Here is a 53,693-nt window from a genome sequence, read left to right on the forward strand (position 1 = left end):
TGTGTGTGTGTGTGTGTGTGTATGAAATTCTTAACAAGTGAGATTTAGCATTGCCTCCTTTGGTTTCTGATTGGAAGGAGCTGACCAAAATAAAATCACTTGCTAGGAATCAAACAATTCATTGTATTTCCCTAAGTCCTTTCTTGGCAAGTCCTTCCTTGGCTTGGTATTGGTTGAAAACATTTTAGCTGGAAAGCACCCAAGAGGCCGTCTCTCACAGTTAGAGGCAATTTGAGGATTCTGAAAATAAGTGCTTTCCATAGGACTTTTGCTGCTCTGACTTTCCTTTAGTCTCAGCATGGAGAGGACCGTCTTCTAAGGCTCCTTCATGTGTGGACTTCTCACTTGGCCGTGGTAAAGTTTGCTTCCTTAACTCAATAGTGCAGAGTAAATGAAGTGAACAGCACGCAGCGTTTTCTGATAGTGAGGGTGTGGATACTGAGTGTGAGTGAGCGTGCTTATTCACTTAGGACAAAGTTGTACTCTCCTGTGCCTGCGATGTGATTAAGGACCACCAACCAAAGGGTGACAATTCCTGAAGGTTTCTGCTTAGTGAGTGCAGAGAGTCAGTTCTGCGAGGAAGTCACAGTTCTAGAGTTCTGCTTTCTAGGATGTTCACCTTCCTACTGAGAAACTCCTTTGAGAATGCAGAAACCTACACTGCATTCTCAAAAGAGTAGAGCAGATAGATGTTCCACCATATATCTTTAATATATAAAACAAACAATGCAAAATGCTTTATATCTGTGGCCAGTATTTCTCCTGTGGCTGCTAAAGAGGGGAACACATTGCATTGCTGACTGCTTAATTAAAAGTGCAATGCCCTGCTCTCATTAGCATTCATGGTTGATTTGTGTTTATCTGTGATACTGTGTGATCCTGGGAACAGGAGTCATTGTTTAAACAACTCTGTGCTAACCAAGGACACTGTTTATGTAGTTGTCTGACTCTGTTCGCTTTTCTCATTTAGGATCAAAGAGCTCTACAGGGGAATACGGCATGATACAGTATTGGGTTACACAGGCTTCGTTGGGTCAATGAAACAGACGAGGCTTTGCCTTTTTCCCCCTCTCTAGACATGTCTAAAATGCATCTGAAAATAGATAATTTTTCCAGAGAAAACGTTGGCACATTAGAAGAAAGCGGATGTTAATTTACTAACATTAAATCCGTTTTCAAGTGCCTGACTTTGTATGATTTATTTATATTACAGATTCTTGTTTGTAAAACTTCTGAGACAGCAAGACTGTTTTGAAAGGAATCTTCAAGGTGGCTACAGAAACTAACCAGGTGATTACTTAGTGCTCATGGAAAAATTACCCTGCAATCTTCTAGGGACTAGACCCACTTTCTCTTGTCCAAAAAATGAAAAATGGATATTTAGAATAGTTATATTTTAAGCTACTAAAGGAAGTGAAGATAGCTTTGACATGGGAGAGGAGGAAGTTTGCTCTTATTGATGGGTAGGGTGGGCTCAGGAGAAACAGCATAAAGGCTGATGAGAAGTTGCTCTATGGGTGACAAAATGAGGCAGGTACGGAGAGTTGAGAATGTAATATTTCAGCTATATTCAATGTAGATTTGAATCATGACTTTCCTCTCTAATGGAAACCTTCCCCCTTCTAACATTCTTCTCAAAATAAGTAACAGCTCCTCTCAGGAAGTTAAGTGGACTTGAAGTTTTATGTGGGAGCCTTAAGTCTGGGGGTTTCACTCAAGTGTGTGCTCAGGACTGCCAAGACAGCCTCTCTAATTTCCATCTTTATATTGTGAATTTTCAACCCTATTAACACAAGAAGTAAGTTGAACCTCAGCCTACATGGCCTGATTCAATCACAGTGTATGTTCATTTATTTGCTTATTCATTTACTTATAACACATTTTAACTTTCCTAGAACAATTTGTTCCTGAGGGTCTGGGTCCAAGGAACTTTTTCTGGTGTTTGAGCAGTCTTGAACGACTCAGCCTTCTACGGGACAGCAAGCTTGTCTTGTTATTTGTTAAATATTTGCATTTCATGAAGTTAATGGCACATAGTGAGTGTTCAATAAGTGTTTGTTGTAGTTGAAAGGCAGGAAAGAGAACCAGAGTCATACAGAATTGGCTCAGAGTTCTGAAAGAGTTTAAAATGATGCATAAACTTAGAGCCATTCTGTATTGTCAAATAGACATTGTTTAGAGCATTTTCATATATTAGTGCTGTGGACATTATTGAGAAATCATATGGATATATTAAAATAAATTCTGTAGATTAATTATGAAATTAAAATTCTCTGACAGTGATAAAAACTTTTTCACTTTAAAGATACAAAAGAGATAAAGTTTGATGAGACTGGAAGAATTGAATAGAGCTCAAGTCACCTTTCTGTATTGTGTATAAATACTTGTAGTGATGTATTGCTGATACAGAGATGGACATATTCATAATATATAGATCATAGATAACCACATCTAGTTCTCTTTTTAGGTGTCCAGTCTTTTCCTAAATCCTACGTTTTTAGACCTAGCATTGTTGGATTCATCCACAGTTGGTAAACTTATGTGTTGTTTTTACTTAGCTTGTTTTTAATGATTAAAATTCAGTGTCTCCCCAGGTTTCTTTGAAATAACAGTGCCTTGGAGTGTTTCTCTTTCTGAGACTCCAGGGAAGTTGTGGAATGCAAAGAACTCAGGAAGTAAGCCTGGTCACACAGACTTTGTTGGCTCAGCGAGGTGGAGCTTTAGTACAAACACAATGGATGTCTTTACATTCTTTTTGGTTGTATTTAGTCACATTAATAGCTCAATAGAGCATGGATTTGTTTTGGGTTTCCATGGACCAGAAGCTGAGCATATTTTTTTGGAACTTCTACTCATGATACCACAAAGCCTCAATGTTATCACAAGAGAACTGTGTCCTTCTGTGACTTTATGGAGTCAGTGACAAATGGAAAATGTGATGGACTGCCATTCTCTTGTTAGGCTATGCTATACTGCACAGTGGTGGGATAGGCATTCTCATCATTCCTAGTCCTCAACGGGAGCTCTTCCTGTGGGATTGGAAGACATAAACTGCTTTAACTGTAGAGAAATTTGTGAGCGGGTCACATGGCCAGGACGGTGTCTCTCTGAGAACTAAGAAGTCTAAATGATAGCTACTATGAAAGGCACAGATTCAGTCCTACAACCGAAAAGGAAACAAAAAAAAATCAAATATCTCTGTGTTCTTAAAGGCAGACGCTTTTCAGTGAGTTCAAAGGGTACCTCTGATGCCTCACGTGTTTAACTAAAGAGTAGAAAAGCTTGATTTTAACCACATTGTCATCAGCTTACATTCAGAGCCTAACAAGTTTCAAGGTTATCGTCAGTATTTTCAAAGAATAAGTATAGTTATTTGCATTGCCTCATTATAAATCAAACAAACCCAGTCTTCTGTGGAAGTACTTACAATGAAAGTCAAAATAAAGGCTTTCATAAACATAACATTCAAGATATTGGTTAAATTGTTCCTATTCCAGAGATTTCCACCCCCCCTCCCTCTGTGGGGTATAAATGTATTTATAGACTTGGGTACAAACAAAAGTATGTGTGCTTGCCAGCCTGGTTCAGTTCTAGCCTCTGGGTGTATATGCTAGACACAAAGTAGTGAAGCCCAGCTGAGTTGGTGGATTCCCCGGGATCATGGCTGACATTAGTGCTAGGCAAAAATACCCTTCTCACAGATGGTTTTCAGTGAAACAGCTCCGCTTTATTGGGGGTTACAAAGACTGGTTAAACTTTGGGGAGAGGTTATCAGTTTGGGGGGGGAGGTAAATGCACTTAATTGGCTGGTGCTGAGGTGCTGGGAATGCTTCACTTACACGAAGAGGAATTTCAGGTGCTTGCTAGACATGATCTTATAAAGAGAGGAAGTTAAGCCTTTAATTTGTCCACCAGGCTATGTGACTACTTCAAGAGTAGCAGAGTTGGGTATTGAACAGTTTATGTTGCTGGTACCTGCAGGCATAGAGCAGCAAGGGAAGAGACCTAACTCCTGCTAATCTCATGATGTGATATTTCAGGACTGGGACATGTCTTGACCCCATTCTTAGTACAGACTGACTCCCCTTGTTATAAGGCTGGCTAACCCTACATCTCCTCCTTTTTGTTTTATAAAGGGGAGGTGGTGTTGTAGTCATCAGTCTCTATGATGGGAATGGTTTAGTATTGAACCAGAACCAAATCGACAATGATTTTTGCAATGCTATGTATCTACCATTTTAGCAATTGGATAAGGCGGGATGCCAGGTGAAGTAGGGCTCCAATGGTCAGGATGGGGACAAGTAGGTGGTTCTGCTGGAGATCTTTGAACATTTGTGTTTTGTTTCACCAGCTCATATTCACTGACATAGAAACAGCATTCCTCCACCAACCCAATGCAAGTCCCTCCTACTTCTGCAGTCATTAAGCCCAGAGCTCTCCGGTTTTGGAGAACTCCCATTGGGTAGGTGACTGGTCACCGGAGGGACTGGTTGAACCCATGGCCGGATGTGCTTATCCTGAAGTTATCCAGGCATTGTGCATGGTTCTTTTGTTCTGAAAACTCACAAACTTTTGAACCTAACACTGTAGGTACATTTCTGTGTTAACACATGGATGGAATGTGAGGTGTGCACAATTTATCCTATGATTCACTGCTCTGGGTTTGAGCAGGTGAAAGGAATCTGTCAACTTAATATGTTTGCTGGGACTGCACGACCGGACTGTAATATAAATTTTCATCCATGCCATATGAATGGCATATAATAATGTCATGAAGAACAGGTAGCCAAAGAGATTTGCTGGCTACACAGAGACATTCAAGTCTCAGCTGTTCACTTCCATTGTTCCCACATAGAGGAAACAGCATGTACATAATATATACGTTTTCCTGTTTGTCTGTTTATTTTTTCATGTCTACAGCCAATATTTCCAGGAGGTCTTTCCTGACTGAATCTAATTTTTATTAGTTTTGAAGCCACGGCTTTTTGCTCTTTTTTTTTTTTTTTTTGTGAAACAAAAGAAAAACTTCCACACATTTCTTAACATGTCCGTAAGGTATAAGCTTGTTTAATTTACCAGTCCTTCCCAAAATCTGGTACTTTTTAGCAGCTGAGTTATCTTTCTCATTAACATTCAAGAAATTTTGAATTAAATAAAGCATCATTTATCCCACCTCCTTAGTGTAGCTGAGCATGAAACCTATGCTGACCTATGTGGCCTGTATAGAGGAGCACAGAAAGGTCTATTAAAGAGACAATGTTGTGGACAATAGTGATGTTTCTTGATGACCCTTAAAAAATAAATAAATAAAATTTACTGCAAAAAAAACTCAGAAACTTTAGAAATTAAGTACCCAGAATTAATTTCATTTCCATGAAGAAAATCCATCTGTTTGGACATTGCTAAGTATTAGAATGTGTCATAGGCAGCATTAGTTATTAGAAAAATTCCATATATTGCAAGAGATAACATGATACCAATATACTATATTTTTGTCATACTCAGTAACAGCTTGTCTGTGTAAAATAAACTGGCTCAAATGAATGTTTCAATTCTATTCTATTAATTAAAGACTAAATAATACAAACAAAATAAAGAACAAAATATCTCTGTATTAGTGGTTGTACATATTCCATGTTGAAATGCATGTTAGATAAATGAAAAAAATGTTAGGTAAATGAAAAAGAAATGTACTAAAGTGACTTTCTCTTATTTTGTTAGCTTTTAATATGGTTACTTGAAGACATAAAATTATACATAGTTTACATTTTATTTCTGTTAAATGATGCCTTTTAAGATCATAGACTTTAGCTAGGTTGACTGATACCAGAAGCAAGCTTATTTATGAAGGCATGCCTACAGGGATTTTTTTCAAGAGCAATATAAAATAGATTAGTATCTTGGCAGCCTTTACCAATCATAATTCTGCATTTTTATTAATCTAGTAATTATAGACTGCATTTGAAAAAGAGGTAAAGTACGAGCTAGTTATATGGATCTTAGTCCTTTTAGTTCCAAATGATAAAATGTTATTTTTATATTAAACAAAGTATATTGATCAAATTAGCATCAGTACTATTCAATCTTTTCTTAAAGAAAGACCTAAATCTATAGTTGTTGATACATAGAATTTCTACAGATCAATAATCTATTATCCCCTTTACCTGGTAGAGTTGGAGCCAAGATGATTTTCTGTGGCTTACATGGATTCTTAAGTGTATTGAAATGTACGTTGTAGAGAAGGCAATAGATTTCGACCTTTGTGTTACAGTAGAACCTTGGGATATTGTTTTGAATTTACAGCATGAACATTCTTTAGTTTGACTGAAATCCATCAAACAGCAGCTTCCCCCCCCTCTATCCAGGAGACTGGGTGTGTATCAATTTAACATTTTTGAGTCTATACTTAAGAGACAGCCAAAGGAAACTTAAAAATTCTTAGCTTGCGACTATGATGCTATCAGAGCTCCATTGTTCTGAACTTTATATAGTATGTTGTAGCAAATACCTCTGGATTCCTATCATCACCACCCAAAAATCTATTCCAAAGTAATATATTGAGATGTGTTGCTCTCTTAGCCTAAAAGGAGATAACAATATAATCTAAATCATTGATTAACCATCTTTCTAATGTTGTAAATCTTTTAAAAGTGCTAAGGAAGTTTAAAATTTCCCAATTGCGGTTTGGTGACATTAAAATAAAGTAGCTTTTAAGAGTGAAGACATAGAGCATAACCATAAGTTTCAGGAGACAAAACAACCAGAATACAATTAGTCAATCCAGCTATGTCTCCTGCAATTTACTTTTATTCAGAGTCAATTCTCTTTTAGCCTCAGCTGGTAATTTTCTTCAACTACTTAAATCCAAATCATCTTGTACATTTTGAGATACATAACTCATCTTTTGACTGGTTAATCTGATTGTGGGTTGTAGCTTTGTCTGACAATATGCCCCATGAAGGGAACATTGGCAATCAGTTATTTCTGCTATTATGGTGGGGGTGGGAATTCAAAGGAGGCAACACAAAAATTCAAAGTTTTGGTCAAGTGGCATTGTTCTAAGCTAAGTCATCATAAGCTGCAGCTTTAGGAGCAAAACTCCACCCATTATTTTTATAATTCAGGACTTGCAGCTCTGTGGCCCTTAAGCTGAAAAGCTGCTAAGCAATGCTTGCTTCAGTCTGCTCAGAGTTTAACTTGGCAGTGAGCACATGGGAAGATCCTTTCTATTCCTCCACCATTCATGCCTGGTTTGGGGGAGGGGATGCTGGAGGCAAGGCCCACCCAACCCTTGTCAGCCAATACTCTTTTGTGTTTGTTTCTTTACCCCTGGAAAGTAGACCAAGAAAAGAAGATAGCTGAAGGGGGAGGGTGTGGGTGGGGCCAGGGGTGTGGTCTTGGGAAGACTGTCTCAGTCTTGTAGCTGGCTGAGGTGCACTCAGCTGCAACACCCTGCTGGCTGAACTGTGGAAAAACCTGCCTGTTTAAACTGGTGATCTGTCTTTGGGGGAGTCCAGCCCTGGTGGGGTGGGCATTAATTGGGAATAGCTGAAATTCGAGACTCTTGGCAGAGCCATGAGTAGAGGGGAGTGGTGGAGCTAACTGGGAGATTAATTGGATTTTCTCTGCTTTGGGATGGGGCTATGAAACCAAGGGTTTATGTGGCATTTCCTCCATTTTTTTTTTTTTTCAGAATTGTGAAAAGTGAAGCTTTGGTAGAGAAAAGGAAGGGGAAAATCACAACTTGGGGATGTGGTTCATGTACCTTTGAAATGGAGTTCTGCAAAGTGCAGGGTTTTTAACTGGGGGGGGGGGAGGGGAAATTGATAGGGCTGAGGGGCCATGTGGCTTTTTGTGGTGAGCTTCATTTTGGGGGATTTTAAGAAGGCCCATATTTTCCTAATCTGAGAGGTCTTTGCTTTTTTTTTTGTTGTTGTTGTTAGTAGGATTTATTTATTTATTTATTTATTTATTTATTTGAACTCCATGATAGAAATGAGAAGGAAACTACTGTCCCAAAGAAGAACATTCCTGCAGCCTGAGAGCAGTCAGGCGATTCTCCAACAGCCCCAAGACATCAGCCTGCTTGCAAATTTTAAGAGTTCTAACTACCACCCTATGTGGTATTTACTGGCCACTGTGTTGCCATTTTTGGTTTTGTTTCTTTTTGGTTTTTGTTTTGTTTTGTTTTGTTTTGTTTTGTTTTGTTTTGTTTTTTGAGAAAAAATACAGGAAGTTTTTGCTTTAGGGACCTTTACCTAATGCTAGAGAATGCCTTGGCCAGAAAGCTTCCGTTGGCCTTTCAATGTTTCTGAACCAAATATGATAGTGTCAACCAAAAACAAAGGAGGAAAAGATAGACTACCAGCTCTCAAGGATACTTAGGATTTTGAGCTGATGCCAAAGGCAGAGGAGGGAAAGGGTGTCTTCCCTGCTCAAACAATAGGTCCTGTTGAATCCATGGGGGTGGGGGAGCAGCTGCTGCCTTGTATTCTGCTTCTGCCCTTAGAGTAGACAGGTTCTAATTGAAGGAATAAAGCATAGTTGAGAGCGTGGGTCCCACATTATCTCAACTGGCATGAGTGCCAGGCGGCTCTAATTGAAGGAATAAAGCTTGGTCGAGAGGGTGGGTCCAAAATGATCTCAACTGGAGTGCCAGGTTGTGGTGGAGGGGAATAGCCTTCGCAGAGACAGTCTTCAGAGAAACAGATCATCTTTATTGTGGGTAAAAAGATCTATATAGACCTTGAGGAATACATAGGGATGTGATGAATGTACACTATTGGCTGGTGACAAGGTGCTAGGGATGCTTTACTTGTATGAAGAGGGATTCCAGATGCTTGCTGGAAATGTCCTTACAGGAAGAGAGGAAGCTAAACCTAGAATTTGGCCACTAGACTATGTGACTACATCAAGGATACAGAGGTAGGGGTTGTACAGGCTACATGTGCCTGGAGATGCAGGTCCAGAGAAGGAGGGAAGAGTCCTAACTCCTGCTAGTCTCAGGATAATATTTTCAGGGTTTGGACATATCTAAGCAGAGAAATCATGCAGGGTAGACTGTGCCATGCAATTGAGCTTCCTGGAGATGGCCCACCATTTTGCATGGCTGTGATGGGTATGCTCTGTGAGGCAAGGACCCCAGGGACATCATCCTAGGATTGACCCTTGCTGTTAGGCTTTCCATGCTCCTTCAAATATCTGACATAGCCTAGTTTGTTTCCTGGGTCCATACCCGCTCTGCTGTGCAGATTTGCTGCAGAATCGGCATGAGTATGAACTTTCATGTAATAATGCTATTTAAACAAATTGATGATTTCATAGTTCCTGATAAGAATCTCATAGAATTGCTGAATTGATTCAAGCAGTTTTAGCCGCCTGGGGGAAAAAGCTGCAGATAGACTTCCATGTCATGAGATAATTCCAAGAAAATAGATTTGGAACAAATTTATGATCAAGGAAGCAGTCCTTCTAGGTGAGGAATGAAGCCACTAATCTCAGTAACTGAAGGTCGTAAACTCGGAATGGGCAATTTATTATGGGCACAAGGATAGAAAGTAAATTATTGACTCTTTTATTTATACGAGACTTCAAAAATAAAACTAGATACCAGGCTGATGACCTCTCTCTTGACAAAACCTCCCTAACTTGTGACATTAAAAACTACTGCTCTAAACTTATAATGAACTTGTGCAGCTAGAAAATAGTTAGGAATGTTTAGTCAGATATGACTCTTAACAGAAAGACATGTAAACAATTCTGCTGTAACTTCTTAAACTTTATTGACTCATGACATGAACCATTGCTTTAAACTTACTATGAACTTATGAAAAGTAAAATTGCTTAGAAAACCATGTAATGATTTCTTTGCTGTAATGATTTTACCTGTGTTTATTATAATCACTTTTATAGCTATGTGGGAATTTATTTAGATAGAGAACTTCTGTCTGAGAGGTTACGAAAACTGAGAACAAACATAAAGTGGTGAAGAAGCCCTCTCTGCTTCATCCAGTGTTCATGTGTGCATGTCATGTGTGCACACTGATTTTCTCTGCTTCTTTTCCTTTCTCTTTGGTTCATGAAGAGTTCACGAGCTTCAAGCCTGCCTGAATACAAATCAGCCCCTGCATAAAGTGCCCAAGTAACTAAGTTTATTTTCCCACTCTCCTGCTGCTATGAGCAAGAGTCAATTGCCAGATGTCATCAGCTCTGGCCCCCAGAATAATAAGAATATTAATTGTCAGAAGCTATCAGCTCTGGCCCCACAATAGCAAGAGAGAGTTAATTGCCATCAGCTTTTGGCCCTGCCAATTCGGTATCCACTTCAGTACCTGGGTATTAAGGGTGATCCTTGACACTCAAACGCACTCTTGCTAAGGGACTGTCTGCCCAAATCATGTGGCTTTCTGGCCCCACACATGTGCATATTATGGAGGCCTGAAAGCAAGACCATAGCAAGTTGGCACACTACTATGCTTCTGTTGCCTGGGTCCTCCCAGTGTTGAGGTTATAAGCTATTGCAGAGAAGCCCAGGTTTTTGCTTGGTTACTAAGAATTCAAACTAAGATACTCAATCACTTTTTACTGATTCACCTGTGCTAGACAATTCTTTACCAACTCTACACAGGCCAGAGTCATTTGTAAAGTGGAAACCTCAATTGAGAAAGTGTTCCAATGAGATTGACTAATGATCTACACATTGACTTGATTGATGTTTGATGTGGAAGGGCCTAGATCACTGTGAATGGGATTAACTCATTTTGGGTTATGTAAATAAGCAGGCTGGGATTGTCTTAAGGATCAAAGCAGGAAGCAGGGTTCCTCCATGGCTTCCCCATTGGCTGTTACATCAAGGTTGTTAGCTTGAGTTCCTGCCCTGACTTACCTTAGTAATGAACTAAGATATAGAACTGTAAACTAGCACTAAACCCTCTTCCTTCTTACTTGCTTTTAATTCTGGTATTTCATTATAACAACAGAAACTCTGAACAAAGCACCCTAGCCTTAAGAGAGTTTGGGTTGTTTGTCATTGTTTTATTTTGTTTCTTGTTTTGTTTTTAAGAATGACTTATTATATAGTTCAGTAAATAGCTTAATTAATGACTGTCTGCTTTCTTGGAAAGACAGAAGTAAGACTGTTCAAAGAATAGACATCTGGAGGCAATCAGAAGAACAACATGGGAAAATCTGAGAAAGAGGTTGCAACCCATGGGGTCAGATGCTTTTCCAAGATCAAGGTATGGATTGTTTCGATGTATGCATGTATAAACTCATGGAAGCCTTTGCAAACAATCATTGAAAGTACTTGTAATATTATTCAGTTTGCATGAAATTTTCCAACACAAAAGCCACTTACCAAATTGTTGTTAATTTCTTCCCTTAAAGAGGTTGATTTTCTATTTATAGATGTTTAGTCATGATTATTCAACCAGGAAAATTTATCAAAATAATTTAGAACAGGGGCTCCCAACATGTGGTCCATGACTCTTTGAACGGATCAAATGACTCTTTCAAAGGGTTCACCTAAAACTATCAAAACCCACAGATATTTATATTATAGTTTATAACACTATCAAAATTACAATTATGAAATAGTAACAAAAATAATTTTATGGTTGGGGTCAACACAACACAAGGAACTAAATTTAAAATGTCATGAGCATTTAACATTGAGAACCACTGGTTTAGAGGGTCTTAAAGAAAAGTGGGGTTTAAAATGTGGTCGATGATATTATGTTTTGGTGTAATTTAGCATGAGGTCAGAGGTCAATCTAGTGCTCAGCCTTCAGGGGTTCTTCACATAAAACCAGGGACCACAGCTAGTACACAGTTTCCTAATAGACGTATTCTGTTGATTAATATGTAAAGTTGGCTTTATGACCTAGATAAATGTTCTTCAAGCGATGGCAATATAAAAATGACTATTTTTAAGAAAACAAATCAGAGGCAGGTGGATTTCTGAGTATAATTTCAGCATGGGGAGGTGGGTCCAGGCAGATGCTCTGGGCTCACTAATGAGCCAGCTTTGCCTCCTGGTGAGTTATTGGCCAATGAGAGTGCCTATTTAAATGGAAAAACCAGTATAATTCTTGAGGAATTACATTTGAAGTTGTCTTCTGGTCTCCCCATGTACATATACATACATGAACTAATTCCACACAAATGTATACATATACACAAATACAAATAAATACACGATGAAAGAAAAATATATAAAATAAAACTTCCTTAGAAAGCAGGAATAGACTGCTTTAAAAGATATTGCTTCAGACTCTAGAGTTCTGAATTTAAAAGTCAGTAGTATTAGCTTCATAAATACCAATGTTTTGTAATAGTAGACCTTAATGTGCACATCTACAGGTTTATTTTCTTTCTGCAGAACCAAATACTTCTGACAAATACCAGTGGGCTCACTATTTAGCTTTTTTTAAATCAAAACAAAAAATAATAAATCGTCCCAATTCTGTTCTTTTTTTTTTAAATTTAGATCTCACTTTTAAATATAAGAACTGAAATATAAAACTCATGAGAAAATTATCAGTTCTCAGTCACATCCTCTGAAAGATTTACAGTGGTGACAGAGAACATCTCTGAAAATAGCATTTGGAATTAGAAGACAAATGTCTGTACTTTTGAACTGTACTGAGCTGCGTTTCTCATTCCCCAATTCTTACTCTTTTCTGTATATGTTTCTAAGAATTATCCAAATTAAATGGTGGCTGTGATAATAAATTCACAAACAGAAGATACTAATCTAACAAATTATAAATTAAATATGTAGCCAATCTTTATCCTGCACCTAAAAGACCCCAAAAACGTTCTGCCTTGGATTTATAGCCATGAACACCACTTGGACTGCTGAGATAAAGTGATACAGAGAATAGTGAGTGAGGAAGAAACACAGCATACTTGCTGCAGACACAACGCCTTGGTGTAGTTCTGTGTTCTCTCCCTTCCTTTCCTTAACAGGACAACACTTGTCCTGCAGATAACAGTATAGTGTTGAAGCCTCATCAATACCCGTGTCTTACAGAGAACAACTCCATATCTTTCTGTATCAGTGAGGTACACTGATAAATGAGCAAAGCCATACCTATCAACAACACAACTGCTACCCAGCTATTCCAACTGCATGTCTAGAGCAAGGACAGCATAGCAGAGGAGAGATTACACTTTAAAGTTTCTGGCATGTTCAAGGGCTATCTATGTTGGGTACAATCGTCAGTCTTGGGTGGCACTTTTTGATCATTAGATGCCAGATACATAATCAGAAAACAAGTTTGTCATTTTTTCTTATGCATTTTTCCCTAGGCGTTTCTGATGGCATTAACATGTGCATATGTATCCAAATCACTATCAGGGACTTACATGAATTCCATGCTCACTCAAATAGAGAGACAGTTCGGTATCCCCACGTCTGTAGTTGGGCTTATCAATGGCAGCTTTGAGATAGGTGAGTTATTTTTATGTTTACCTATTTTTATATGTTGATGTTTTCTCCTATTTCCTTCATTAGATCATTTAATCTGACTGAGATCCATGCTTTCTGAAATTGATTGGTAGCCTGGTTTGCTGTGAAGAAGCGACTCATTTAAATATTCTCATGATATCAGCTAATAATTATTGCCACATACTCTGACACTATCTCCCCCCCCCCAGGAATCAAGCAGATTTAGAGTATTAATATCTAATTCTATCATTTGATAAATCAAAGAGAAGGTAAGGAATTTTTGTGGCCAATTTAGAAGGTGGCTGTGGCAACCTGGGGGAATTTATGTTCCCAAGGAGAGAGAAATGATTCTTTTCCACATCTGTGTCTGTGAGGTTGATGATTCTCCACTCCTAGTCACTAGGGAATATGGGGAATCTTCTCTGGGTTTGAGTTTTGTCAGACACAATTCTTAAGAAGAGTGGATGAACTCCAACTCCTCATTTGCTGTCATAACCTGGGATAAGATAGTACAAAGTACAAAAGATGGAAAAAACTGAAAACTGTCCCCAGAAATCAAGAAATGAGGCAAGAAAAAAAAACTCAACATAATTTCAATTTGACAATTTTCTGTGCAAGCTAATGTTGAGTTTATTCATAGTTTTTACTTTCTTTCAGGTAAAATTGTCTTTAATGTATTCAAATCAAAATAGCAAAGAAAGTGCTCACTAAATTCCCATGCCGGTCCTCACCTCACTCTGTAGTCCATACTGACTTTGATCTTGCAGTCTTCCTCTCCTGGCCTTCTAGAAGCTGTGGACAGAGGCTCTGTGCTACCATGTCCCACATGTTCTTTCAACTCTCAAACATTGAAAAAAAGAAATCCTCTTTTGAAATGAAGCCTTCTATTAAACCACAAAGATGAATTTTTGATTTGACTTTTTGACTCTCACTATGTAGATCTTAGTTGGATAAGTTGTGGTTGGAGCATCAGGACTCTGACCAGTATTATCTGGTCTGAGGAAAGAAGTGACAACAGAGGCAGGCATCCAGCGAGGCCATGTTGAGCAACAAAGGTGTTTTTAAATAGTATGTTTAAAAACATGAACCCATTTGAAACTTACATTGAGCAAGCATGAGAGATCAGGGGTGACATGCAAGTCTACATCTGCTTTTGTATCAAATCACAAGGGCAACATAGTGAGTAGAGACTTTAATATACTCCAGAATGGTAGCAATCCTTCTGCCAAAATCCCAATTTCTTTACACGTTAAAAAATTTTTATAAAATATCTTAAGCACCCATCCCTGTTTTCTTAATGTGGTGGAGAAACAATGAACTGTAGAGTCTAAATGCTAGAGAGGCTGTTGACTGAGAGTTGCTTGTTTGTTTTGTTTTTTTGTTGGTTTTTTTTTTCGAGACAGGGTTTCTCTGTGTAGCCTTGGCTGTCCTGGAACTCACTCTGTAGACCAGGCTGGCCTCGAACTCAGAGATCCACCTGCCTCTGCCTCCCGAGAGCTGGGACTAAAGGCGTACGCCACCACACCCGGCTAGATTGAGAGTTGCTAACGCTTTACAACAAGCATTCTCATTCCCCTCTTTCAGGAAATCTTCTGCTGATTATATTCGTGAGTTACTTCGGAACAAAACTGCACAGGCCTATCATGATTGGTGTAGGATGTGCAGTTATGGGCCTGGGGTGTTTCTTAATCTCGATACCTCATTTCCTCATGGGCAGGTGAGTATTCCACTCCTTGATGACATTCTAAGTTCAATTTTCACCTACAGGAAATGAGGCTCAGAATTTCCTCTTGGGGAGGAACAGTGCTACCCCAAAATATAGAAGTGTAATTCAGAAATTAAAGTCTTTGGTCTGCAGTATGATTTATGAATCTTGTGGCCTCAGTTCCATTTAGCGTTCCAATTAGTCTATTTGTGAAGTGGGGACTTGAGGCAACTCTTTCATGAAGTTGAAACACATGAACAAATTCTCAGATCCTGCTAATTCATGTGCTGAGTCTTTCCTGAGGACGATTTAGATATATATGTTGGTTGCAAGATATCTACCGTATGACATAATCATGGGCCACCAAAAAAAAAAAATTATAACAATGTAAAGGCTGATTTTTTTCATGTTTACTAAAGTAACTTACACAAAAAATTGTCAAATTGAAATTATGTTGAGTTATTTCTTGTCTCATTTCCTGATTTCTGGGGACACAGGACAGCTTTCAGTACTTTTCTTTCATTTGCCTGAGTGTCTTGTTAGTTTTAAATACTTTAGTGTTAAATGATATAAAAAGTTACTATTTACATTGACACAATTAAAAATATCTCCTATTGTAGAACCATCCTATTTTTGTTATAGAACTAAGTTTTTAACGCTTGTGTTTAGTATTTAGCTCATTGTTTTCTATTTGATTGCTTTTGTTTGTATCTTTGAATATTAGGCAAGTCCCTCACCAGCTGGCAGAGTGAACATCTCTCAGCACATACACCATTTTCCTGGGGATGCCTCTTGCTGTTGTTTCCTAAACCCCTCCTGCTTGTGAACTACAAAGTTATAGGTCATCTCAGTGCCATCTCCTTGGAATTCTTCATCATGATTTTCCTCATGAATTTTTTTTCTTTCCCTCATCTACTTCTTCCCCTGCCTCCCTTTCTTCATTCATTCTTTCTTATGTCTTTCCTTTTAAGATTTTATCTATTTTACATGTGTGTTTTATCTGTACATATGTATATATATATATATATATATATATATATATATATATATATATATGGTACGTGTCTTGTACACACAAAGATGAGAGGAGGGTGTTGGACCCTTGTAACTAGATTTACAGATGGTTGTTGACTACCATGTGGATGCTGGAAAATGAACCAAGATCGACTTCAAGAAAGAGCCCTTAGCCACTGAACCATCTCTGTAGTCCCATTTTGATTACTTTTTAGAAAACATGGTCTTACAATGTAGCTCAGGCTTGCCTGAAATTTATTATGTAGCTCAGGTTTACCACAAACTCTTGTCAAAACCCTTGCTTCAGAATTCTGAGTGTTGCTATTCCATGAATAAGTTGTAACAACTACCCTGCTTTTCCTCTTTCTTGCTCTTAATTATTCACTGGAGGAATATCTTAACCCATGTTTTGCTATATGTTCTCGCAATCTTCATTCTGTGTAAAAAAAAAAAAAATTCCTCACACAATTTAAGAATTTTCTTGGAAAGTTTGTGGATTTTGGAATCAGAATTAGCATTCTAATTCCTGTGCCTGCTTTCTTCTTCTTCTTCTTTTTCCTCCTCTTCTTCTTCCTCTTCTTCTTCTTCCTCCTCCTCCTCCTCCTTCTGCCACAGACCCTCTGGGTCCCTGTGTCTGCATGGAACAGGTCTCTCAGGCAGGTGAGCAAAGCGTAGCATTAATTGACAAACAGACGCACACAGGAGAGGTGTTGAATCTGAATGTATTGTCAGGTCGAGCATCAGACGTTTTTATAATACAGAGAATACCAGGGGCTACAAATCACATCAGACAAGGTACACTGAAATTTACCAGATACAAGGGAATGACTGCGAAAGGAATTTGCAGGAATCAAATAAATGTTTACAATAGAGATTAGCAGCCTTGCCTAGGATCAGCCTAGTGACAGGCAAGAATTTCACACTTTAGTGTTAATAGCACCAGGGGGTTTTTACTCTTGGCAGGCCTCAAGAATAATGTAGTGTCACGGACCCCTAAATTCCTAGGCCTTGCTAATTCTTATCTTGTCTGGAGAATCTCCATTTGTCAGGAGAGTATATCAACTTGCTCTTGGCATGGAATGTAGCCTGTACTAAAGATTTTTATCTCAGTGGGATTCCCAGGCTCTTTCTGCAGACCAGTTGAGCTAATGGCCCTGTTTTATTGTAATGCTTAATTAGTTACTGAATAGGTTAAACTCCTTGCTGTTATCTGGGATCTTGGAACACTGGGGGAGGCTTTAGCTATGTCAGAATTCAATCTTAAAAGGCACTTATAATAGGGTAATACTAAATAGAGAGCATGTGGATCCATACACTAGACTAATGCGGGAGTAGAAAATTAATGTATGGGTTAGAACGCCAGACTCCAGGAGGAGAGATTCCTTGAAACTCTTTTTTCCTCATGAGCAGCTTTTAGGTATCCCTGCCTGACAGGCTGACTCCTCCTCCTCCTCCTCCTCCTCCTTCCTCCTCTTCTTTTAGCTTTTAGCTCCACAGTCTGAACTTGATTAAGTATTGGTATAAGTTCTTTGCCAGCTCTATCAGATGCCTGCACTCAGGACATTATGTGAAGTTTCTTGTACTCTTTCTCCATAATATATTCTTCCCCTGCTCAGTTCCTTCCTTCTTTTGTAGCTGCTATTTGGGCAATGGCACCCTATGTTTTATTCATATTTTGCCATCTTCATTTTCTAACTCCATGTCTCCTTATCTCCTTGGTGCTTCCTGGGAGATTTAACTTTGTCATCAAAACTCTTGAATGGGCTTGTCATATCTATAAAATTTTGTTGGCAAGGACACATCTCTACCTTAGCTATGTCTTCTGGGGGAACATATTATTTTGTCAAAAATTCAATGACTTTTCTTATGTGAATCTCTCCTTTTGTCACAACTGTCTCCTTCAAGTGTAGCTTTTGTTTGTTTTTTACTTAACTGTAATAGAGTCTTCCATGATGGCCTTGGCTATCTGTTCATATCTCAGAGAAAATAGCAATAGAAGGCTACCTGGAAATTCTGTATACATGTATAGACTTGGTCAATGGGAGTCTTTTGTCTTTTTTCATAAGGATAATTCAGTAGGTGACTGAACATTCAGTTTTCTCTGGAACCTGTATAGCTTGTGTATCTCAGAAGAAATTCTCTGTTATTGTCATATGGGTAGTAACTTGGCTACCAGCCAGAAGAGAATGGGAAGATCACAGTTTGCACAGGTTTTGAAAATGTATTGACTGTCCTTTTTGACACCCATGTCCTTAGTGTACCTGTGTGGTTCCTTTTGCACCTGTGAGCATCTCCACATGGAGAGATGGAGGACAAGCCTGAGGATCTAGCTGTCCTTCTGTGCGCCTTCACTGTCACTTAGACTTTGCCTTGTGTGCCCATCTGAGTCCTTCATTGGGAGTTTCTTCTTGCAATCTTCCATGGAGGCCTGGAATGTATCATAGTCAGGTTTCCCTGACATGGTTCAGTGGCCATTCACATATCCACATCCCAGTCTCAATATAGTATTGGGTTTCAGTTGACAACATTTGCAGTTTCTCATCTACAGTTTTTATTTTTCTTTAACTTTTAGATATTTTGTTTGTATATGTTGTGGTAGCAGTGGCAGTGTATGTAATTCCAGATGAGGACACGAAACAACTCTGAAGGTTCTATTTTGTCCCCTTACCCTCTGGGAAATGACATAAAATCTAGGTGGTCAGACTTGCACACAAGTGGTGCTACAATGAAGGCATCTGGTATCTCACAAGCCTATTTTTTGTGTGCTTTTCTTTGTTTGAAACAGTCTCATGTAGTCCAGGGTCATCTCAAAAATCTCTCTATAGTTAAAAATAATCATTAACTTCTGATTCTCTGGCCTTCATCCCCTGAGTGCTGGGATTTCAGGTATTTCTCATCAAGTCTAATTTTATAGATTGCTCAGGATCAAATCCTATATTGGTGCTTGCCAGATCCCAGTGACCAACTGAAGGACATCTTCATATCTATATCACTTTATTTGAGGAAATGGTCTCCCCCCATTTCATTCTGAACCCTTTACTGCTCTTTTATTGCCAAATGGGGGAATAACTGGCTCTGAATGAACAACTGAATTTTAAGTGAACAATGAACCAAATGAAGGTTATTTGATCTTCTTGGGTGATTTTGAAGGGAACTGAAAATTTGTGAATGTAGTTTAAAAATTATATTTTTACTTTCTATTCCATTCAAATCAATGTCAAGAAATATTGGGCTCTTACTGTGTTTTCTCACCTTCTGCTAAAGGTGATAATTCTTTGAGGCTGACCTATTCTCATGGGATCATGGAAAGACAGACAGAGACACATCTCCACAAATTTACTGACAACAGCTGTTGGAATGTTCAGGCAGTTGTTCTAAGGGAAAGTTATTCTGACTTCGGTGCTATATCGTGTAGCATAGGAGTTATACTATTGGTAACTATAGCTCCATACTAATGTTGAGTTCAGTAGCCCATGTCTTCCTCTGGTTATCTTTAATCTAAGAAATGATGATCCAGCGTACTCTCTAATGGAAAGAGCCTTAGAAAAACACATTTTCCTCTATGTTTACATTTTATTTTCTTTCTATGACCATGATCCTTGTTGATGTGCTCATGTTAAATGTCCACTTTTTATTGGCACTTTTAGTTCTATGAGACTGTTGTTAGGTGATGGATTCTGTCACATCTAGTTATAAAATGTAGAGTTTTCTTCTGTCAGAGTTATTGAACATATGAAAGAACAACCATTTGAATTCTCAGAAAGGAAGGACAAGGACACAGCTCAGAGAACCCAGACCACATGTCTTGTTTTGTATTGTTTGTATCTCTCTAAAGATTTTTGTCCCTCATTTTTTTCTTATTTTTTGTTCTTTTATCTCACACCAATTATTTCTAGGAAAGAGTCATTTAGAAATCACAGGAAGCTGACATTAGAAAATTTGAAAGCTATGTTACCTACATGGACGAATTTGAATGCTAACTATAAATAAGTCTCATGTTTTCTTTTCATTATCAATCTCTTTCGATGATATTGATAGTTTTATTCATTTGTTTTTGTTTGATGTTTTTTAAGAAAAGTTAAAATACATCCAAGGCTGATCTCAAGCTTGCCGTACAGCTGAAAGTGGCTGTGTGTTTCTGGTTCTGATATATTCACCTTTCAAGTGCATTGGTGGCAGGCATGGGCCACCACATCAATTTTATGCTGCTCTGGAATTTACATCTGGAGCTCCCTGGCCAGTTTAGTGTTTTCAATTATTTATTTGCTTACTTGTTTATTTGTGTACCTACGTGTGTGTGTGTGTGTGTGTGTGTGTGTGTGTGTGTGTGTGTGTGTGTGTGTGTCTGTGTGTGTGCATGTGTGCTCATGTGGGTTCCAAGCATTAAACTGAGATCACTAGGCTTTTGTCCCAAGTCCTTTACCTGCTATATCATCTAGCTTGCCACGACATAGGAGTCTTAATTATTAGAGTGACTATTGTGGAATTGTCTTTACTGGCTCTCGACCACTTGTTTTCAGGGAAGCAGAAGTTAGTAATCTCCAGATGCTCTCTTTGCAGTCAGTTACTCACAGTGAATGTTTCCTGTGTCCACACAGATATGAATATGAAACAACAATATCACCTACAAGCAACTTGACCTCAAATAGCTTTGTGTGTATGGAAAACAGAACACAGACCTTAAAGTCAACGCAAGACCCAACAGGTGGGTTTGTGCTTTTAATTCTTTTGGGTGACAGACATGAAAACAAAATGCTCTTTTATGAAGGGCTTTAATATGGCACTGGATTTAGTAGACATGTAAGACAAATGAACAAAATTTATTTCCCTTTTCAGGAAAGGGAGATGTCTAACAATCTAGCATACTCTCCCTCCTGAGTCTGAATATGCTTATTAAGAATCCTTGGTTTCTTAGGCAACATTGTAGAGTTAGTCATAAAAGAAAATGATTTAGAAGAATGAATTCAGACACACTATGTCATTCGTATATGTGGTTGGTCTAGTTTGGTTTTCTGTTGCTATAATAAGATATTGCCTAAAAGCAACTCAAAGAGGAAAGAGTTTATCTAGTTTACCAATTACAGTCTACCATGAGGGAAGCCAAGACAAGAACTTGCATGTACAGACCAAAGCAGAGACCACTGGGAAATGTTGCATCTTAACTTGCTTCTCTAGTTTGTTCAGCTATATCTGTCACACAGCTTAGGCCCACCTGCCTTGTAGTGTTAACACTTGCATGAGTCTATGTCATCTCATATTATTTAGCCAAGAAGTAAAATGCATCGTAGACATGCCCACAGACCAATATGAGGGAGGCAATTCCTCAGTTGAGATTTCTTCTTCTCCAGTATGTCTAAATTTGTATCAAGTTGACAAAAACTATCCATCACAGTGATTATACAAATAGAAAATACAGCCAGAAAGAAGCTTCCCTGGATCTGTGCTTTGTACCAAGTTCCTTACTTACCCAGGAACTTGCTGTTTAGTCTCCCTTTTCCTCATTAACAGAGATATTATTATGGATTTCAAGCAAACAGTGGTGCTTCCTTTATTTCCTCTTGGCCCAGGCCCTGTGATACTGGCCCAAGTTCATTCTTATGGTCTACTAATTACAGTAATTGTGATTCAAATCCAGGATAAGAACTCACGGGAGGAAATCTTTGTTTTCTCTCACAGCTTCAGAGGTCAGCCTGTGACCACTTGGCCCCATGTTTATGGAAAGAGTAACATAATGGCATGAGCATTGGCTGACACTGTCTTTACTTCTTGGTGGGCAGGAAGAATAGAGAACAAGATACAGGAAGTGATAGCATATAATGTTTGTGACCACGCAACAACCCCGATGACCAACTTTCTCCAAATAGACCAACTCCTTAACCTTTCAGTACTGCTCAATGATGTAACTCTCATGACTGTATCAACAAATTTGCCCATTGATTATGTCAGAGCCATGATGGCCTCTCTCTGGATAAGCCCTCACAGACACAGCAAAATTCCGTGTAAATGTATCAGTTGTATCAGTTCCTTCTCCGTGTATTACTGCTTCTGTTTTACTCTGATAAACATCATGATGAAAGGACCTTAGAAAAGGAAGAGTTCATGCTTTGTTTATAGTTCTAGATCAGAGATTCTTAACATTCCCAATGCTGTAGACCTTTAATATCATCCCTTATGTTCTGTTGACCAGCACTATAAAAATATTTTCTTGCTACTTTATAACTGTAATTTTCCTGCTGTTATGAATCATAGTGTGAATCTCTGATACTTCTGATGGTCTTAAGTCACCCACTTAGGTGACTTAGAGGGATGAGAAGCAATCATGGCAGGGAGGTATGGTAGGAAGAACAGGAAGCTCAGAACTCACATCTCAGCTATTAGAATAGAGCAGCAATAGAGCAATCTAGAAGTAGTAGAGCTTTTAGCTCTTAAAGTCTGTCTCTAGTGGCATTCTTCTTAAACTTTCCCAAACAGCAACACCAACTGGAGACTATGAATTTAATGCCAGAGCCTCTGGGAGGCATTTCTACTCAAACCACCACAGTATTCACACAGAGGGCAGGCTTTGGTTCTAGCACTGATATCAGGGTGTTCACAAGCAACTGTAAGTCGGGTTCTAAGGAATTGGGTGCCCTTTTCTGGCCCTCTGGGCATGTGCACACATGTGATGCACATATAGGCATGAAGGTGTACACATTTACATATACATTTTACAAAGTGTTTTTTAAAGTCACATATGGTAAAAGACCCAATACATTTCCTGAACATTTAGTCTGGAGGTGACTCAGCAGAATGACCTCAGGTTAGAACATTTCCATTTTATGTTGGATTTTCATTTCCCAGAAAATTCAGTAGTCTCCAAAATTTGGACTCAGGAAATCTATGGAGATCAAACTAACTTGAGAGTCCAAATGCAGCCATGTCTGAAGCTCCCAGCCACAGAAACCTTCTAAGCACAGCAGTGTGATGAAATTGTGTGCACTGTTCTATTTCAGTCCCATTTCCTGACTAAGGATGATTTTTTTTTTATTAACAATGCAATGCTTTTGGCCTTAGCTTGGCTTGTTCCCCAACTAGCTCTTCAGATATTTTCACCCATTTATCCTACTCTATGTCTGCCGCATGGCTGGTTAGTTACCTCTCCTCAGTTTCATACATCCGACTTCCTCTGAGTCTGGGTGGGGAATTCTCTTTTTGAGCATTTCTATCTTCTTCCAGAATTTCCACTTTCTACTTCCTGTCTTTGCTTTAGCCATCACATTTTAATTTTACCCAGTCATAGACTGCCTTAGACAGGCAAGGATGGACAGTGATATATCTTCACAGAAGTCATAGAAATATGCTTACAATGTGAGAAAGTAACCTCTACACCTTCATTTTTACCTCCTGAACTGACTGGAAAATCTTCCCTTTGTTCTCCTTGCATTGCAGTGAAATTTAACATCTCCCTATGTGCAGAGCCCCCCAAAAGTACTTGATTCTTCTAGTGTCTGACTCTTGCCATAGAAGAGGATTGAGCATCTCCCAGTGATCTCTAGACAAAAATCATCATCTTTCTTAAAGATAAGAATCTGAATTCCTAGATATGGGAATTGATTTTACTGAACTAGGAATTAATGACAATTCTACCTCATGGCCTAGTTGTGCTTGGACATATACAGGCAGCCCCTGACCAGTCCACAGAAGATGGTACATTCTTCTGCAGTTCCCTTAAAACTTGATGTCATAGTTTGCCTCTGGAGTGGAAGTTCATTTAGCTTAGAATAAACTTGGGAGCTGCATGTAAACCTTCAAAGATTCTCCCCTTTGCCGTTCAGTTCCCTTTGGCATAGTTTTTGATACTCAAATGATTTCCTGATACAGCAACTGTTGGAGTAGTTTATTGATGATAAATGATAAAATTTACAGAAAAACTATACATTTAGTATTCACTTAAACTTTTAGTTTCTAAAAAGTAATTTAAACTGTAGATAATTCAAACTTCCACCAAATTTCTGTCTGTATTGTATAAATACAGCATGAATTTTCACAGACAGAGACACATGCATGCTTGTTTTCCCTTCCTCAAAGGTGTAGAGGAATGGAATGAGGCAACACACCTATTAACTAACTGGGTCCTCTGATTGATGTAAAACTGAGTCCCTGTAGTGAGGGAAAGTGCTAGGTTTTAGTGTTTGTTTATTTCTATGGTATATATTCTCACTATCAACGTGTTGTCTCATCTCTCTCAACCAAGAGGAAATCGGCTCCAGTAGAGCACTTGTACTCCAATGTTGAGTATTCTTTCAGAGTACACAGGAGAGGTGACTCACTGATTCAGAGCCAGCATAGTAACATAAGACCTTAAATGGTTATCATGAGCTGATGACTTAATAAAGGCTTACAGAAATTTTTGAATTTTTTGTAACACTTTCAGTTGCTTTCAATAACTTTTTACTGACAAATACTCATACAGTTTTCTCTTGTTTAAATGCAGAGTGTGTGAAAGAAATGAAATCATTAATGTGGATATATGTACTGGTAGGAAACATTATACGTGGAATGGGTGAAACTCCCATCATGCCCTTGGGTATTTCCTACATAGAAGATTTTGCAAAATCTGAAAACTCTCCTTTATACATTGGTAAGTTTGAAAATCATTCTTAACATCATTTTTAGGAAAGCAACTTCTTGGAGTGTGGAAATTGGCTGTTGATTCAGATCCTGTGTGGTTTCCAGAGGGTGGGTAGAGTGCGATGCCTCTGTAGATCATGAGATTGTTCAATGGGGGATTGACCAGTAGCTCGAGACATGGCTTTCACACCTCTGCTTCTTACTGATGGAGAGCCTCACATCTGCTGATCTTACAGTCCTCTGATGCCACCACACTGTCTCTAAACTTTTAACAGATTCTCCAATATTTCCTGGAAAATGTTCTTGATTCAATTGTATTTTTTTTTCTTCAATTTTGACTGCTTTTAGGTCTTCATCTATAAGTTATTTCAATTTAATCATTGGCCATTTTGTCTGTAGTATTTTAAAATATAGTTTGTTTTTTTAGTCTCTCTTTCTGTGTGTGACTGTGTGTGTGTGTGTGTGTGTGTGTGTGTGTGTGTGTGTGTGTGTGTGTGTGTGTGTTGGGTGCGTATATGCTAGTGTGGTAGTCCGAAACTGGCCTTTCTTTTAGGAGTTAACCCCGGGAATTGAATTTTTGTTTTGGGTTCAGGTTTGGTGGACAAGTGTCTTTACCTGCTGAGCCATCTGACTGTTCCTGCTGTGTTTTCTCTTGTCATGTTCTCTTGCACAGTAAGCCTTGCCAAACACTGTTTTAATAATTTCTTGTCTATCATGTCCGCCATAGCAACTGTCTTCTTACTTATCAGTTGCTCTGTTTTTACTACTCCAGGCTCTACACTCCAGTCTTCTGTGATGTTAATGATACAGTTTGCTTCTTATAACTCCTCAGCCTAAACATGTTCCTTCATTGTTTTATTAAATATACCTGCTTATTCTTTTGTTTGTATTCCTTTAAATTATCTTTTAAAAAACTCTCTGCATCTCTCAGGCAAGAGCCAATTTACTGTCCACTTCCTTATGTTGTGTGCTAGATGATTTGACTTTACTATGAATAATTTGTTTATGTTCTTAAGTAAATTCATCTGTACTTAATTATAAACCCAGACCTTTGTATACAGGGTTTTTAATTAATATAGATGCATCACTTCGAAAATAAAGAGTTCAAGAGATGACAGAAATAGGACTAGTGTTAATCAAGATGAATTAAGCTAAAAATAACTTTTGGTCACATTTTAGAGGCTTATTAATTTGACAATAAAATTTTCTAGTGTTAATCTAGTCATTCTGCCCCCCCACAGACATCTAAATAATAAAATACAAGCACTTTTCTATAATAAATTGTTATAATATCAATCTCATTTTCAAAACCACAGAGACTATATATATATATATATAATATACATATAATATATATATATATAATTTGTATATCTTAAGTTTAGTACATAAATATCTAAATTTCCTATATAATAGCTACATAATTACATAAATATTATATATGCATATATAATCAAATAACTATAAAACACAAATTAGAAATATAGTTTTGTGTATGGGTCTGTAACTGAAGAGATATTGAAGCCAGATATGAAAACTGAAAGGTATCTATGTAGACAATAAGTTAAACAAGAAGAGATCAGTTTGTCTTGGGAACACACATCTATACTGAGAATTCTTAGGTCCAAATACTTGGAGAATTTTCTGCTTAGTGTATGGAGTGAGAGGAGGAAACTTCAACAAGGAGTATCCATGGGAACAGAGAAATCAATAAATACAGTTTGGTGAAGATTTCAGGAGGAAGCAGTCAGAAGATTTGGCCAACAATATCAAGTAAGTTAAGAGACTAAAAGTCAAAAGTGTACATGAGTCAAGATGGCTGAGGCATACACAGCACCTGAAGCAGACTAGAGGCTTTCAAGGCAAGTCTTCCCAGAAATCCCTGGCTATGGTAGCCAGCACAAAGCCACGACTGATACCTGCAGTGGTTAGGAGGGACCCAGTAAATGGATGAGAGATACTACCAGCAAGCACATGCTCTCTCTCCACTTCAATGTCAGCCCTGTAACCTCCATGAACGAGTCTCTATATTGGAATCCAAGTGCAAGCCAAAGTGCTATGCTGCAAGAAGGAGTCTGAAATCTCCAGAGATTGCAGTATCTGCAGAACAACTAAAAAGAAAAAATCAGGATCAGGTCTGATAGGAAGATGTTTTGAAACCTCTGACACCTATCACTGTCCTCTCCACTCCAGGAAAAGAATCAGTCTAGACAGAAATCCAGTGAGAAGAACTCTTAAAAATCATGATAGGAATTCTGAAATGTAGCTATTCAGAATTGATGGCTAATAGCAGTGGTGTGGGTGGAGAAGGACTCTTTTATTTAAGGTGCTTACCACTGGGAGTTTAGCCATGCTCCAGTGAGTAAATGGGTTGGACTTAGAATTTTCTTTTTTCACCCATTTGGGGGAGGTCATGGAGGGAGATGGACCTGAAAAGACTGAGAAGTGAATGTTATCAAGGTTTATTATGTAAAACTCCCAAATAATCAATAAAGAGGACAATAGGAGAGAAAGTGATCCATGTAGAAATCACTCGTGGTACCAAGAGAGAATCTTATAAACAGGAAGCATTTGAGCAGAATAACAGGCAGACAACGTAGAACAGGAAAGAACTCAATGAAGGTTGGAGATCTTGTAGGAATCTTTGCACAAAGGTCATCAAACAGCAGGAAGTGTTTCAGAGAAACAGATAGGAAGGTTGGTATTGAGAAGTCAGGCACACACAGAAATACTAACCCATAGAGCCACAGAGACAGAGGCAAAGACAGAATCTAAAGTGAAAAGAAGGAAGTTGATGTTGTTCATATCTGGATGTTCTGTGGGTAGGAGAGAGTCTGAACTGCAGATACATTGGGAGGTGCTAGAGTTGGTTTCAAAGAACCCAGGTGTGGTTGGAAAGGACCAAGATAAGACCTGTGACCAGGACAACATCAAAGGGAAGTGTTGTTATGAGGACACATTCTTTCTGTGGAAGGAAGTTTCCAGAATAGAGCTTTGATGAAGCCGTACCAGCAGTACATGAAGTTCACTACAACAAGCACTACTTTAGAAACAGTGTTAATTCCATTACTCTCTCTCTCTCTCTCTCTGAGTGAAACTTTGCAGATAAGAGATTTCATTTAGAGAAAAGAGGTAAATTTGGCTTAGAATTCTATCACAACAGGGAAGTCACAGCAGCAGGAGCTTGAGACTGCTGGACACACCCACAAGAGCAGAGAGAGTGAACTTATGCATTTTATGTCTCTGCTTACATGGTTGTGCTCAACTGTTTCTTCACTCTTACAAAGTTCAGAACCTCTGTGGGGAATGGTGCTACCCACAGTGGACTGGGTCTTCCCATATTAACTTACTAAAATAATCTTCTATTGCCCTGTCCAGAGGTAAACACTACATAGGCAATGTGACCTTCCCCCCAGGTAGTTCTGTATTGTGTTGATAATGAAAGCTAGCCATCACAGAGACACTCTGAAAACCTGGCTATCGAAGCATCAAAGGGCCTTGCTCACATCATTGCTTTGATGGGACTACCTGTGACAGTAGAGCCTTGCAGTTATCTTAGTGTAGAAAAGAATTTGAAAGGTGGTTTTAAGTAATGAGAATTTTGTGTCAGTAAACTTTCATTCACTTAAATCCCAGAGTTAATGGTTTATTTATTTATATTTTATTAATCATCCCATTCACTTACATCTCAAATGATAGCCCACTTTCCAGTTACGCCTCCACAGGTTTCCCATCCCAAAACCTCCTTCTCCTCCCTCCATTTTGCCTCTCTATGTGGCTGCTCCCCCACCCACCCAACCTCTCCTGCCCCACTCCTCCAGCATCCCCTTACAAATGGTCTATGACGAGGAAATTTTTCATTTGGTTCATGTCTCTAGAAGTTTTGGTCTATGTCACTGGTGTCCTGTCATGAGGCACCTCATTATGGTGGAAGAGCCATTTTGTGACTGAGAAATAACACAGAATCGGGAAGCTGTTATAGCTTTACTCCAGATGACCTGAAGACCCATCACCATTCCCTGTGTGAGAAGCAATGCATCAGATTCCAGTGATTCCCCCACCTCCAGAAAAAATTCTGTAAATTGAGGTCCTGGGAAACATCCCATATTAAAGCCATAAGAGCTTCTTTCTCAATATTTATAGAAAACTAACACATGTACAGATAATATACATATGAACATTTATGTACAGGTAACATAGATATACATTGAATATGTAAAAAGCAAATGTGAGGTAGTGAGGTGTGTAACTCAGTAATAAAGTTCTTTCCTAGCCTGTTACATTTGATACCCATCTCTGCAAAGTAAGGAAAAGAAATCTAAGATTAAAAATAATTCAATCTCAATCCTTTTATTTTTAAAACAAATTCTTTGTGTATTTGTGTCACTCCCTATCTTTGTTTACTTCCAGGGATTTTAGAAACAGGAATGACCATTGGCCCTTTGATTGGACTTCTGTTGGGATCTTCCTGTGCAAACATTTATGTAGACACTGGGTCTGTGAATACAGGTAACACAATGCATTTTATTTATACAAGCCCATTCCTAGAGTGTGGGAGAATGCTCAGAAAGGCTATACCACTGCCTCCTTTGATCCTGTTGAGTAAATTATCACCTTAAAGATGATAGACCTAAGGGAGCAGAGGAAAAGATAAAATGTCATCTTCTGATTCCAAATCCACCATTCTTCAATGTTTCAGCCACATGTTTGATTTCAAAGAATTACCCATAAAGGTTTTTCTCAATGAGGCTGTCACAGTGGATAAAGAAACAGATCTTTCTGTTATGTGGTAAGCACCAATTTACAAATGTTTCATATGACAGGTTTACATGCTGTTAAAATATATCACCATATACTGCTTGATGAAATTAATTTTCTTAATGAATACACAAACCATAAAAATAATTGGAGACCATGTATTTTATTTTATTAACTCTCTCTCTCTGTGTGTGTGTGTGTGTGTGTGTGTGTTTATGTGTATGTGTGTGCCTGCTTGTTTCAGAGAAGGGAGAAGGTATATGATCTCCTGAAATGAGAGTTATAGGTGGTGGTTAATTTCCATGTATGTCCTGGAAATAGAACTCAGGACTTCTGCAAGAGCAACAATAACACTTGGCCACTGAACTGGCTCTCCAGCCCCCATCCTCACTCACTGTGCTATTTTGAGAAATGAGTATGCCAGGTTAAAGTTAATTCCTTAAATACTCTCGAATCTGATTTCTCTCTTTTTGAAATGTAGTTTTAACTATTATGCTATGAAGCACTTTAGGTCCTTTTCTTCTTACTTGATTTTACTTTCACCCAATTGATCAAACTCATAGACTTTAGACTTTATCTAGAGGTATGAATTATCACAGTGGAGTGGCAGAGGCTAGAAATCCAGAAATTAAAAAGTATAGGAAGAAGATCTCAAGATCAAGTCCCAATCAATAACAGGAACAAACTGTGAATTGATTACAAATTATATACAAAGTTTATTCTTAGATGGAATTATGATGAATAATAGTTTTCTACAGTCTACATGTGAAAGAATAATGCAAGTTAATGCAACATCTATAATTCTTTACAGATGACCTGACCATAACTCCCACTGATACACGCTGGGTCGGTGCTTGGTGGATTGGCTCTTTGGTCTGTGCAGGAGTGAATATCCTGACCAGCATCCCCTTTTTCTTCTTTCCAAAATCACTCCTAAAGGAAGGATTACAGGATAATGGGGATGGAACTGAAAATGCCAAAGAGGAGAAGCACAGAGAAAAAGTCAAGGAGGAAAACCGAGGAATGACTAAAGGCAAACATGGAAACTTTAAACTCTGGTTTAAATGGGTCTGTGGTCAGTGGGCACGTGTCGCTTGTGCTGAGTTTAGACAGTTTTTGACTCATCATCACCATTCAGTTGTGTTGAATGTCTTCCACAGTCATCTCTTGGAAACAACTAACAACATATGGAACCCGACTTACATGAATTGTCTTATATTAGACTTATAAAATTCAAGTCAGTCTGAATACTCAATGAGAAAATGTATTTTACCATCTGTTTTGAAAATCTTATACTGCAGAAAATATTAGACTAAGTTAAGAAAAAAGAAAACAGGAGTAAGCAGAAATCCCAGCTATAGATAGTGGTAAAGGAAAACTTGTTTGATAAGGAAAATGTTTAGCTATGAGCATCCTTGAAGTCAAAGCTGAAAGAGAAAACATGATAGGTGACATGATCCTATTTGAAGGTGGTGATAGTCTACAGGGCAACTGTTCCCTCAGAACAGACTGTTTTACAGGGAGCAGGCATGTTACTAAGCAACAACGCAGAGATGCTTCTGTGAGGGACTACTATGGGACAGTGGAATGTTCAACAGTGTGCGTTCTTAAAACTTAACTCTATGTCATAGCTGTGTGTGTTGAGACCTTTGCAGTGTTCTCAAGAGATCTGAGTTCATGTATAAGGGACATGCTTTGGGCTCTGGAATTCTGAAAGTATATAGTTGGAAGATGGGAAGGGCTAGTGTGTTACCTATCAAATGAGGTTAAGAGTGTATTATTTTCCTGGGTTTCTGTTTGGTTCTGGCACAGACTACTGTGGTGAGCATCTTATTGATGATATTGCTATTTCTTCTATTACTTATAACCTCCAACATTGTTTTGCACTGAATAGTCAGTCACATGTCAGCCTTAAACATCAGGGCTGAGGAGCCAGTGACACTCGGAGCCAATGCAGAGGTTTAAATGTTCTTAGGATCATAGCCATGTTAAAGATTCTCCAGAAAGGGGTTCTGGTTTTGTCTAATTGAGTCTCTGGAAGCCTGCCAAGGGTCACCATTAGTTAAATCTGTTGGTCCTTTTTGTGGAGTCCCTCAGGTCCTTCAATCATTCCACAATCTCTTCCACAAGACTCTCTGAGCCCAGTCTAATATTTAGCTGTAGGTTTCTTCAGGTTCTTCGGTCAGTTGCTGTGTGGATCCTTTCAGAGTATCATTAATAGTGTCAGCGATTGATGCTTGCCCATGGGATGGTTCTCAAGTTGGACAAGTCATTTGCTGGCCATGCCTTAAATCGCTGCTCTATCTTTGTCCCTGCACTTCTTGTAGGCAGGACAAATTTTGGATCACAGGTTTCATGGGTGGGCTTGTGTTCTTATTTTTCCAGTGGGAGTCCTTCCTGGCTACAGGATGTGACCACTGCAGGATCCATATTCCCAGTTTCTAGGATTCTCAGGTGGAGTCAGCGTCATATCCTTTCTGGAGTCTTCTCCAACCCAGGTTTCTGGCAAGTCCTTGACATATGTCCCTTCCCCAACTCCTACCTCTTTCAGTTCACTCTCCTTGTCCCCTCTCCCCAGCTCTTCCTATACCTGATCCTCCTCACACTATCCCCCTTCAGATTTTCCTTTTCCATCCAATTCCCTCCCTCTATACACCTTCAATGACAATTTAATTTTCTCTTCTGAGTGAGATTCAAGTTTCTTCTCTTGGACACTTCTTATTAGCTTTTCTGAGTCTGAGGACTCAGAGTATTGGGGATATCCTGTACTTTATGGCTAGTATCCACTTATAATTGAGTACATATCATGCATGTCCTTTGATTATCGATTACTTCACTCAGAATATCTTCTACTTCTATCCATTTGTCTGCAAAGTTTATGATGTTCTTGTTTCTAATAGCTGAGCAGTATTCCATTGCATACATGAACCACATTTTCTTTATCCTTTCTTTCATTGAGAGACATCAAGGTTCATTCTAGTTTCTGGCTATGAACATAATGGAGAAAGTATCCTTGTGGTATGGTGGGGCATATATCTGGGTCTTCAGGTAAGACCACGATTATTTCCAGAGTGGTTGCACAAGTTAGCATTATTCCCCTTGCTCTACATCCTCTCCAGCTTTTGCTGTTGCTTGAGCTGTTTTACACACACACACACACACACACACACACACACACACACACACACACATTTAATGTATATGAATACACTGTCAATGTCTTCAGACACATCAGAAATGGTCATCGGATCCCATTATACATGGTTGTGAGCCAGTCGTGGTTGCTGGAAATTGACCTCAGGACCTCTGGAAGAGCAGTTAGTGTTCTTCACCTCTGCTCCATCCCTCCAGCACTGTTGCTTGAGTTTTCAATCTTAGCCAGTCTGATGGTTGTAAGGTGGAATTTTACAGTCATATTAATTTGTATTTCTCTTATGACTTGTGATGTGAAGTGCTTCTTGGCCATTCAAGATTTCTCTGTTGAGAATTATTGGTTTAACTCTATACCTCATATTTAATTAAATTGTGTGGTTTATTGGTATCTAATTTCTTGAATTCTTTATATAATTTGGATATTAGCCCTCAGTAGGATGTAGGGTTGGTGAAGATCTCTTCCCAATCTATAAGTTGCCATTTTGTCATATGGATTGTGTCTTTGCCTTACAGAATCATTTTGGTTTCAGGAGGTCCCATTTATTAATTGTTGATCATATTGGCTAAGCTATTGGTGTTGTGGTCAGGAAGTTGTCTCCTTTACAAATACCTTCAAGGCTATTCCTTTTTTTCTGTTCCATTAGATTTGGTTTCTCTACTTTTACATTGATGCCTTTGGTCTCGTTAGATCTTAGTTTTGTACAATGTGATAAATATGGATCTATTTGCATTTTTCTATATGCAGACATCCAGTCAAGACAACAACCATTTCTTTTTTTTTTTTTTTTTTTTTTGGTTTTTGAGACAGGGTTTCTCTGTGTAGCCCTGGCTGTCCTGGCACTCAACTTTGTAGACCAGGCTGGCCTCGAACTCAGAAATCCACCTGCCTCTGCCTCCCGAGTGCTGGGATTAAAGGCGTGCGCCACCATGCCCGGCTCAACAACCATTTCTTGAAGATGCTTTCTTATATTTTGTCTTTTCCCTGCATTGTATGGTTTTGGCTTCTTTGTTAAGTATCAAGTGTCCACTGGTGTTTGGGTTCATTTCTGGATTTTGTCTTGATTTCATTGATCAGCCTGTTTCTAGACCAATACCATGTAGATTTTACTACTAATTCTCTGTAATACAGCTTGAAGTAAGGAATAGTGATAACTCCTGAAATTCTTGTATTGTTCAGTAGAATTTTGTGCTAAAACCATCTGGCCCTGGGCTCTTTTTGGTCGAGGGACTGCAAATGGCTGTTTCAATTTTCTTAGAAGACATAGGACTGTTTAAATAGCTTGGTAAATGGAATCTATGAAAAAATATCATGTGTTTTATTTATTTTCCAATTTTGTGAGTATAATCTTAAGTAAGACTTAATAATTCCTTAGATTTCCTTGGTGTCTCTATGTCCCCTTTTCATTTCTGATTTTATTCATGTGTATATTGTCTCTCTGCCTCATAGTCAGTTTGGCTAAACGTTTATCAAAAAATGTTGATTTTCTCAAGGGATCAGCTCTTGGTTTTGATGAATCTTTGAACTGTTTTCTTTGTTTCTATTTTATTGATTTCAGCCTTGAGTTTGATTATTTATTGCTGTTTAATCTTCTTATGTGTGTTTGCTTACAACTTTCGGGTGTGTTATATATTTGCTAGTATGAAAGCTCTCCAATTTTGTTATGAAATCACTTAGTGTTACAAACTTTTCCCTTAGCACGGCTTTTATTGTGTCCCATAAGTCTGTGTATGTTGTGCCTTCATTTTCATTGAATTCTAGAAAGCCTCTAATTTATTTCTTTATTTCTTCCTTGACCTAGTGGTCATTGAGTATAGAGTTGTTCACTTACCATGAGTTTGTGGGCTTTCTGTTGTTTCTATTTTTGTCATAATGTCCAGAATTAATGCATGGTGTTCTGATAATATGCAATGATATATTTTGATTTTCTTGCATCTGTTGAGGCTTGCTTTGTGATCAAGTATATAGTCAGTTTGAAGGAAGGTTCTGTGAGGTGCTGATGATGCTTCTAATTCATGAACTCCCATGAAGTTCTGGAGGGATGCTGTTGCTGTCTTGGCTGCAGTATAACTTCTGGAACCTTCCTAAGCTGTTAGTTTATACATTCTTGCATAAAGTACTGATAGTGCTATATTCTGAACTAAAACTTCATCAAATTGAGTCTCAGGCAGATTCCAAAGAACAGACTAGTCAACTCTAGAGAATACAGGCTATTAATAGAAGGAAGTAACAGAAAAAGGAATGAAAGAGAGTGGCAACAGAAACAATCATATCTCCTTATAGTTTTGTTTGATGGCGCAATTATGATCTAGTTCTTTTATAGCCCATTGTTTCACTAACTTCCAGATGTGACTTAAAGGATGTTTATCCCCATAGGGGTAAAGATTGATCAAATGCATTTTTGTCACAGCACAGAATCCATGAGATTTTAGGAGAACATTGGATACAAAGTACTAGGCTAAATTAGCTTGATAACTCAACACTCTCTTGTTTCAGATTTCTTTCTGTTCATGAAGAGCCTCTCCTGCAATCCAATTTACATGATTTTCATCCTTATAAGTGTAATCCAGGTCAATGCATTTATCAATACATTTACCTTCATGCCTAAGTATCTGGAACAGCAATATGGAAAATCCACTGCTGAGGTAGTCTTCCTCATGGGTATGTAATTTCGTTATTTCTTTAGTAGCATTCTCCTTCCCACAAGGTCATTGTCTTAGGTTTACTGCTGTGAAGATACTCCATGACCTAAGCAACTCTTAAAAGGTAAACATTTAATTGGAGCTGCTTACAATTGCAGACTCTTAGTTCATTTTCATCATGGCAGGAAACATGGCAGCATCCCAGTAGACATGATGTTTGAGAAGGTGCTGAGCATGTTGATCTGACTGCAGCCATTCCACTCTGGACAGAACTTCAAATCCTACCCCAACCATGATGTACTATATCCAACAAGGCCACTCCTACTCCAACAAGACCACACTTCCTAATAGTGTCACTTCATATGGACCAAGCATATGCAAACCACCACAGACATGATAAAAAGTATCTATCCTCAAGTGCATGATAAAGAATAAGATAATACCACAAGGAGACAACAATGATATGAAATCTGTTAGGATATTTTTATAAATTTCTTCTCCAGGGAAATTTCCAGTCTCCAGGGAAATCAAGAAAGAATGGGGAAAGAACGTAGCCATAAATATGCACTTTGATCTCTCTCTGAAATCAAAATAAAATATCAGCATATTTATGGACATCTTGGCAAAAGCTCCTATCAGTCACTTTTCAGACACCAATATGTTAATCCAAAGGGGAATACTTAATTCAATGGGATTCTGTATCTTACTCCCACATTTTACATCCAGTCTTCAGTTCTAGGTCTTGCTCTCCACATTACTCCTAATTCAGTGGCTCAGACCCTTTGGTCTGATGAGTCTGTGCAACCACACTCACTCTGCTTTTCTTGTTAGTCCACTGAACTCAAGGATCCTAATTTACTCTTTAAAACTGAGGATCACAGTCTGCCACCATCCACATTATCTAGGCCTCTCTGAAAGTCCAAATCTCAGTCCTCACCATCAGGTATACAAAATCAAATGCAGCATTGTGGATCTGCAAAGGATGGTTAAATTCTAAGCCTGGTGCTGGTATTGTGTGAATCTGCCCTACACATGACTTTCTCTTCCCCTTTCTTTTTCATTTTGTTTTCCATTTATCTTTGATTTTTATATAGCAAAAGAGAGACAGGGTGAAAAATTCTGGACAACATAAACAATGCACAAAATGTTTTGAACTTGATAAACAGGTAACAGCAGCAACCAAACTCAAAAACTCAGCAGCAAACTCAAAATCACTCAGAGCTGAGTGAGGTTTCCAATATACAAAGTCAAAACAAATGCATCTAATACCATAAATAAATGTACATGTGTGAGTGAATGTCTATGCAATGTTTATGTTTATCACCTGCTACTCATGATTAATAAACACTAGTACTATTTTAAAAGTGACATGATACACACATGAAAACCTCCTTTTATGTAACATATGAGTGAATATGGGTTAGGATCATTGTATATTAGAGCTAAATAAGTTCTTAAGTAAAATGTATTAGATAAATTCATAATATGTCTTTATGTTCTCTTTTTTTATCAATACTATTTTTCTTGCAATTTCAGGTCTTTACATGTTACCTCCGATATGCCTCGGATATTTAATTGGTGGTTTGATTATGAAGAAGTTCAAGATTACTGTCAAGAAAGCTGCATACATAGCATTCTGGATATCCCTGACTGAGTACCTTCTGTCTTTTGTTAGCTATATAATGACCTGTGATAATTTCCCAGTTGCTGGATTAACCACCTCTTATGAAGGGTATGTTGTTTCCTAATGAAGATCATAATATTTTCACAATTCCTTATAAATTTTCTTCATGGATTGAATATAACCAAGATCATCTTATTGTGACTTAATAGCAGTAATCCATGGTTTTCTTACATTTCCTTTTACCCATCATCCTTTTACCCATCCTTTTACCGATAGAAGTCTGCAGAAGTAAGCTTATTAAAAATTATCTGAGGACTACCAGTGAGTAAGTGTTTTATTCAATAGGCATTCAATGAAGATATCCTAGTCTGTTTTAAAGAGTAAGTAAGGAAAATAACCTAGAGCTTTGTAGCCTCAATTATCCATGTATTTTATACTCCCATAAACAGATAGCATTAAAAGTTAACGAAACAAGTCAGCAAGCCTTCATCAGTTTCTACTGTAGTCTCAAATTAAGCATAATTGAATGTAACTCATTGTAAGTCAATTAATATATATATATATATTTTCACTTGGCACTGGTATAGTTAGATCTCATGTGCTCTGCAGTCTCGGATTTTGAGTTTCAAGGGTTGCCTGGTCATATTCTATATTACCATTGGAAATTTAAAAATTATTTTAGGACACAGTTATATAATCAACCATTCAGTTAAAATGAAGTAAAGTATTCACTTGTAGGTTAATTTCAAAGAGCTAGGGAGATGACCCAGTAGTCAAGGGCTTTCTGAGCATGCAGGAGGACCTGAGCTTAGATCCTTAGAACCCATGTAAAGGTTGAAATGGTAACGTATCTGTAATCCCACTGCTCCTACAGTGAGCTGAGTGGAACAGGCAGGAAAACCTGAAAGTTCATGTGCCTACTAGTCTGTAATCTGTGGCAGTGAACAACAGGGGACTCTGTCTCCAACAAGGTAGAAGACTATATTCTGACATCCATATTCACAGTGCTATATAATGTGCTTGTACACACACACACACACACACACACACACACACACACACACACACACCAGAAAGAGACAGAGACAGAGAGATAGAGACAGAGAAACAGAAACAGAGACACAGAGACAAAAAAGAGATTAAAACTAAATTGTATTATAAGTAAAGAGTAAAATTGCCTTCAAAATTCTTAAGAACTGTAAGGTTAGAATAATTTCTAATATAAATCATGAGGAAACACATAAATATATTTGTACATATCTGATATATATATATGTACATATACACTTGCACATACACATATACATATACATCTGGTTTGGATTGGTATCTCCTTTAAAACAGGGGTATTTCCATTCACTTTGGAGATATAGAAATTGAAACTCAGGGGGCATTAGTGTGCTTAAAGAAAATTGCTTCAAAACCATCAGAGTAGAGTTGTACATACTGAGGCCATTTCTAATCATGCTGTCTCCACACTGTGTTTGCGGAACAGGATTTAAATTCAGCGTCTAGACTCTCACATTTCCTGCTTAAATATTATTGTCACTGCTGGACCCTTTTTCAGAAGAACATCTTGGGTATTAAAATGACTCTGTTTTGGGAGCTAAATACAGCATCTATCTTATAAGTGAAAATTTCAGGTTTTGTCCAAGATAGCCCTTTTTCATTATTTCCCATCTTGCAGATCAATTAGAGATTAGCCCTCTTCAATTTAGCTCTAATAGCACTTTATTTTCTCATAGGATAGACATTTAATGTTTGTTTTGGAAGTAATTTTAAAAAGCAGTCATGCAAACACTGGAGCAGATAACTTTTGTGCCAAAAACATAGTATAGAGAACACATGTTGATTTATGGATGATTTTTGTTTTGGTGCTGGGGGAGAAGATAAAATGTGACGATATGTTTTTTTCTGTCTCTGTCTCTTGGTCCCTCTGTCTCTCTCTGTGTGTGTCGGTCTGAGTGTATGTGTGTATGTGTGTGTGTGTTTGTGTGTGTGTGCATGTACATGTACACACATGCAAATGCTGAGATGAGAAAAATTAAAGTGTTTGGGCAGGTTTTTTTTTTTTGTATTTATAACATTTCAAATCTTTTCAGAGTTCAGCACCCTCTATATGTGGAGAACAAGGTCCTTGCTGACTGCAACACAAAGTGTAGCTGCTTAACAAACACATGGGATCCAGTGTGTGGGGACAATGGTCTATCATACATGTCAGCCTGCCTCGCGGGCTGTGAGAAGTCTGTAGGAACTGGAACCAACATGGTAAACACCCTGTCAGTGTCTGGGCTGATGTTTGTGTACTGTATTAATATGTGCTATGACTTAAGCTTTCATCTGCTAAAAAGAAAAATGTAGTCCAGCTTTAAAGTAGATTAATATTTTTGTGAACAACTCAATCTACCTTGTATGTATGTGTACTGGCTGCTTTTGTATGTCAACTTGACACAGCTGGAGTTATCACAGAGAAAGGAGCTTCAGTTGAGGAAATGACTCCCTGAGATACAACTGTAAGGCATTTTCTCAATTAGTGATCAAGGGGGAAAGGCCCCTTGTGGGTAGGACCATCCCTGGGCTGGTAGTCTTGGTTCTATAAGAGAGCAAGCTGAGCAAGCCAGGGGAGGCAAGCCAGTAAAGAACATCCCTCCATGGCCTCTGCATCAGCTCCTGCTTCCTGACCTGCTTGAGTTCCAGTCCTGGCTTCCTTGATGATGAACAGCAATGTGGAAAGTGTAAGCTAAATAAACCCTTTCCTCCCCAACTTGCTTCTTGGTCATGATGTTTGTGCAGGAATAGAAACCCTGACTAAGACAGTATATATAGTATATACTGTCTTATATATTATTATATATGTAGTATATATATATATACAATACATATATATCACCTTAAAATTCCTAGATGTTATGTAAACCATGACAGAATCTGTGTATTATTTCACAATTTCAAACTGTTGAGGTCTTTGTTCAAATTAACTGAGTTGAAAAATTCTGAACAGGTTGAAATGATAACTCATCTATAAAGAGCACTTGCTGCTCTTTCAGAGTCCATGTTTAGTTCCCTGAAGATATAAGATATAGTTTACAATTCCAGCTCCAGCTGACATCCTCTTCTGCCTTCCTTAGGCATCCACATGCATGTATTTGTGTATACACAGATATAGAAGCATATGCATAAACCAAAATCAAAATTATAGCTTTAAATTACTCTATGCAGGATCGGCCTTTTGTTTTAAGAAGGTCTCATGAAGCTCAGGCTGGCCTCCAACTTGCTATGTTCTTAAGGTGGACAGAAATTTGTCTTTTTCATGCCCCAAGCTTATTTTTTTCATTTATGTATGTATGTGTGTGTGTGTGTGTGTGTGTGTGTGTGTGTGTGTGTGTGATGCAGGTGTATGTGCATATGGAAGCCAGAAGGTAACCCTAGCTGTTGATGCATAGATCCCAGCCACTTTGTGCTTCTGGGATAGGATATCAGTGGTTTCCAGTTTACTAGTTCTGGTAAGCTGCCTGACATGTGAACTCCCAGGGAGTCACCTGTTCCTGCTTTTACAGATTCAGTGTTGCAAGCACATACTCTGTGCATGCATTGTTCACATGTGTGTTGGGATGAAAACTCAAGTCCTCATGCTTGTCCAGGACTTTACTGACTGTCCTGTTTTCCCAGCTTACCACATAATAGTTTAGCAAGATAAAGGGTCAACCATTTTTTCCTTGCCTCAAACATGTTATAATACTGAGAGATGGTTGATAATCAAAATGAGATATACATTTTGATTCTTAATCAGACCTGATAATACAATTCAAAAATATTGGCTTTATTGTTTAAATATATCTTTTCCTTGAGGACACGATTTTATTTATTCACAAGCACCTAACTATATCATCAACATTCTGAGATATATATTGTTTTAGTACTTAGTATTAGGTAAAAACAAAACAAAGTCATACTTATTTACTTTAAAAATCTATGTGTAGTCTAGAAATGTGGTTCCGTGGGTAAAGGTATATGTCACCACCAAATGAAAAGTCAGGAGCAACATATTAGGAAGTGTGAACTCTCATAACAATTTCTGACTTCTTCATACATGCCATGACATACACATGTCCACATATATACACACACATGCACATACATGTACACAAATACCCATTTTCACACACTCAAGGAAAACCAAACAAGCAAATAAATATAAACAAATAAAGTAAAGTGCTAATTCTGTATAACTGAACTTTTGCAATTTTACTTCATGTATTATGAAAAAATAACAGTTCTTAAAGTCCACATCTTTATATGGAATTTACATAAAATTACATATTATAGAATTCTGAGATAGCAAAAATGGAACATCAAGGGAGCAGGATCTACTATTTTATTTATTTAGTACTTTTTATTTAATGGTGGTTGTGCTCAAGCTTCGGAACACAATCAGATTGGATGAGTGCTCTTCTCTGAGTCGTATCATTGATGCCAACACTCTTCTTTTTGACCCAATGGGCTTTGTAGAAAATACAGAGGGCTGAAGTCCAATATTTTCTTCTTATTAGGATACTGTTTTGTTTTTTGTTTTTTCTTTTACAGGTATTTCAAAATTGTAGCTGCATTCGGTCATCAGGAAATGCATCTGCAGTCCTGGGCCTGTGTAACAAGGGTCCTGACTGTGCTAACAAGCTGCAGTACTTTTTAATCATATCAATAATTGGCTGTTTCATCTTCTCACTGGGAGCCATACCTGGGTACATGGTTCTTCTGAGGTGACAAAAAACTCATTTATATTTTTCTCTGTCCTTCTCCATAGTGTGTGCACATGCAAATGTGTGTGTGTGTGTGTGTGTGTGTGTTGTGTGCTTGTACAGTGTGAGCTCCTATGTACCACTAAAAACAACATCCATTGGAAGACAATGTTGGGGAATCTGTTCTCTCCTTTCACCCTCTATTTGAGGCAGTGTCTCTTGTTATTTCTGCCCTGTGCTGCCTGTGGACTCCAGCATGCCTGGCATCCAAGGTTCCAGGCAATTCTGTTTGCTCTTCCTCTTTCCCTGCAGGAATGCTGGAATTACACATACCTAACACTGAATTGGTCTTTTAATTTTTAAGTTTTTAAAAATATATTGCTGGGCTCTGGGGACTGAACTTGAGTCATCAAGACTTCTTTTACCTGCAAGCTGTCCTTTTTACTCCAGCATACCTGGTGCCCAAGGTCTCAAGCAATTCTCTTTGCTCCTCCTAGTACACTGTGGGAGTGCTGCCACTGATATGTGCCACTGAGTTGGTCTTTTTAAAAACTGTTTATGTGTGTACATATACTCCTAGGGCTTGAACTTGGGCCATCAAGACTTCCTTTACCTACTGAGCAATCCCACAAATGCCATCTAGATAATTTTGATCATTATTAAATTTCTTTTTCCAAAATGGCCCTTGCAGTCATGGTTCCTAGAACCTCAATGCTCCAACATACATTTATCAAGACTCTAAGCCCTGCTTTATTAGGCACTGCTAAATTTAACTGTAATTTAAAGTTTACTGTCACTTTCTCTCCTGTTACTTCCTATGGACTTTGGGAGTAGTTGCTAATCACTAATTTCCTATAGTGCAGCTAACTGACTTGTTGAGAGTAAAACTCTGTGTGTGAAAGGGACTAGGCTCCCTTGACATCCTGCTCTCAATCTATCTTGAACAACAGCAGCAATAACAACAAACAACGCAATAGCATACTCTCTAACAAGGAGGTACATGAATATAATGATTGATACTCAACTCTACCAAAAAGTAAGAAAGTTTCAGAGATAAGTTTCACAGTGGTTTATTGTAGGAAAGTATTCCTTCCAGTTCTAAAATCTTCACACCCATCTAAGAATGTGAAAGCCCCACTTCCCTTCTTTCATTGGAATTCAAAAACAAAGTTGAGTTAGTCTGGATGTGTAATTCCTAAAAGTTTAACCTTGTAGAGTAAACCAAGCTTCTCACTTCTCAATTCTTTTCCTCGTGTTTTTCCATTTTTCTTGCCCACATTCCCTTTCCACCTTGAACTCATCTTCTCTCCTCCTTATTCAAAGCCTTTCCCCTTTCTTCTCCTTTGCTTCCCTCCTTTTCACCCCTCACTTCTCCTCTCCTCTCCTCTCCTCTCCTCTCCTCTCCTCTCCTCTCCTCTCCTCTCCTCTCCTCTCCTCTCCTCTCCTCTCCCATCCCTTCCATTCCCCTGCTCCTTCTCCCTTTCTTCCTAGGTTTTACCCAACATACAACTCACTAAAATAAGTGTGACTAAAGGTATATTTGCTGGGAAGAGACCATATTTTCAAAAAGCTTCCGTATTCCTAATTCATAAGAATATTTTTCATTTTTTTTATCCTGACTGCTTTGTAGGCCTCCCCTTCATATATAACTACCAAAATTATCTCATCTTTTTCTATAGATAGGACAGGGAAGAAAATCATCTAAAGTTGTTAGCTCTATATAACGAAGAAGTCTTTTTCTGAATGTCATAGTCTCCATGATGATTTCTTTCTCTGTTTGTCTATGGAATCACCTCTACAATATTTTGAATTTTTATATAACATGTATTAGCACTTTGTATAAACATAAAAACATGCCTGTCAAACAACTTAAGAATACAATTTTTGGTTTATGGTTTCAAAGTTTTGGGTCCATCAAAGTGGGTATACCATGGTGGTCGCTATGGTAACCAGAAAAAAAATGCTTCACCTAAGTTAGTAGAAAATGACTAATTGTTAAAGGGCTGGCTCAGCCCTGCTTTAGATGTGTGGAGGTCAGGGACCAGCTTTCAGAAGTCCGTACTCTCCTTTTTCTGTGTAGACTTTACAAAGGTAGAGCTATATCATTCTTATTTCAGGATGAAAAGTTAACTATTAGAATCATGAACTACCACTGTCATTGGAAGGATACTAGGGCAGATATGGATTGCCAAGATGAACTTGTATGTATGTATGTATGTATGTATGTATGTATGTATGTATTTTTCAGGTGTATGAAGTCTGAAGAGAAGTCACTTGGAGTTGGATTACATGCATTTTGCATGAGAATATTAGGTATGAAAATTTTCCCCAACATACCAGACCAATATTAAATGCTTAGTAAATCAATTAATTTTCTTGGAATAAATGGATAACATCTATATTATCAACCAAAACCACAGATCTTATATTAAAGGGAACATGGGGGTTTATTCTTAAATATGAATCAACATAACATGAGAACAGTTTTGGGTCATCCCAACTTCAGGTTCCAACACAGTAACAGATGTTGATGTTTGTAGTTAGAGAACAAAGAAGGTCACGAATAAGGCACTTCTCAAATATTTCTGTGAAAGCATATGGTACATCGGTTATAGCAGATCATGGACTTCTGTGTTGTAGGCTCAGATATCAGACATCTCATAGCATTCTTAGTGTTTGGGTGGGTAGAAGCTAGTAAACTTTTAGGTCAATTCATCCCAAAAAGCTTCATGTGATAGTCACAGGGATATAACTCAGATACATGGATGGACAAAGAATTATCAATGAAAGAGATAAAGATAGTTTCTCTCTGGGTCAGCAATGTCCCAACTGTCCACACCCAGAAGTCCCAGGACCTGGTAGCATCATTAAGATAGGTGTGCTCTGCAGGCTTTACCTGAACTTCTGTTTACAAGCCATTATGTTTGGAACTGGCCACTAGTAATTAGTTTGGGAATGAAGAAGCTATAGAGATGAAAAATGTTTCCTATTACCTGAACTTTCCTGAACTTAATTACACTTTTCACTTTTTAGGAGATTCAAGAGTAAAATGAGAAGGAAAAGGTTATGTTAGGTAGACACAGAAAACCATAACACATTTATGAAAACTGATGAAGTTCATGATTATGAACTCAGTGAATACATTCTTCTCATGTTGTACATAGTTTGCACTCCTTGTTTCTAAATCTAGAAGCTTTACATTAATTTATAATTTATAAACGTATATTTGGAGCATTTATTTATAACTTCATGTTTTATTTTAAAAAATAGGAAAATTTAAGTAATTCCAAATAAAATAAAAATATCTCTTTTCTTTCTTCCTGCCAATGAGCTGATTTTCTTTCTCTCTCCATTGCAGGTGGCATTCCAGCACCTATTTACTTTGGTGCTTTGATAGACAGAACCTGTTTACACTGGGGAACTCTAAAATGTGGTGAGCCAGGGGCATGCAGGATGTATGATATAAATAGCTTCAGGTAATGATAACTTTTGAGACCTAATCTTGTAGTGTATAAAATATCTCTATTCATATTTAGCATGTTCTTGAGTGATTTTTCAGAATGGGCATGGATGATGGATGATCCAACTTTCTTATTTATATATTTTAATATTTTCTATTATTTCAAAAGTACTTGATACACACACACACACACACACACGAGTGAAATCAGGGTCTCTGAATAGAGGCTCTAGAGCAGCAGAGGAGATCTACATCTTGAGGTGAACTAACATGGCAGAACACCAGAGATTTAAAAAATGACAGCAAGAAACAGAGACATGGGACAATGATGCTGTAAGAGGGAACAAATCTCTCAGCTGCTACCAACTAATACCTATGGACAGAAAGGAGGGACTCCTCCCTTATGGAGCGATTGGGATGACAGAGTCCTGACATATTTGTGCAGCCTGGTATCTGACATTCTACTTCTTGGATACTTCAGAGCTCTCTCCCTGCTTGCAGCCTGACTAGATGAGAAACCTCAAATATTTGTAGCACCTTTTCAGTTAAAAACAATCATGCTGAGTTCTGTAGCCAGAAGGGACCTGTTGTCTACATTTGACTGCCAGTTTGATTTCCAGAAACCTGTAACCCCCTACTTCACTTAGTGGTTAGTTGCCTCATGAGCACAATAATGAGTCAGTAGAGTGATTTTTGGAATATTTTATAATTTGGAATAAATATGCCTATGTCAAATATGTCTATTACCCCAAACATAAGTATGGAAACTTTAAGGTATATTTTATCCAATTTACAAAGAAAATGTGCTTATAACTGTACACAAATAATTCTACAAGTTAGTCTAAGGAGTGTCAAAGGGAAAATTAGCTAATCTATTTCTGGAAGCTTATGAAGTCTTCATGCTTTAACTAAACCAGATCAGCAAATGAAAAGAATGTGAGGCTAAAGAGATGACTCAGGTGTTAAGAGCACGTATTGCTCCTGAGTAGGGCATAAATTCATTTCCCATGACCCAAATTAGGGAAATCAGAACTTTACTCCATCTTCCTTTACTCCACGTTCACAGATATCCAGGACTCATTAATGCATACCAACACTGAGACCCAACACATTCACATAGATAAAAATAATAATATTGTAACGTAAATTGACCACTATACATCCAAAACTTAGCATGAAAAGTAACAAGTTGAATTTACTAATATGTAAAAAGTGACCAACATGACTAATTTTAGACATCCAAGGATTTCAATAGCAAAATTGTCTATTGTTTTAACACAGTATACAAATGCTGAAAAGAAAACTTGAAAAGTGACTCTGCAATATTTTATGCATGTGTGTGACCAAAATTTAAGCAAATAAAACAGGAGCATTCCCTTAACCTGATGTAGGATTTTATTCACTCAGTATATAGGAGAACAGGCAATAATGACAGAGGTGGCATGGTGGTGGAGTGGGAGGAGGCTGGCCACTCCCAGGAAGCCTCAAGTAGTAGAAGTTCTGAGCATGGTGCTCACATTCATGGTAGAAATTCATTGTCAGCTAAAACTTTCTGAAAATATTCTTGTAGACACACTGAGAGATGAATTTCTATAATGTTCTTAAATCCAGTCAAGTTGACAACAACATTACCCAAAAGAAGAAAATACATTTAAAATTCTATGATAGAAATGTTTTCAGGCTGGAGAGATGTCTCAAGAGTTGAAAGCACTGGCTGCTCTTTCAGAAGTCATGAGTTCAATTCCCAGCAACCACATTGTGGCTCACAACCAACCATAATGGTATCTGATGCCCTCTTCTGGTGTGTCTGAAGACAGTGACAGTATACTCATATACATAAAATAAATAAAATCTTAAGCAGCCACAGGAACTACATACATGTAAAAATAAAAGAAAGAATTAAAAAGGAAATGTTTTCAACATTTTAACTAATAACTCAGCAAAGTATATGTATACTTTATATAAAGTATATGGGAAAATATATTATATAAAGAATATGGGAAAATAATCCCCTAATATTTCTCTTTGAAGAATAAATGATCTGTAAGAATATACAAAGTTGACTTTCCCTTAACACATTGAGATGTAATACAGATTAGTTCTTTTCAACAGGCGCATTTACCTGGGGTTGCCTGCTGCTCTAAGAGGAGCAAGCTTTCTCCCTGCAATCTTCATCCTAATCCTTATGAGGAAATTCCAATTCCCTGGGGACATCCACTCTTCAGACACAGATCTTGCAGAAATGAAGCTCACTGAGAAGGAAAGCAAGTGCACAAATGTGCACGGAAGTCCTACGATCCAGAATGATGGAGAACGGAAAACTAAGCTGTGATGAGGTTTCTACTGGCCAGGGCAAGGCCAGAACCAGAATGCACAATGTCACTAGTTTTGAATCATGAGAAGTACAATCGGAACTCTTATCTTATTCTTAAGGCCTTCAAAATTACTTTACTCATGATAAAAATATTTACTGATAGCATTTCCAGAAGGTTGGTGTAGCTCTTGAGATTTTCCCAGGGAAAACTTCTGTAGCAACCCCCCACCCTTAACATTAAAGCTGCCTTCATTTTCAAAAAGTATGTTCTCTTTTAACTCAAGGGAAATGGATGTTTCCCACATATCTTCAAATATGCTTGGAACTTTTCTATTGCGTAAAGACTATTTAAATGTTTTTCATTTATATTTTGATGCTGGAGGTATTTAGAGCTCAAAATAGGCAACTTGGTTAAGCCACACTGAAATAATTTGTTTTGATTTATCCTCTGTGTGTGAAAGATCTCTACATCTGTTGTTATGTACTTAGGAGTGCTAACTCTCTCTGTTTTACTCTAGTCAAGACTTCCAAGGTTAGACTCTCCACAGTGGCCATCTCCTGTTTTCAGTCCCTTCTTTCATTACTCCTGTCACACAGTTGGTCTTTTCTTTTACATCATTGAAAACTTGAATCAGGTTGTTAAAAATCATGTAGCAAAGATGATTGGAACTTTTTTCCCTAGCAATTCACAGCTGGTCATGAAACCCTTCCTTAAAATCAAGAATGGGAGAAAACTAGTCCTTTTAAAGGCTTCTTGTCGAGATGGGCTGTATCTCGGTGGATATGTGATTGCCTAATACATGTGAGGCCCTGAGTTCAACCACAAGGTAGAGTAAACTGATAAAGTAATAAAAATCACTTGTCTAGATGTAGTATCAGATATTCTGAGAAGACTAATTCTCATATTCATAGAACTTTGATGGCTCGGTGTTCATTCTATTAATGAGCCATAGAGCACATGACTATTAACATTAATAATAACCTTAGAGTAAAAGCTTTCAAGAGGGACCAGGTAGAAGGTTCAGTGGAAAGGATTGTTTGCCCCTCAGCCTGACAAGGTTGTTGTGATCCCTGGGATGAACATGGCAGGGGAAAAGAACAAACTCTTGCGAGTTGTCCTATGGCTTTTTATTTTAATCGTGCATGCCCCGCCAAAAATCAATTAATAAATGAAAAAATGTTAAAGTTGTAATACTGACTTTTGCTATAAAATTGGAATTCATAAACTTGAAAGTACACATTAAAAATCTAGTTGTGGTTGTTTGAATGAGAAATATCCCTCCTACGCACAGACATTTGGACATTTGGTTTTTAGTAATAACTCTGCTTAGGGAAGATTGGACACACATTTTTAATATAGAGGAGGGTTCAAAGCTTCACCCTACTCCAGTATAGTTTCTGCTTTGTGTTTTGGATGATGATGTGAAATCTCAGCTTTCTGTTTCAGTCACAATGCCTGGTGCTTTCTTTCATACCTCCTTGCCATGAGGGACTTCAGTCCCTCTGGATTCATAAGTCAAAATAAATGCCTATTCATATGTGTTATTTGTGGTATTTTATTGCAGCAGTGAAAAGTAACTGATACAGAAATCATCTTATTTTGTGTTTGATAAAACAGATTTTTTTAAAGGAAAAACAAGCTTTTCTATTGTTTCAGAACTATGGCTCAAGATATATACATATATGTATACGTATATGTATATATCTCCATACTACTATATATGTGTATGTGTATATATACATATATGTATGTGTGTGTGTGTGTGTGTGTGTGTGTATATTCACAGTGAAGTGAGAATATGTACAGGCTAGAACAGAATGAAGACAGGCATAATCCCAACAGCTCTTTCTGGGAGCCAGAGAATTTGTGGGAGAGCTAGGTTACAGCTTTCTGTTACTTGAACTGAAGCAAACACACTTTCAAGAAGGAAATTAATATTTTGTTCATACTTCCAGAGGTCTTAGCCATGATCACTTGGCCTTGCTGCTCTGGACCTGTGTCTATGCAGCACTTTGGGGAAGAGATGCATAGGAAAGAAGCTGCTGATGTCACAGCAGTAGAGAACAGAGCGAATGGTATTGGGGGTTGCCAGGGGACTAGTATCTCTTTCAAGTGTTTATTGTCATGGACCTAAATTCCCCCTCTAGGCCCCATATTTTTTTAATGCTTCTACCACCTTTCAATAACACTAAACACTAAGCTGCACATTTGCTACAAATGTGTAGGGGTCTAGGTCCAGCTCCTGTATGTTCCCTGCAGGCAACGTGTTACATGCAGCTTTCACTATCCCACCCAAGCTCTGGGGATGGGCCTAAACTCTGGAAACAGGCTACACTACCAACCTATGCCCAGATTCTCTTGAATACAGGGATAAAAGACACAGACACACAGTTGTTCATTTTCAACTTGCCTTTTGACACAATTGCTGGGTGCTACTATCTACTGTCTGAAAAAGTGTGCCCTTATCAATATTCTTAGCTCCATACTTCCCTACTTGCCCTCAATTTTAGTTGTGCAGTTACATCTAATCCCAGCAAAATATTTCCTACCTCCTGCCTACAGGAGCAGCCACAGGCCTCCACTTTGCCTGAGATCTTAAATGGCTATTTGGCTTTTCTCTCTCTGAAGCATGGTGAACTCACCTCTCCTTGCATCCCTCTCTTACCCACAGAGACCCAGAACTCTCACCTATCCCTTTTGCCCAGCAATTGGCCCATGACTTCTTTATTGACAAGTCAAGAACCAGTTTTTACGAAGCAGGACCTTAGCATCAGAACCACCCCTAGAGTAACCTAGGTGGCCCAGGTTATTTGACTCTGTGGGGATTCTTGTGGAGTGCTTAACTGCCCCTCACTTCTATCCCCTATTCTTCCACAAGATTCCTTTGGCTCCATCTGATGTTTGTCTGTGTGTCTCTGCATCTGCATCCATATGCTGCTAGATGAAGCCTCTCCGGTGACAGATACGCCTAGCAGAGGATCATTAACAGTGTCAGGGATTGGCTCTTTCACATGGAATGGGTCTCTGGTTGAGCAAATCACTGGTAGGTTGGTCTCTCTGTATCTGTTCCATCTTTATGTCTGCACATTTATAGGCAAGACAAATTTTGGGTTGAGGGTTTTGAGAATGGATTGGTATCCCCTCCCCCACCCTCCTCTGGAAATCATGCCTGGTTACAGGAGGTAGCCATTACAGCCTCTATATTCCCCTCTGGTAGGATTCCAAGCTAGATTCACGCTGTAGACTCTCCACATCCTCTCCCATTCCAGGCTTCTAGCTAGTCACCAGAGATGCCCACCCCCATTTCCATTCTCAATCCCAGACCTCTCTTGCCACTCTCCTCCCCATACCTGATGGCCTTCCCCATTCCCTTCTTCACCTCCCCTGCTACCCAAGTTCCATCTCTCTCTCTCTACATCTCATTACTATTTAGCTCTCCCTTCTGAGTAAGATTCATATATCCTCCCTTGGGACCTCCATATTACACAGTTTCTTTGGGTCTGTGGATTGTAACAGGTTGTATTGTATTTGATAGCTAAGGCCCACTTATAAGTAAGTGCGTACCATATGTGTGTTTCTAGCTTTGGACTACTCTGATCAGGATGAAATTCTACCCATTTGCCTGCAAAATTTATGATGCCTTTGTTTTTAATTGCTGCATAGTAAACCATTTGTATAGATGTACTACATTTTCTTTACCATTTCTTCAGTTGAAGGACATCTAGATTGTTTCCAGATTCTGGTTATCATGCATAAAGCTGCTATGAACACAGTTGAGCAAGTGCTCCTGTGGTATAATGGAATATTTTGGGGGTATATGCCCAAAAGTAGTATAACTGGGTCATGAAGTAGAGATATTCCCATTTTTCTGAGAAAATGCCAAATTGATTTTCACACTGCTTGTACGAGTTTGCACTCCCACCAGCAATGGGAGTGCATTTCCATGTTTTGTATCCTCACCAGCATGTGCTTTCACTCAAAATTTTGATCTTAGTTATTCTTATGTGTATAAGAAGGACTATCAGGGTCTTTTTATTTTCCTGGTGAGTAAGGATACTGAACATTTCTTTACATGCTTCTTGGCCATCCAAGATTCTTCTGTTGAGAATTCTCTGTTTAGTTCTGTATGCCATTTTAAAAATTGGGTTATTTGGATTGTTGAACTCTAATTTCTTGAGTTCTTTACACATTTTTTATACTAGCCCTCTGTTGTGTGTAGCATTGGTAAAGATCATTTCCCAATTTGTAAGCTCCTATTTTGTCCTATTGATAGTGTCTTTTGCCTTATAGAAGCTGTGGGGTTTCGTGACGTTCCATTAATCAATTATTGATCTTAAAGCCTAGGCTGTTAGTATTCTGTTCAGGAAGTTTTCTCTTGTACCAATGAGTTCAAGTCTATTCCCCACCATATAATCGATTAGATTTAGTATATCCAGTTTTATGTTGGAGTGTTTGGTCCACTTTGACACAAGATTTCTGCAGGGTGACAGATATGGATTTCCTTGCTTTCTTCTATATGCTTACATCCAGATAGACTACCACCATATATTCAAGATGCTTTCTTCTTTCCATTGTTTGGTTTTACCTTTTCAGAAGTCAACTGTTCATAGATGTTTGGGTTTATTTCTATGTCTTTGATTCAATTCCATTGTTCAACCTGTCTGTTACTATACCAATACCATGTAGTTACTTATTGCTATTGCAGCGATGTTTAAATAGTTTACTTGATCTTGATTTAGCTTTGGTAAGTGGTATCTCTCTAGAAAACTATCCATTTCATCAAGATCTTCCAGTTTGGGGGGTACATGATTTTGAAGTAAGACCTAATGATTATTTGAATTTCCTAGTTGTCTGTTGTTATGGCTCCCTTTTCCTTTCTGATTTTGTTTATTTGGACACTGTTTCTTCTACAGTTTGGTAGTTTGGTTAAGGGTTTGTCTATCACGTTGATTTTATCAAAGCACCAGCTCTTCATTTAAATGATTACTTCCATCATTTTCTTTCTTTCTAACTGATCCATTTCAGTCTTGAGTTTTGATTATTTCCTGCCTTCTACTCCTCTTCTGTGTTTTTGCTTCTTTTCTTCTGGAGCTTTCATTGGTACATTTAAATTGTTGGTATGAGAACATCCTAATATCTTTATGGCTATTTACTTAGTACTATGAGCTTTCCTCTAGCACTGCTTTCATTGTGTTCCATAAATTTGGGTATGTTGTGCCTTCATTGTCATTGAATTCTCAAAAGTCTTTAATTTCATTTTTTTTCTGTGACCCAAAATCATTGAGTAGAGAGAACATTTTCAGTTTCCATGAGTGTGTAGGCTTTCTAGAGTTTCTGTTGTTGAAGTCCAGCTTTAAACTTTGGAGGGTGTTGTTTTCTTTAGTTTGTTTGTTTTGTTTTTGTATTTGTTATTTTTTTATTGTGATACTTTTAATGACTGCCTATATTTCTTTATGAGTTCTTGACCTATCTAAATAGTTTGTCTGATCTTGATTTAACTTTTGCAAGTGGTATTTGTCTAGAAGATCATCAATTTCATTAAGACTTTTCCATTTTATGAAGTACAGGTGCCAGGGGCCATCCCCAGTGGGGTCTTCTTTCTTGTCGGTTCTTCTTGAGGCAGAGGAGGGGGAAGAATATAGTGGAAGATAAGACTTGTCTTACAAGATATTTAGGGTTGCTGTGTAATAACAAAAAGTTTCCTTATCTAAGTTACTTTGCTATTATAGCTGATCTGCCTTCTCTGTTCCTCTGAGGTCAGAAACTGCAGTAGATTAAGTAAAACAGCAGGAGATTAAGTAAAGGATCGATTGATAGAATGGTTTCCCTTTTGTCCAGCTGTCTCTTGCTTGTCTGTCTAAGGTAAAGTTTGGAGCAATAAACTTCTATTGAACCAGGAAAAGAGACTAATTCTTGCAGAAGAAAAAACTTTTACATAATCAAATATGCATAAACTCACCTAAGTTCAAATACAGATTCACTTAAGCACATTTATACATTTCCACTCAATCAATTAGGCCCAACTTGAATGCCTTCTCACAATTACATATTTACACACCACATGCATACATTCTCACAATTACATACTTACACACACACACATCCATACTTACAAATGCATATAGAGCAAAAGACCAAGTGCCAGGGCAGAAGAATTTACTCATTCTGGATGAAAAATGCACTCCAATCTTTATTGCATAGAGAAAGAAAAAAACTTCTACCCTTTTT

General features: G+C 38.1%; 1 protein-coding gene across 3 annotated transcripts; it reads left to right on the top strand.

Annotated features, from left to right (window-relative positions):
* The first annotated feature begins 200 nt into the window (after positions 1 to 200).
* LOC110287588 (solute carrier organic anion transporter family member 1A4) lies at positions 201 to 49,009 on the top strand. 3 transcript variants are annotated; one of them, XM_021154161.3, is made up of 16 exons: positions 201 to 354; positions 1,214 to 1,290; positions 11,124 to 11,237; positions 13,312 to 13,453; positions 15,035 to 15,167; positions 20,768 to 20,874; positions 24,643 to 24,789; positions 29,190 to 29,288; positions 30,349 to 30,570; positions 35,185 to 35,349; positions 36,867 to 37,062; positions 39,057 to 39,222; positions 41,539 to 41,711; positions 43,939 to 44,003; positions 45,049 to 45,166; positions 47,263 to 49,009. In XM_021154161.3, the coding sequence occupies exons 3-16, from the start codon at positions 11,178 to 11,180 to the stop codon at positions 47,480 to 47,482; spliced, it is 2,013 nt and encodes a 670-aa protein (XP_021009820.1). In that variant the 5' UTR covers positions 201 to 354; positions 1,214 to 1,290; positions 11,124 to 11,177; the 3' UTR covers positions 47,483 to 49,009. The 3 variants fall into 3 exon arrangements, with proteins under 3 accessions (XP_021009820.1, XP_021009821.1, XP_021009822.1); XM_021154162.3 differs by having other exon boundaries at positions 11,128 to 11,237; XM_021154163.3 differs by lacking the exon at positions 1,214 to 1,290 and having other exon boundaries at positions 11,128 to 11,237.
* Positions 49,010 to 53,693: the final 4,684 nt, after the last annotated feature.

Source organism: Mus caroli, unplaced genomic scaffold, assembly GCF_978045245.1.
Source record: "Mus caroli unplaced genomic scaffold, Mus_caroli_1 scaffold_7, whole genome shotgun sequence".
NCBI lineage: Eukaryota > Metazoa > Chordata > Mammalia > Rodentia > Muridae > Mus > Mus caroli.

Bases quoted from the DNA above. Each gene is read 5' to 3' on its own strand.
- LOC110287588 (XM_021154161.3), top strand. From the start codon at position 11,178: ATGGGAAAATCTGAGAAAGAGGTTGCAACCCATGGGGTCAGATGCTTT. The intron at 29,289-30,348 runs GTAACACAATGC...AATTCTTTACAG, and splicing joins CACTGGGTCTGTGAATACAG to ATGACCTGACCATAACTCCC. The intron at 37,063-39,056 runs GTATGTTGTTTC...AAATCTTTTCAG, and splicing joins TTAACCACCTCTTATGAAGG to AGTTCAGCACCCTCTATATG.